The sequence below is a fragment of the Bos grunniens genome, chromosome 8 (assembly GCF_055505025.1).
Source record: "Bos grunniens cultivar Pamir isolate PY7600 chromosome 8, Bosgru_T2T1.0, whole genome shotgun sequence".
Taxonomy (NCBI): Eukaryota; Metazoa; Chordata; class Mammalia; order Artiodactyla; family Bovidae; genus Bos; species Bos grunniens.
The window spans coordinates 112,081,347-112,151,839 of NC_141172.1; the positions used below are offsets into that span (position 1 = coordinate 112,081,347).

At 50.1% G+C, this 70,493-nt stretch overlaps 1 protein-coding gene and 1 long non-coding RNA gene across 4 annotated transcripts; both read left to right on the plus strand.

Moving 5' to 3' along the window:
• Positions 1 to 1,996: 1,996 nt before the first annotated feature.
• TMEM18 (transmembrane protein 18) lies at positions 1,997 to 8,355 on the plus strand. Of its 3 annotated transcripts, none has more exons than XR_015169355.1 (5): positions 1,997 to 2,116; positions 3,194 to 3,314; positions 4,114 to 4,425; positions 5,580 to 5,673; positions 5,757 to 6,330. XR_015169355.1 is itself a non-coding variant. In XM_086414624.1 (5 exons), the coding sequence occupies exons 1-5, from the start codon at positions 2,060 to 2,062 to the stop codon at positions 5,847 to 5,849; spliced, it is 420 nt and encodes a 139-aa protein (XP_086270750.1). In that variant the 5' UTR covers positions 1,997 to 2,059; the 3' UTR covers positions 5,850 to 8,355. The 3 variants fall into 3 exon arrangements, 2 of the variants coding, with proteins under 2 accessions (XP_086270750.1, XP_086270751.1); XM_086414624.1 differs by having other exon boundaries at positions 4,371 to 4,425; positions 5,757 to 8,355; XM_086414625.1 differs by lacking the exon at positions 5,580 to 5,673 and having other exon boundaries at positions 4,371 to 4,425; positions 5,757 to 8,355.
• A 9,516-nt stretch (positions 8,356 to 17,871) lies between these two features.
• LOC147367936 (uncharacterized) lies at positions 17,872 to 30,194 on the plus strand. Its single transcript, XR_015169356.1, has 3 exons — positions 17,872 to 18,279; positions 29,108 to 29,272; positions 29,798 to 30,194. It is a non-coding gene; the product is annotated as an uncharacterized LOC147367936 (long non-coding RNA).
• The last annotated feature ends 40,299 nt before the right edge of the window (positions 30,195 to 70,493 follow it).

A 70,493-nucleotide genomic window follows, 5' to 3' on the forward strand; every position in this document is an offset into this window, starting at 1 on the left:
ACTACTCTGGGGAGGGTGATTGCAACCATGAAATTAAAAGACGCTTGCTCCTTGGAAGGAAAGTTATGACCAACCTAGATAGCATATTAAAAAGCAGAGACATTACTTTGTCAACAAAGGTCCATCTAGTCAAGGCTATGGTTTTTCCAGTAGTCATGTATGGATGTGAGAATTGGACTATAAAGAAAGGTGAGTGCCGAGGAATTGATGCTTTTGAACTGTGGTGTTGGAGAAGACTCTTGAGAGTCCCTTGCACTGCAAGGAGATCCAACCAGTCCACCCTAGAGGAGATCAGTCCTGGGTGTTCATTGGAAGGGCTTATGCTGAAGCTGAAACTCCAATACTTTGGCCACCTGATTCGAAGAGTTGACTCATTTGAAAACACCCTGATGTTGGGAAAGATTGAGGGCAGGAGAAGAAGGGGAGGACAGAGGATGAGATGGTCAGATGGCATCACCAACTCAATGGGCATGAGTCTGGGTAAACTCCAGGAGTAGGTGATGGACAGTGAGGCCTGGCGTGCTGCAGTCCATGGAGTCGCAGAGTTGGACATGACTGAGCGACTGAACTGAACTGATCTAGAGAAGTGCTTCTCATTAGATGGAGCCCAGGAGGAGGCTTCCCTGGAGGAGGTTTCCCTGGAGGAGGCTTCCCTGGAGGAGGCTTCCCTGGTGGCTCAGAGGTTAAAGCATCTGCCTGGAATGCGGGAGACCCAGGTTCGATCCCTGGGTCGGGAAGATCCCCTGGAGAAGGAGATGGCAACCCACTCCAGTACTCTTGCCTGGAGAATCCCATGGAGGGAGGAGCCTGGTAGGCTACAGTCCATGGGGTCGCAGAGTCGGACACGACTGAGCGACTTCACTCATTCACTCACTCAGGAGGAGGCTGGTGGGGCAGGCATATGGCAGAGTCTGTGCCATGGAACCAGCCAAGTCTCACCCACACACTAACTCTCTCCCCCTGGGCAGGGTATTTACTTTTCTGACTCTCTGTTTTCTCACTGTAAAGTGAGTCCATAACGTCCACCCCACCGAGTGGTCGAGGAGCACTTAATAGGTCAACACAGGATTTTCTGCTTCCCTCGTGGCTCAGACTGTGGCCTGCAATGCGGGAGACCTGGGTTCGATCCCTGGGTCGGGAAGGTCCCCTGGAGAAGGGTATGGCTGCCCAGTATTCTCGCCTGGAGAACCCCATGGACAGAGGAGCCTGGCAGGCTGGTTAAAGGGGTGGCAGAGTCAAACACGACTGAGCGACTTTCACTTTCACGCCCCCACCACTCAACCTCTTTCTGTGAAGCTTGACTGAAGCCAGTTAAGAGAAGGACCCAAACGGAAGTTCATTTTGAGACTATGCAGGTCACTCTCTCCTGACCTTTGGTCCCCCAGGGTCCAAGTCACTGTCCTCTGCGAGCCGGGGTTCGGATCACCGTCCTGTGTCCTCAAGGGTCTGGGTCATTCTTCTGTCTCCCAGAGGCCAGAGCACTACTGAGCGACACCCACTCCGAAGCCTAGCCCCGGGAGTTGAGTAGGGAGAAGGCGGGACGCCCCCAGTCCTTCCCGCTGCCAGGAACGGTGGCTCAGCGGTAAACCGTCTGCCTGCAGTGCAGGCGCCGCAGGTTCGGTCCCTGGGTCGGGAAAACCCCATGGAGGAGGGCCTGGCGACCGCCCCGGTGGTCCTGCCTGAAGAACCCCCGGACAGAGGGGTTCCGTCCGCAGAGGCAGAGTAGGAGCACTGACGCGACTTTGCGCGCTCACACGCCACAGAACCAGAGCCCGCACCCAGCCGCTATGGAGAAAACCCCGGCGTCTGCCTGTTATCTCCCTCATAATACAGTAACGCCACGGAATACCGCGAGATTTGGACCCGGTACACGGCACTACAGATATCGCGAGATGGTGGGATGCCTGCCTGCCGGCCGGCCTCCCTCCCACTTCCAGGCACAGTAGGCCTCGCGACAAGTGGGAAATATCGCGAGAGGACGTTAAAGGACTTCCTTGTCCTATCCAGGCGGGGCGGGAAGACGAAAAGGTGGTGGTGAGGCTGGGCCTTTCTGGGGACGATGCCATCCGCATTCTCCGTCAGCAGGTTCCCCGTCAGCATCCCCGCCGTGATCACGGTAACTCGCGGCCTTACCCACCACTTCGGCAGCTGGCGCAGAGGGCCGCTCGTAATTTTCCAACAAGGACGCCCGCGGCGCCGGACGGGGCGTTCCGGGGCGGGGCCTGGAAGGGGCGGGGCTCGGATAAGGGGTGGGGCCCGGTGGGGGCGCGACCCAGGTGGGCAGGGCCCGGGTTAGGGGCGGGACGTTCTGGGACGGGGCCCCTAGATCGGCGAGGTTGCTGCGAGGCGCAGGGAAGGGGTCGGATCTGGGCTTGGATGCGAGGACTCGCAGTGGGCAAGCGGCAGGCGCGGGCCTCGCCTCCAGCCCCTTACCCGCGGGGGACCTGAGCCTCCGGGAGGGGGTCCTAGTTTAAGGGTGCGGACCAGCCACCCCTAGAGTTTAGCTGACCTGAGGTCTAGCGCTGTATGGAGGGCAGCCCAGATTTTCCGAGGCTTTAATCACTGGTCTGCTGCTGCTAAGTCACTTCAGCCGTGTCCGACTCTGTGCGATCCCACAGACGGCAGCCCACCAGGCTCCCCCGTCCCTGGGATTCTCCAGGCAAGAACACTGGAGTGGGTTGCCATTTCCTTCTCCAATGCATGAAAAAGTGAAAAGTGAAAGTGAAGTCGCTCAGTCGTGTCCGACTCTTAGCGACCCCATGGACTGCAGCTTACCAGGCTCCTCCGTCCATGGGATTTTCCAGGCAAGGGTACTGGAGTGGGGCGCCATTGCCTTCTCCAATCACTGGTCTAGGGAGCTGGAAATAGGAGTTGTAGCCTTACCTCCGCGGGGACCCGGTGCATTCCAGAACCAGGCTTCCCTGTCTTCTCTCCCAGAATGGAAAGTCCTGAGGTTCTCCCAGCTTGAAGCTGTGCTTGACAAACAGGGAAGCCCTCAGTGATGTGTGGACGGTCCTCCAGGGACATGAGCGACAGTCCCTGGGCGGGGGCGCATGTTTCCCCTCCCTTCTCCTCCCGATCCCGTGTCCTGTGAAGCCTGGTGGGCTCTCTGGACATGCGCAGAGAAGACGGCATGTGAAGCCTGGCCCCAGTGCGAGTAGACCCTGACTTGTTTCTGCTGTGTGTCCTCCAGCAGACGGACTGGACGGAGCCCTGGCTCGTGGGGCTGGCTGGCTTCCACGTGCTCTGCCTGCTGCTCACCTGCTTCTCATCCCAGAGGTACAGGCTGCAGGTGGGGCACTTCCTGTGCCTGGGTGAGTAGAATCAGCAGTCCTGCGGCTCAGGGTTCAGATTGCTGTAATCGGGGGTGTGTGTGTATGTATGTGTGATCTGGGGGTGGGTGGGTGTTCTCTCTGCAGCCTCATGATATGTAAAAGCATTTGTAAGGTCTCCCCATCCTCCTCTCTCTGATTTCAGGCCACTCCCATATTTCACTTTTGGTTCCTATAAAAATAAACTTCATTTTGGATATTGGACTTGAAAGGAGTCTTTCAAGTACCTGCCGTGCTTCCAGGAGGGTGCTGAATACTGGTGACACAAACACGAGCTGTATTTGCCGAGGCGCTGACTCTGTACATGGCCCCCTCTGTGAGCTTAGCCTCTCAGCTTGCTCTGGGAGGTGCACACAGGGCAAAAATATAAGATCCACAGTATAAGGTCTGTGCATATAAGATCCATCGAGATTCAGAGAAGGGACAGAGTTGTGTGGAATCATTGAGAAGAATTTCACAGAGAAAATGAAGTCCCGGTGTGGGGCATAAAAAGAGAGAAAAATCTCTTTTTCTTTAGGTGAGACAAAGAACAGGTGTCTGGCCGGCACGTGGGGCGAAGGCACCCGTGAGAGTACCAGGGTGACAGAGTCGGCGTTGGGTCAGTTGTCAGAGAAGCACGTGTCTGATGTTGACGAGCTAGACATGTGTTCAGATAGGAAGGGTGGGCCAGGGCCTCAGAGGCTAGGCTGGGCTCTTAATCTTGCAGCCGTTGGGAAGACACCGAAGATTTTGCTTGTAGTTTAACAAAATGCAAAAACTCATATTAAAGGTGATGTTTCAGTTGGCCGTGTGCAAGGCAGGAAATCCAGACAGGATGTTATCCGGTGGCCCACGTCGCAATGAGAAGCAGTGCGCCAGGCCAGGGAGGACGTTCCTCCCGTCTGTGAGGGGCCCTCGTGAGGAACGCGCTGGACAGACAGGCTCCCGAGCTGCGTAGCACGGCCTTGTTCTTATGTTTGAAGCGTCGGTTCCGAAGGACGTGTAGGCTGCGGTGGTCGGCCGCCCTCTGACTTCTCACCCAGGGTTCTTTCTCCTCAGTGACCTTGGTCTACTGTGCCGAGTACATCAATGAAGTGGCGGCGATGAACTGGAGGTGAGCGGTCCTGGGCACGCGGCCTGCGTCTGAAGCCACCCCTGTCAGCTGTAGGCACCCTCAGGCGGCATGCAGCTCTTGTTTACAAAGACCCCCGCCCTGCCCCACCCCAGGCTCCTCAGCTGTGAGACGGGGTGGTCGCTGTCCAGAAGCGCTCTCGTCTGTGATGGGGAGCTCGTGGCCCGCCCAGGGTTTACTTGGTGTCCTCAGTCCTGAAAACGCTGGGTCCCGGGTTTCCAGGACCCCAGCCGCTCCCTCCTTGCCTGCGTGTCCTTGCCTGCACACGCGCCTGGGTGGCCGGGTCCCTGTCCAGGGAACACACTTCCCCTGACCCCGACACTTTGCAGATCCATTCCCCCGCCTTCTGCCCCTCGGGGGTCGCAGCTTCTCCTTCTGCCTTCTCAGGTCAGGCAGGAGGCTGATACAGGCGGGGAGGGCAGCACAGCACCCCTAGCACCGCCCCTCCCTGGGGATGATGCCACCCAGGTCGCGCCCTCGGCCTGACCCCGGGGCTCCGAGCAGTCACAGCCCCAGCCCGGCTGCTCCAGGCCCTGCTGTTGGGTACAGAGCCTGCCCTCTGCCCACACGGGTCCCATTCCTCCCCACTTTGCCTCCTGTTTCTGATCAGGACGCACGCCTCCCGCCCAGCCCTCAGTGGCCTGGGCCCCGCCCTGCAGGGCTCTGTGCCCTGTGACCCAGAGCTGCGCTGCGTGACTCAGTCTGGCCTGAGTGTCCGGCATCCCTGAGACCCTGGAGGGCAGCCTGGTTTGGCCACGCTGCCCCGCCCCCTGCCCCCGGGAGGCCCTGCGCACGTTGCCCACCCCGGAGGCCTTGGGTGTAGGCCGCTGCTCTCAGCCCTCCAGAGGGGCCGGGGTCGTCCCTCCGCAGGGTCAGGAAGGTCGCATCTGACGTGGGACTGTGAGCTGTCCCCATTGCGGTGGTGAATCTGACCACCTTGTCCTCCTGTGCTCAGCGGCTCCTGCTGGGGTCCCGGGTGTGTGGGAGTGGGGGTCCTGGCAGTCCTGGGGGGCCGTCCTGCCCCCAGTGAGGGGTGGGCTTGCTAAGACACTGTGAGATAGAGAAAGTCTATCTAGAGAGAGAGATAGGAATGCCGTTTGTGACAGCAGGTGACCTGTAAATCCGTCTTAAAACAGATTGTTCTCCAAACACCAGTATTTCGACTCGAGGGGCATGTTCATCTCCCTTGTGTTCTCTGCGCCTCTGCTGCTCAACGCCCTGGTCATCGTGGTAGGTGCCTCACAGGCTCCCCGCGCTGTCCTCCTCCGCTGACGTAGGTCCAGTTCTGACCACGTCCGCATGGTTCTTTCCAGGTTCTGTGGGTGCGCAAGACCCTGGCGGTGATGACTGACCTGCGGAGCTTACGGGAGCAGCGGAGGGCGCGGGCGCGGCCCAAGGAGGAGTGACTGCTCTGCTCTGGCTCTGAGCAGCCTGCTGTCCATACAGGCGTCTTCTCAGCCCCCGGAACACACACACGCAGACACGCTGTGAGGACAGATGCAGCCTACTACGCCCTGGGCGCACACCGGGCCTGAGAGGCACTGGTCTCTCCAGTTAAACTGGACAAACAGCAGTGCAGGGCCCTCCCGAGGCCATGTGTCCACAGCCCCCCGTGCCTGGTGTGAGCTATCAGATGCCCCGTCTGCCTGGAGACAGGGTCTGAGCGAGGGGCAGTGCCGCCCACGCCTGGGCAGACCCACCACCCCGCTCACCCTGGTCTGTCTGCTTGGTGGTAGCCTCTCTGGGTGTGGCCACTGGACAGAACACGAGGGGCCACCTGCCTTCCGTCCAGTTGGAGACGTGGGGGTCCATGGAGGCGGTGGTTAGATGAGCCCCTGGTGTTGCTTTCAGGAAGGACAGTTACAAGTAAACAGTTTCTGTGGCAAATACAGACGCTGACTGTCTCTGTGCTGCCCCTCTTTGTGCCCTTCGGTGCCCTGGGTGGGCGCTCTCAGGGCCACTGGAGCAGGCACGCTGTTCCCCTGTGAACAGACTTGTGTGTGGGAGGTCGTGGGTCCTGTCCCGTCTGGAGCTGCAGCTGGAGGCTGACCGCTAAGCAGAGGGCCCCCTGTCTAAGCACAGCCCTCAAATAGGGACGATGCTGGTGGCTCCTGGTTTGGGTTTGAGAAGGTTTGTGCATGGTTACCATAATTTTAACAAGTTAACTGAAACATGGCTGGATGGACATGAGTTTGAGCACGCTCCGGGAGTTGGTGATGGACAGGGAGGCCTGGTGTGCTTCAATCCATGGGGCCGCAGAGTTGGACACGACTGAGCAACTGAACTGAAATATACTTTTCAAATTTCAAAAAATAGTATTTGTTCATATGGAAGTATTTATATTTAGAAGTTCAAAAGGTGACACTTTGACAGATTATGAAATTACGTTTTGAATCCAGATAAATAAAGTTTTTACAGATAGTTACAAACTCCGGGAGTTGGTGATGGTCAGGGAGGCCTGCTGCTGCTAAGTCACTTCAGTTGTGTCTGACTCTGTGTGACCCCATAGATGGCAGCCCACCAGGCTCCCTTGTCCCTGGGATTCTCCAGGCAAAAACTGAGTGGGCTGCCATTTCCTTCTCCAATGCATGAAAGTGAAAAGTGAAAGTGAAGTCGCTCAGTCGCGTCAGACTCTTAGCGACCCCATGGACTACAGCCTACCAGGCTCCTCTGTCCATGGGGTTTTCCAGGCAAGAGTACTGGAGTGGGGTGCCATTGCCCTCTCCAGGACAGAGAGGCCTGGCGTGCTGCAATTCATGGGGTCGCAAAGAGTCGGACACGACTGAGCGACTGATCTGAACTGAACAAACTCAGTAGAGAAACTATTTACTGAATTTTGACATTAGTTATAGAAGTGAATAGAACTTCCTGGAGTAGAAAATAGCAACCCACTCCAGTATTCTTGCCTGGAAAACTGCACAGACAGAAGCCTGCTGGGCTGCAGTCCTTGGGCTCACAAAGAATCGGACACGACTGAGTTCGTGTGCACAGAACTTCCTCGATACATCTCTGGAGCTTCTAACCTGACGTTTTTTCCAGTCCCTCCTTGATCTCTTAAACTTCTGTATTGAACATTTTAAAAATTGACTTAAAAAATGTCACGTCACGTGAAGTCAGATTTTAAACTTGTTGCACCTGGCAGCAAGCCTCACTGTGTGTTTTTGAGAATTACCAGTTGAGGGTGCTTAATGGTATCCTGGCTTCAGAAGAGTCCGCCGTGTCCAGAGTAATCCTCAGTGCAGGACCGAGCCGCTGGTTCCTGTGAGCCCAGGCGATGGCTGGGCCCTTGCAGAACCTGCAGTCAGGCCGGGGCCCCCGGGACAGGACACACAGATGGGAACATCCTGGCTTCGGCCCCGAGGAAGCCAGGGAGGTTGTGGGGGCATTTTCAGCCTCTGATTATTCAGTTTGTCTTAATATGGGACTGACTGAATCGCAGTTTCCCTGTGATAATAGTGTAGTATGGTTAACTTTGGTGTTAATGACTCATCAACCTGAAGGTGTGGCATGGCCTTTTCACTCACTGGTGCATGCAGTCTGTTTTAAAATAGTTATGTTTTGTTTTTACAAACACAAATTTTTGCTTTTTAACTGTTTCTATTGAGTTCATATTCAGAGGCTTAAATTGCAGTGTTAACACTGTCCTGTTGCTTGGGGAAGTCCTACAAGCCATAATTGTGCCAGACCTTTCAGCACTTTGTCTGAAGTGTGCGTCTGTGGCCCCCTTTAGAGGGTTTGGGGTGCACGAGCTCGCTGTGCTGGGGGTCTCTCGGTCGGTGAAGGAAGGCACATCCCCAGTCATGCCTTCCTATGGCCCCGTGTCACCCCAAAGCTTGAGCAAAAGGGTGTGTACTTGGAGCCACAGAAGGGTTCCTGGTTACGTGAAATAAAGGAGCAAAACTGTTAAGATGATGCTGTGTCTGTGGCTGTTTTGAGCAAATTGCACTTCACTTGGCGGTCACCTGCCGTATCCCTGCAGCTCAGCAGGCATCCATGGATGGGACGCCAGGGCCAGTGTCTTTTCCTGACAGGTTTGCCTGCTGAGAATCGTCGTGCAAACCACGGGGAACAGAAAGAAGGCGTTGCCATGAAGTTACTCAAGACAGGCTTTTTGCTCTTTAAATTATGTTTTGCAAGTCGTTACTGATACCGTTATTTAAACAAAATAGTAGATTAAGGGAAGTCAGATTTGAGTGTTGAAGTTACAAGCATTTAATGGTAAAAGTTGCAAAATTAAAGTTGTAAATTCAGGCAGTTTATATTTTGACAGTGTAAAAGTTTATCAAGGATTTCTGAAAACATGCTTGATGTATTATATGAAGATTTAAAATTTTGACATAATTTAGTAGAAATTTGTGGGGGTTTTGTTCTCTTTTTGCAGCAGAACGCACAGTTGTCACCTCACTTTGTGACCGATGGCCTGCTCAGGTTGGGCTTAGTGACCAGGGGACCCATCTGCCAGCCGAGGGGTGTGCCTGACCAGTGCAGAGCACCTGCCGTTTACCGCCCGGAGTCTCCACCTTGACTGGAACAGCCGAGACACGGGAAACGGACAGAGGTTGCAAGTTGGGGTGCGTGTGGGCTGAGCTGTCAATTCTGTCCCCAGCAAATTAAAGCACTTGCACAATTAACTCACAATCAGGAACAAGAGCCACAGAACACTTGTGGAGTTCCCTGTTACTGCACAGTGACTAAGGGGGAACACGTGTTTATCAACAGCTGGGTGCTCTTGGAGGCGCGTGCGTGTGGGACACGCGTCCAGGGTGGGGCCTCCCTGTGCTGGGTCTCAGCCCCCCAGGTCCCCTGGAGTGTCTCTGCCTTGTGAGAGCCCAGTCACTGCACAGGGCGCTCCCAGGGCGCAGGTCCGCTTACACGCGTGCAGCACACACCACGGCCCTCCCTGGGAAGCAAGACCCAGTGTGCAGAGGTCTTTGGGGTCAGAGGCAGAACTTGTCTGGGGGCGTGCGTGACCAGCCAGCCCACTGACTTTTTCTGGATTCCAGTTTCCCTTGTGAGATGCCTGTCTTATTTATAAGATCACAGCAAGGGTCTAGACGTCGGACCGGTGTGAAGCTTCCCCGCCCTGCTCTCGCTCGGCTGGTGGTATCGTGACTTTGTCTACTCCTCAGACTCGCGTGGAGACGCGGGGCGCTCTGAATTCTCAGCCCCCCTGGGTGCCCAGCGAGGGGGAGAGGAGGCGCAGGCCTGGCGGTCTCCGCGGGTGCAGCCGCCTAAGGTGGCAGGTGGAGCCGGTCCCAGGCTCCGGGCGCGTCTGCACGAGCGACTCCAGGGGGCGCTGCAGCACTTTGTCAGCTGGGCCCCGGGAAACGCTTCCGCGCGTTTCAGAGTCCAGTTCTCGTCTAGATAAGCTCCCACTTTCCCTTCTTTTTCTACAATAAAACTGGAAGGAAGGCTAGTAGTTGGAACTATTAGTGGGTGAGAAGCAGCCGTGAAGGCAGAGGACAGGCAGCAGAGACGCAGGCGCACCTGTGACGCCCACCGGGGCGCCCGGCCTCTGCCTGAATCCTGATTTATTTCAGCCAGCGGGGGTCGCGGAGAAGGGGCGCAGCCGTGGCCCAGGGGTCTAGCGAACAGAGAAGCAGGGACCACAGTCTCCGGAGCCCCAGACCCTCCCCCACCCACACCCCCGCCGCTGTCGCCTTAGATGCCAAACAGCTGTCACAGCAGCGAAAGACCATACAATGTATGATCCACCCTAAAAGAAAATATGATGTGGAATTTCCCCAAGATTCAACCTCAAAAAATAGTAAAAGCTGGTTTAGTTGTTCGTGTCACAATAAAGGGGCTAGAAATTCAGAGTTTACATATAATTTGATGTGGGTAACAACCCAAACTGCAGTTCTGGGAGAAAGCGATGTTTTTCCGTGACAGCGCACAACAGGTTAACTTGTCTTGCTGTTTTTCAGTCATTGGCTTGCTTGGGAACTTTGGAGTCTTAGTTGCAAACATCGTGTTTTTAACACATCTTCACGTATTACTCAGGTGCTGAAGCTGCCCCGCCCTGGAAAATGACCTGTTGCTTCTGGAAGCTCCTCCGACAGGCTTGGCTGTGCCCACCGCTCCCGCCCAGGGCGGCCTCTCCCTCAGGACAAGGGGCGGGCCCATGGCCAGCTCTCTCCCGGCGGAGGGCAAGGCAGACGGCCAGACAGACTCATGTTGAGCTGGAGGAGACAGAGTCAGGAGCAAGCCAGCGGCACAGACGCGTCACTGCACATCCAGAGATTTAACACGGCCTGTGTGCGGAGCCCCTGCTGACTGGCCGAGGGGCCTCCTCTCCACCTGGGGTGCAGGCCAGGTGGGCTCAGCACCAGACTCCAGGGGTCTCGGGGGTCCTATGAGCTCAGAGTGAGACCGCGCTGACTGTCGTCCCCAGAGCCGACCCACTGGGTCAACCCAGCTCCCTTGGCCTCCCGGCCTGTGTGCCCAACACCAGCAATGCTGGGGGCTCCAGAGCATCATGGGCCTTCACAAGCAGAGCCCCACGCCTGCCCCCACAGTACACACATACACATGGGCCTTCACAATGAGAGCCCCACCCTCACCCCCACAGCACGCACACACACACACACACACACACACACACACACACGGGCCTTGGTCCTCAGATGCGTCTGCACTGTGCTGTCCAGGGCTCCCTGCTTTGTCCTCATCAAGGACGGTCCCCCAGGAGAGGGCTCCTGGAGGGGGTGCATCGCCGTCTCAGGAGCCACCTGCCCTCAGAGGGGTCGGTGTCCTGTTTTCATGTCCCAACCGCTTTAATGCTGCCTGTTCCAGACGCGCGACGTGAGCAGGGCTGTCGGAATTCTGCACCCCTCTCGCCCCCCTCTGGCCAGTGAGTCCCTGGGCCTCATTCTCACACTGGAGCACTGAATTCTGCAGCCCTGGCCACCTCGGACCCACAGCAACCCAACTACACGGTTTGCAGTTTTCCAGTGCCCTTCCTCTTGCAGTCCTGGCTGGAAAACCCACAGCCCCAGCTCCGTCAGGATGAGGCCTCAGAGAACCAGGAGGGTGTGGCCGAGCCTGCAGTGCATTGGAGGCCTGTGCCCCGAGGGCGGCCCGGGGACAGCACGGGCACCCTGACGCCAACACGCTCATTTGTGCTGCGGCGGTTGTAGAGAATTCTGCTGGGACACGACAGCAAATAATTTAAGTTTTAGCAACTGCCTTAGTTGGGCTTCCCTGGTGGCTCAGAGGGTAAAGCGTCTGCCTGCAAAGTGGGAGACCCGGCTTTAATCCCTGGGTCAGGAAGATCCCCTGGAGATGGAACTGGCAACCCACTCTGGTACTCTTGTCTGGAAAATCCCATGGACAGAGGAGCCTGGTAGGCTTCAGTCCATGGGGTCGCAAAGAGTCGGACACGACTGAGCGACTTCCCTTTAGGCTTCTCTGCACAACAGACATTGCGGTGTGAGCTCCGAAAGCTGAGCCCGGGTCTCATTTCAGGCCCTGAGGCTGGTTCTCATCCAGGCCCCGGGGTCCCCTTGCTTGTGCACTGGGCTGGTGGCAGATTTGGGGTCTCCCTGCCCCACCTGCTGCCTCAGGGCTTCCTGGAGTCCCGCCTGATGAGTCAGGCTCACCCAGGATATCGCCCCCCATGAGGCCTTGATTCCGCAGACCCTTTCACAGGCCAGTGCAGCCTGATCCTGAGGGGGGTGCCTGCAGACTGAAGGGTCCTGGCCCTCCCACCACTGACCCCCATTTGACTGAAGGGGAAATCGTACCTGTTATTGTATTTCACTTGCTTTTCAGAAAATTAAATGGCAATTTCCTTGAAAACACTTCTGATTTCAATGATTTATGTGCCCTGTGGTTTAGGAGTGTAGCTAGCATTTTTAGTGAATTTCTGCCAAGTTCAACTTTGAAGAAAAAAAATCCCATTTAATGTCAAATAAGCCATAGTTTGCAATAGAATGATTGCAGGCAAATGCCCAGTCACCCTCTAGACAATGTGCCTGCACCCAGATGCTTCTTCTCTTGTTTCCTAGTTGCGGACGCTTGAAGGAGTTGGCTCCTGTCTGGGGCTTGTCCCTGGTGGGAATGTCCCTGGTGCCCGCTGCTCCAGCGCAGCCCAGATGCTCAAGGGTCCACGTGCAGGAAGCAGAAGGACCAGGGCTCTGGCTGAAGACTCTCTGGAAGAGACTTTGCCAGGTCCATAAGAAGGTGGACGCTGGCGGGGACAGAGGTGGCTTGGGGTCTCGGGTGGGAGAAGCAGCATCAGGAAAGAGGCCACACGAGAAGGCGGTTCCCTGTGCCCAGGAGCCGGGAGGGCCACCCGCCCATGAGTCTGAGTGACCCCAGCCGAGGGCTTCTGGTGGCACAAGGCTCAGTGCAGGCATCGGCCTGTGAGGCACCTGGACACTGACTTTCAGAGCAAAGCGCCGAGCCCCCAGGGGCCTTCGGCGTGCTCAGGTCTGGCTAAGTGGACTGGGAGCCTGGATGGCCCCATAACAAAAAGTGAGCCACCGGCCCACTTCCTGCCTCAGAACTGTTCCTGCTTTGTGGCCAGGTTCTCACAGGGCCATCCTGCCTCCGGTGGGGCCTCGTGGAGGACCCTGGTAGCACCGCCTTGGGTCACCCTCCTGAGACCCCAGAGGGCAACACAGGAGCCCTGGTCACCCCTAGGTCCTGGCTCTGCACCCCACGAGCTGAGTCTGCGTCTTCAGTGGCATCTCCTCACCCGGCCTTGTTTTATATCGTTTTGGATGAAATCCCTTCAACAACCAGCAAAGCCTTTCTGAGCACACGTAGAAACAGTCTCACCAGGGAAGGCTCGTGGAGAAGCTCTGGACTTTGGGGCCAGAGAGGGTCTCATGGTCCGTCTCCCCGGCAAAGTTCCTCTCGCTGTTCATCCTGCGCGGACACAAGTCTGAGCAGGGTCAGCAGGCCTAGTACGCGGCAGGCCCCAGGATGATTCTCGAGTTGAGACAAGTGTTGGTTCTTGTGTCGCTGGTCCTGCTGACTATGCCAGTTGTCTCCCTGTTCACACTGTTTGCTGAACAGGGCAGGCAGGCGCGAGCGGGGAAGCTGGGAGAACCCTTGAGGGGCCGTGGGAGCTGCAGGCACGTTTAATCTCCAGACTGAGGCAGCAGCTGTAGCAGCAGACACGCTGCGTTCCCTCCTCTCGGGGCTGACTCGGCGGACACAGACCTAACGCAGCTTCAGGGGCTTTTCAGTGAAGCTTTTATATGCTTACAGGGCAGACGTGGCTGTGGCCGAAGGGGTACACGGCGATGCACACACACAGCGCTGTGAGTGATCCCAGCTGTTACAGAACCACACTGACAGATCGTGGGGGGAGAGAGCCCAACCATCTTGGCTAATTTGCTCTTTCCCCACAGTTATTTAGCTCAACCCTGGTTTTCTGTCGACACTGCCAGGTTCTTTGCTGGGAGCAGTTTGAAGGGAACAGAACCAGCTCCCGTGGTCACTTGGTACCACATGGAGTGGGTGGTGGACCCCTGAGAAGCTAAACCCATTGCAGTCCCAGGGCCAAAGCATGACCGGTGTTAAATCTGGACTCTGCAGAATCATCTTTTCAACCTGGGCCCAAGGCAGGGGAAACAGGCCTCTAAGTCCCATCTGCCAAGGCTCTTTAAGAGCCATGGGCTGCTCAGCAGCCCGAGCAGACCGCCATGTGGCACTGGTTTAGAGCAGCGGGCTCTCTAATTGACCCACCCTTCATCACACGGCCTGACAACGCCCACCCCCCAGCGGCAGGAATGTCAGAATCCTTTCCAGAAAATCACTCCCCAGACTCTGGGCACAACTGCTATCGATTCGATTGCATCCACCCGCGTAAACAAATCGTCCAAACACTTAGTGTTTCCCATGATTTGGTATCACGCGAACCTCTAATGGGCTCAGAGCAGGGAAGACGGGAAAGCAGCCGTGTTGGGAAGCTGTCCTCCCTACAGCCTCTGCGGATGGTGCCCAGAGAGGAAGACTCTCCCGGGGCTCACTGCCCGATGGCCGCCCGCAGGACCTGGGGCGCCGTGTATGCCGTGCCTCCAGGCTGCGGGAGGCGGGTGCAGGGTGACACCCTCGGTGCACAGTCCAGCCTTTGGGGGTCGGGTGTCTGGTCAGCCCCCTGGACAGTCTCACGATCACGACCTAGAGGGAGAGGGCCCGCTCCCCTCCCTGTCCACGTGAGGGCCGTGGACGCGGACTCTCCCTGCAGCCACAGGGGACCGAGGAGGAAACACCCGCCGTCAACGGGAAGCTGTGACGTGTCATCACTGCTCCTGCTCCCATGGCAACAGGCTGGTCCATGAAGGGAGGCCCGTGGGGCCCGGGGGCTCCAGCTGCAGCTTCCCGAGGCTGGGCTCCCCTGGGACAGATGCCGAGATCTCTGCAGGGATGCAGGCCGGGGCGCTGCAGGCGGCCAGGCCAGGGCCCGAGTCCCTCGGGCTGACCCAGGCAGCACCAAGCCAGACCTGACAGGACCCAACAGAACCCTTCCACACTCACTACATCCTGGGTCTTTAAATCTTAGGTTAAATGCCGCCCGCCTGCCCCTCTGCCTTCACCCCCCACCCCGCCCAACTGCTGATGCTCCTCCTGAAGCTGGGCCATCTCTCAGAGGTGACTTGTCTGGGCCTAAGTTTCAGCTGGGAAAAGGGATGGCTGATACCCACCCATCATGTTTCAGCAAAAATTAGGGAACATCATGGAACACGTACATTTTATTTGGGGTGTAGCACATTGGCATTACTTACCAAACGCTTGCACATGTTATTTTGATTTTAATCATCTCTTTAAATGCTTGTATATTATCTAACCAGGTAATAATTTCCATGAAGGAATGGATCAGATTATACAAAAACTCAAATAGAAACCGCTTTTAGTTAAGATCCAGGACTTGTGTCATTATGTATGTGTGGCATATACATACATTTCCATGGCATCTGGAGTTGTGTCCAATAAATATTTACCAAAGAATTAAAGTAATTCTTCCAATTTGTTTTCTGGATGGTCCTATAGAAGTATGAAGTCTACAGAAAAAAAGATGTTTGCACTGAACTATACATTCAAAAGGGTATTTTAGCAAAGGCAATGGCATGAAAATTGGAGAAAATGATTTTGTTTCTACCAAGACAGATGTGCTTGGCACAAAGCCCGTATTTCGGGAATACAAAACAACCAGGGTATTGATTCCCATAACAATGTGTGGTTTCTGAGAGCTCGAGATTGCACCTAAAGGTATGTGTTACTTCAATCATCTGCAGGTGTGTTGTACTTAATTCATTAAAGATGCATTTCAGAGTCCTTTAGAAAATATTACCTCATCGATGTGAGCAGGGGTTGCCAGGAAGTGTGACCTGCACAGTCTCGAGCCCGCTGACCAGGGAACGCAGCCCCACCTGGGGGGGGGGACCTGGCAGACGGGCAGAGGAGGAGCAGCCTCACCATCAGCGCCTCTGAAGTGCCTGGGCCCCTGCTCCGCTCAGAGTTCCTCTTTTTCTTTACTTTTTTTTAATTGCGAAATCTATATTAGAAAAGAATATCAGTTATAACTTATAGACCTGCACGTTATGCATTGTTGTCGTTCAGTCACTGAGTCGTGTCTGACTCTGAGACCCCATGGACTGCAGCACACCAGGCTCCTCTGTCTTACAATATCTCTGGAAGTTTGCTCATCGAGTCGGTGATGCCATCCAACCATCTTGTCCTCTGCTGCCCCTTCTCCTTTTGCCTGCAATCTTTCCCAGCCTCAGAGTCTTTTCCAATGAGTGTGTTTATTATACAAATATGTGCATATGTATGTCGAATGAAAAAAATGCACAGCCTTAAAGCTGAGAATGATGCTTTATTCGGAGGACAAAACTGAGGACTTGAGCCCTGGACACAGCCTCTCAGATGCTTCTGAGGGATGGCTCTGAAGAGGTGAGGGGGGAGCCAGGATCTATAGGAGTTTTTGCAACAGAGACCAGCTAGTCGCAACATCAAAAGATCACTATTCACAAAAGGAAGCGAGACATGTCTAGTTAAGGAGTTTGGCCCTTTTCTATGTGTGAGAAGGTGCGAAGCCTGGGCTCACTGACACCTTTCTTTTGACCTGCACCCCGGCTGCCAGGGCCCAGTGGCCTGTGTCTGCCCATCCTGGGCCCCCCGGGGTGACTGACGATTGATGGGGGCATCCCCTCTCCACCCTGAGTCTCCTTAGGCCTCACCTTCGGGGGCTTTAAGGGCTCGATGGCTGCAGCCTCCTTTGTGTACTGACACTGCAGCAGCATTTTTCATTCGCACATATAATGGTCAAGATTTCCCAGTTACCTTTACCACTGTAGGGACCTGGTGTGGCATTGTGATGTGCTAATTTCACCCCCGGGTGCCTGGCAAAGGCCCCAGTAGAGCCGGAGCCCTGCCTGGTAGTGGGAAGCCCAGGAGATGACCTGGAAGCCCAGTGGCAGCTAAGGAAGGGGCCGTCTTGTGGCCCGAACCCTTTGCCCCAGGTTACTCTAGGCAGCCAGTGTCAGATTATGTTGATCTGCTTGCTGTGAGGAAGAGCCCTACTGCCTGGAATTTGGTGTCAGAGGGGAAAATACAACAAGCTGTTTAATTTCATTTAGCTGTTGATGCATGCACCCAGTAATCCCTAAGGTGTGGTCACCGGGTCAGTGCTGCACCAGACGCTGGCTCAGAGGGTGGACAGAGCAGGCAATCCTGCCCTCAGGGAGCTGCTGGACACGGCTGTGGTCCAGTGAGAGGAACAAAAAGACGACAGCTGTGTTTCTGGGGAAGAAAAAGGTCGGTGTGGGAGAAATTTAAAGCAAAGAGGTTTGGTGGGGTAAAAAAACAGTTCATTGAGCTGTTTCACAATTTTATCACGGAAACTACCGTGATTCCTATCAGCACATTTCTGGTAATTTACTTGAAACAACGGGAATGTCAACTATCAACCTTGGGGCCCAGACCTGGTAACCCAAGGGCTGGCAGGAAGAAACCCAGTCAACCCAGACCCCAAGCACGGCTGCTCTGCTGGGTATTGAAAGATACTGATTCCTGTTTCTCTAAATGACATTTTTAAGCTCGCTTTCACAGCAACCACACATAGGCGTAACCTCTAGTTGAGCCTGAGCTGCAGTCAGAATGGCGGCTTCTCCGTGGCTGTACCGTCAGGGCGCAGCCCGGCCCGGCCGTGAGGTCAGCCGGAGCCGCCCAGCTCTGCGCGGGGTTCGTGCTCCAGGCTCACCTCGCTGGAGCTCCCTCTGCGTTTCCCAAGCTCAAGCACAGGAGGCCTGCGCTACAAGACCCATTGGGCCCAGGCGGACCAAGGGCTCGGTTCTGGGTTTTGAGGGATTGGCTCTCCCAGGGCCCCGCAGGGCTGCGATGCTCAGGCAGGGTCTGGGCCGAAGCCGCTCTCGGAGCCTCTTCTGAGACTCACCTGAAGGGAAGACCTGCCGACCCGGCGGCCGCCCGGCTGCTCGCGCTTTGCGGAGCGACTTTGGCCCAGAGCCAGGCTCGTCTCCGGAAGCCAGAGCGGCGGTCGTTCAGAGCGCGGCCAGCAGGTGGCGCTGCAGGCCTCGCGTGACGGGTCCCCGCGGGCCCGCGGATTCCGGGCCCGGCTCTCGCTCCTTCCAGCCGCGGCTGACCGGAAGGCGGGCCCCATGAGCCCCGCGCCTCAAGGCTCCAGGCGGGCGTCCCCACCCTAACGGGCGAGGGTGAAGTTGCAGAACCCAGGGCAGCGTCCCACTTCCCCGGAAAAGATCGGGGAGGTCCCTGAGGCAGCCAAGCCCGTCTCAGCCGCCATTGCTGGTGAGCGCCACGGTCTCCATCTTCCACACGGAGACCGTCTCCTCTGTTCACCTTGAGGTGAGGCTTTCTTCAGGGTCGAGTTCGCTTTAAAATCCCTGAGTTTAAATTTGGTGATTCAGGTCATTCCGCTCCTTCTCCTCCGTTCCGTGATTTCAGAATCTTTCTTGGAAGGTCTTCTAGAATGAAGGGACCCGGGTTTCTGTCCCAGCAGAAAGGAGGAAAGTTGCAGCCACGAGGACGAAGTCGTGACAACACAGACGCGTGGAGGGGCCGCTGGAGAGCAAGCGGGTGGGAGTCCGACGGCCAGGGGCAGATGGGGGTGCGCTGGGAAGCCCCCCTCAGCCGACCCAGTGGTCAGGCCGGGTGGACCCAGAGGGAGCACCGACCACTCCAGTCTCTACTCGGTCTCTACTCCAGACTCTACTCCATCTCTACTCCAGTCTCTACTCCATCTCTACTCCAGTCTCTACTCCATCTCTACTCCAGTCTCTACTCCACCTCTACCCAGTCTCTACCCCTGTCACTACCCCAGTCTGTACTCCAGTCTGTACCCCAGTCTCTACTCCATCTCTACCCTGTCTCTACTCCAGTCTCTACTCCATCTGTACTCCAGTCTCTACTCTGTCTCTACTGGGGTCTCTACTCCATCTCTACTCCAGTCTTTACCCCTGTCACTACCCCAGTCTCTACTCCTGTCTCTACTCCAGTCTCTACCCCAGTCTCTACTCTCTCTCTACGCCAGTCTCTACTCCTGTCTCTACTCCAGTCTCTACCCCTGTCATTACCCCAGTCTCTACTCCTGTCTCTACTCCAGTCTCTATGCCATCTCTACTCTTACTGTAGTCTCTACCCCAGTCTCTATTCCAGTCTCTACTCCATCTCTACTGGGGTCTCTACCCCAGACTCTACTCCAGTCTCTACTCCGTCTCTACTGGGGTCTCTACTCCATCTCTACTCCAGTCTCTACCCCTGTCACTACCCCAGTCTCTACTCCGTCTCTACTCCAGTCTCTACTCTGTCTCTACTCTTGTCTCTACTCCGTCTCTACTCCAGTCTCTACCCCTGTCACTACCCCAGTCTCTACTCTGTCTCTACTCCAGTCTCTACTCTGTCTCTACTCCAGTCTCTACTCCGTCTCTATTCCAGTCTCTAGTCCATCTCTACTGGGGTCTCTACCCCAGACTCTGCTCCAGTCTCTACTCCGTCTCTACTGGGGTCTCTACTCCGTCTCTACTCCAGTCTCTACCCCTGTCACTACCCGTCTCTACTCTGTCTCTACTCCAGTCTCTACTCTGTCTCTACCCCAGTCTCTACTCTGTCTCTACTCTGTCTCTACTCCAGTCTCTACTCCGTCTCTACTCCAGTCTCTACTCCGTCTCTACTGTGGTCTCTACTCCGTCTCTACTCCAGTCTCTACCCCTGTCACTACCCCAGTCTCTACTCCGTCTCTACTGGAGTCTCTACTCCATCTCTACTGGGGTCTCTACTCCGTCTCTACTCCAGTCTCTATTCCATCTCTACTCCAGTCTCTACCCCTGTCACTACCCCAGTCTCTACTACTGTCTCTACTCCGTCTCTACTGGGGTCTCTACTCCATCTCTACTCCAGTCTCTACCCCTGTCACTACCCCAGTCTCTACTCCGTCTCTACTGGAGTCTCTACTCCATCTCTACTGGGGTCTCTACTCCATCTCTACTCCAGTCTCTACCCCTGTCACTACCCCAGTCTCTACTCCGTGTCTACTCCAGTCTCTACCCCTGTCACTACCCCAGTCTCTACTCCAGTCTCTATGCCATCTCTACTCTTACTGTAGTCTCTACCCCAGTCTCTACTCCGTCTGTACTGGGGCCTCTACCCCAGACTCTACTCCAGTCTCTACTCTGTCTCTACTCCAGTCTCTACTCCATCTCTACTGGGTTCTCTACTCCAGACTCTACTCCAGTCTCTACTCCGTCTCTACTCCAGTCTCTACCCCTGTCACTACCCCAGTCTCTACTCTGTCTGTACTCTAGTCTCTACTCTTTCTCTACTCCAGTCTCTACTCCGTCTCTACTCCAGTCTCTACTCCATCTCTACTGGGGTCTCTACTCCAGTCTCTACCCCTGTCACTACACCAGTCTCTATTCCTGTCTCTACTCCAGTCTCTATGCCATCTCTACTCTTACTCTAGTCTCTACCCCAGTCTCTACCCCAGTCTCTACTCCATCTCTACTGGGGTCTCTACCCCAGACTCTACTCCAGTCTCTACTCTGTCTCTACTCCAGTCTCTACTCCGTCTCTACTGGGGTCTCTACTCCGTCTCTACTCAAGTCTCTACCCCGTCACTACCCCAGTCTCTACTCTGTCTCTACTCCAGTCTCTACTCCGTCACTACCCTAGTCTCTACTCTGTCTCTACTGGGGTCTCTTCTCTGTCTCTACTGGGGTCTCTAATCTGTCTCTACTCCAGTCTCTACTCCATCACTACCCCAGTCTCTACTCCATCTCTACTCCAGTCTCTACTCCGTCTCTACTGGGGTCTCTACTCTGTCTCTACTCCAGTCTCTACTGGGCTTTCTAATCCAGTCTCTATCGCAGTCTGTACTCCTTTTCTCTCTCACACTGCTGCTCTGGCAGACGGTTCTCTCCTCTTGGGTCCACGTTTGAAGTTTGCTGATTTCTTCCTTTGTTTCCTCTGTGAAACTCTCTCCTGCAAGCGTTCCTCCCCCAGGCATTCCCTGGACACTTTTCAGCTCTGTCACCACCTCCAGGTCTGGTGACCGCCACACACTCTGCTTCTTTATTTCAGTCATCAGTTGTTCAGCCTCCTAGGGCTCCTCGAGTCTGGGAACCCCCACCTCCCTCAGCCCATTGGCACAAGTCCCGAGAGAGCTGCCTGGTCTTTCTCACCCTCAGCCTTGGTCATAGAGTCTCCTCCAGATGAAAGGGCCTTGTGCCTAATCCTGCCTCCTTAGTGATAAAACACACAGCTCAGTTGAGTTCCCTTCTCCCCAACTCTTCTCAGAGTGATGACGCCACAGGCCTCATGTAGAGAGAGCGGCTCCTCTCCCTCCAGAACATAAGAGCCCCCAGGGAGGAGGTGGGCTCACCACCCGGGGATGAAGGGTCAATGGGCAGAGCTGTTTCATTTCCCTGAAACCTGGTGCTTCCTCCCGCCCCTTGACAGCCAGCCCCTAGGAGAGACCTGCAGTGACCTGAGCGTCACGAGTCCCCATCTTCTCTGAGGGGAGAGCCCCGGTAGTGAAGGTACTTCCTGAGAGATCGGGGTGGGAACGAGGCCCTGAGTGTGGATGCCTGACCCTGTGGGGTCCTACGACCAGCAGTTCTTGCCACTCCTGGGCGCCTGGAAGCTCCTAGAGTCCCAACCCAGCCAGGCGCCTGATCAGGCCCCGGGTGGCCTGCATCCCCACCACCCGCTTCCAAAGCCCCCACATCGGCCTGGCTTTCACTCCTGCGGGAATGGCTGCGTCCTGCGGGCACATGGAAACCCGGGGCGTGCGGGGCCAGCACCTCATCTTGGCCTCCAGGATAAAGGACTCAGGCTTTGCTGGAAAGACCATCAGACATGTTTCGTCTGACTTTCTTCTCTCAGACTCTTCATTCCAATAAGATCATTCATCCATCAGTAGGGAAAATCCTTGCCTTAATCCCAATTGTAGCATTAATTGTGGAAAACACCCCACGGAGCTGAGAGGTTTGAAAACTAGTAACAGCTGCTAAGAAAAGTGTGATTTCTTTGGCTTTATTTTAAATACATGTGTACATATTACATGAAACACACAAATATCATACATGTAGTAGGAAAAGGCCAAGTGGTAGATATGAGGAAATATTTCTAAGATCTTTAATTTTGTGAAGCAAAACTACATTCATCTACAGCTAAAACTGTCATTTTAAATAGTAAGCTAAGCATGGAATTTAGGATTATGAAGCTCTTTATATTCATAAAATAATTAAAACAAATTTCATAAAGTAACAGGGATTTTAGTCATTGTGAAATAATACATAAATGTAAGGTTGTGATTCTTTAAAATTCAGTTTACTTACAATAGCACATTGACTGTGTCAATGACAGACGTTTAAGGTAGCAGATTTGAAGTCTTAGTAATACAAATATAATTGGTTTTAAATGTAATGTTTCATGGTATTTCATCTAAACAGGTAATCTCAATCCTCTGCAGTTACTATAGTGAGGTGTTTGGTATGTATTTTGCTCTTGTTGTAATAAATGTTCAGTACCACCTCATATATCAGAGGAGACCTGGACCCTTCAGGAAGGGGTGCAGGAAGCGGGAGGGTGGGACGACTTATGACCCAGATGTGTGCGTTCAGGGCACCATTATTCCTTAATTACGGCCTGCGTAAACCTCACACTGCATTTGCCAGAAAACAGACTCATTCACACAACACTGAGAGGGAGACAAAGGCAACTAGCTTGACATTTAATTCAGCAGGTTCTAAAAATGTGAGTAGAAACAAATAGAAAGACTCAAGACTTGGAACAGGGACACAATACAATCCTGAGGTCAGGCAACCAAAACAGAATGGAATTAAAGTTAGCCACTGAACAGCAACGACAAAAACAGAGTAAAAGATAGTGAGGATATCAGTGTGAACTGTAGTGGGGGAGACAGTTTTGTCAGGAAATCACTGAGGTCGAAACCCGACTGCGGGGACTGGGCATCGGTTGCACGGGAAGCGTGCCCTTGGCTCCTGGGGATGTTCGCCTCCCTTGCTCTCCGCTGCCTCCCTCCATCTCACTGGGCCTCACTCCCTCCTGGAAGGAACTGCAGGCGCTCGACAGTCAAAGGCACGCAAGCATCCATCTGTGTCTGGGAACAGGTGCCGGAGCCTCACACGAAGGGAAGCTGGTAGAAGGTCTTCTTGGGATTCACTTTTGAACTTTTTCGCATTTGAAATGGAAAATGAAGAAATGTAGAATTATACATATCAGTTCAGTTCACTCAGTCGTGTCCAACTCTTTGTGACCATGGACTGCAGCACGCCAGGCCTCCCTGTCCATCACCAACTCCTGGGCTTGCTCAAACTCACGTCTATTGAGTCAGTGATGCCATCCAACCATCTCATCCTCTGTCGCCCCCTTCTCCTCTCGCCTTCAGTCTTTCCCAGCATCAGGGTCTTTTCTAAGGAGTCAGTTCTTTACATCAGGTGGCCGAAGTATTGGAGCTTCAGCTTTGGCATCAGTCCTTCCAATAAATATTCAGGACTGATTTCCTTTAGGATTGACTAGTTTGATCTCTTTGCAGTCCAAGGGACTTTCAAGAGTCTTCTCCAACACCACAATTCAAAGCATCACTTCTTCGATGCTCAGCTTTCTTTGTGGTCCAACTCTCACATCCATACATGACTACTGGGAAAACCATAGCTTTGACTATATGGACCTTTGTTGGCAAAGTAATGTCTACTTTGTACTATTTTTAGATAAAAGTCCAAGAAGACAAATAAAAGCTGTAAAGATTTTAAAAAATCCTATTACTCTTTGAAGATGATATGTTTGTTTACTCAGTAAAACCAAGAGATTATAATAAAGAAAACTACCACTTTTTATTGAATGAAATTATAGAACAATCAGGGATTCATATATAACATTCATGGATAGGAACACCTGTTAGCAACAAGATGCCTTCTGCTTCCAAATGAATTACAAATTCTCTCTGGTTCTAATAAAAATTCCAACAGGTTTTTACATGGACCTTGAAAATGGCACCTAAAAACTTATAAACAAAATTAAAAAGTGGAGTGGTGACATTTCCTACTAAGTATCAAGGTGCTACGATAGTTAGAATGGTTTTGCTGTTGTTCAGTTGCCCAGCTGTATCCAAGTCTTTGCGACCCCATGGGCTGCAGCGTGCCAGGCCTCCCTGTCCCTCACCATCTCCTGAGTTTTGCCCAGGTTCATGTCCATTGCATTGGTGATACCATCCAGCCATCTCATCCTCTGACACCCTCTTCTGCCCTCAGTCTTTCCCAGCAGCAGGGATTTTTCCAGTGGGTCAGCTATTCACATTAGGTGACCAAAATACTGGAGCTTCAGCTTCAACATCAGTCCTTCCAATGAGTATAATGATAAGTATACTGAAATAAAGATAACCTCACCAGTAATCAGGATGGTGCAGAATAAAACTCTGTGATACCACTTACGTTCACCAAGTGGTTAAAAAATACACAGTCCGGAAATACCACATTCTGGTCAGCGTCTAAAATCACATGAGATCATGAAGTGTTGCGTTGAGGGTAAACCTCCCTAACACCTGTTTTTATAGTTTAGTCACTAAATTGTGTCTGACTCTTTGCAACCCCGTGGACTGTAGCCCACCAGGCTCCTCTGTTCATGGGATTTCCCAGGCAAGAATACCAGAGTGGGTTGCCATTTCTTCCTCCAGGGGATCTTCCAACCCAGGATTGAACCCGAGTCTCCTGCTTTGCAGGCAGACTTTATCACTGAGCCTCCAGGGAAGCTTCCACCCAGCACCTGAGACAGCCGCTTAAAACTAGTGAACACGGTGAGCACCTGCCCATCCCCCACGGCTGCACCTTGAGGAATTTATCACACAAATCCCAAGGGACGTAGAATCATCTTCATGGCCAGGTTATTTGTAAAAGAGAAACACTGGAAATGTCAGGGACCGTTACAGGAGAATGGAAAAATATATTGCATTATATCCTTTGCAGAGAGCCGTAATATTTTATTATCAGTTAGGTAGTATTTGTTCTTAAAGAAACTAAGTTATCCTAATTGGATCCTTCAAGATTTCAAGATACCAAATTATCATAATTTAAAATTCTGTCCCTAACAAAAGTATTTGTTTTATGCATTTTCCTCTTAAATAAATGGATTTCCTTTTCTTCTCTGCCACAACCCCCTCCCCACTCTACAGTTATGAAGATATTTTCTGTGCTTTCAATTTTCTTAAAATCCAAGCAAACCAAACCAATATTTCTAATCTTATAGTGTTTGAAATGAGAAAATCTAGCACCTTAAAATGTAGGTCCCCACTTGGAGTAAATAGCAGGGAATTTTTTAAAATCAGTTTTAGCAATCCTGGACCTACTGATGGCACCCGAACTTTTAAACGATGGGTCAGCAGGTTTGCCTGCGCACAGGGAAAGAGACTGTGAATGCTCAAGTGATGCCTGCTTGACCTCGAAACCTGTGAGCCTGCCTTCTTCACAGATTACACCTCTACCCAGTAAAGATGCTCTTCACTGTTATTGGGGAAAAAAAAAAAAACGAAAAACCCTTAACATAAACATCATGGACTACAGAAGCTGAGTTATCTCTCCAATGTGTATATGTAAACAATCATTTTTCCTTTGTTTTCTTTTAAGCAATACAAACTCTGTACTCTTGCCTGGAAAATCCCATGGACGGAGGAGCCTGGTGGGCTGCAGTCCATGGGGTCACTAAGAGTCGGACACGACTGAGTGACTTCACTTTCACTTTTCACTTTTATGCATTGGAGGAGGAAATGGCAACCCACCCCAGTGTTCTTGCCTGGAGAATCCCAGGGATGGCGGGGCCTGGTGGGCTGCCGTCTATGGGGTCGCAGAGTCGGACACAACTGAAGCGACTTAGCAGCATCAAGTTTTTATGATTTGTTCTGGGTTTATTTGTGTTTATTCTCTAGTCATACCTTAGTTTTAATGGAGTGCTATTCTAAAACATCTCTTGTAGACGAACTATTTTTTTTGCCACTTCCAAACCTGAGAGTTACAGCTCTAAATATGAAGTCATTTTGCTGAATTTTATTTGATGACCATAATACCATATTACTTATATTTCTAATAATCAGATATTTATTTCTAGTAAAAGTTTCCAGTATGGTTTGAGGATAAATACTGTTTAATTATTAGTGTAAAGATGATTGTGCATAGTCACAATCAGGTTGTATTTAGTTGCTGATGGGTTTTCCTCCTAGGAGACTGAGTTCCAGGAGTAAGAACTCTGCCTGTTTTCCTTATCACAGAATTCCCTCAGGCACGTAGTAGGGGAACAAGCCTTCCTGGGTTTGCTTACAGCAGTTAAGTAAATTCCTACCACCGCATGTATTAGCATGGAAGCATCTCACAAGAGCTACTGAACCAGAAAACCGCTCGTCTCCCTGTCGCAAGCAGCCAATCCCTGTTTTATTAGGGGTTTGTGTGTGTGACACACACACACGAGAAGAGGCAAACATCAACCTGAGGTCAGTCATTTTAAAAACTGAGGCCATCAACTTAAAAATAGGAAAGAAAATGCTGCATTTCTTTCCTATTATTATTTATTTTGTCTGCTGGTTATTATGGAAAACAATTTGTTAATAGATGAGGGATGTGTTGAAAAATCATCTGCTCTTGGTCAAAGAAATAAGATGCTATCGGTGCAAAGCCATTACAATATTATTTTATGCTAATTCTCCAAGTCATAAATAGTCCATAAAGACATTTTAAAAGCATAAGCAGGAGGTAAGCAAGTTTTCTTAGGGAAGTTTATTGTTAAGGGGACCAGAGATGCAGAATTATAGCTACACTGAAAAATGATCTGTATACATTTATATATATAAAATATAGATTTAATAGATGAAAGATACAATATATAACCTGGTTCCTAGAATTTTAAAGCTAGTTACGAACTAAAGCATCAATACTTTGTAATTGAAGTTTATAGTGTTTTTACTTTATTTAAGGCACGAGATAATGGGTAAACATTTCATAAAAAGAAACTCACTTTTCTGCTTCGTTTCTCACACCTTCCTGAGCATCCTGCTGGGAACACTGGCCTATAAAATTATAATCTTTTACTGTGGTTGAACTTGTAATAACTAAAAAAGTGACTCTAGGTATATATTTTTTCTGAAAATATTCTCAATATACAAATTCCAACAACTTTGAAAATCACATGGCTTTGTAACCTTGGGAGATTAGAATTATTTTAAAATTTGCACATGAAGTAAAGATTTTAAAATGTATTTATAGTCTCAACATTTTACAGTCAGCTAATTCAAATGAAATGCCCTATAACTGCACTTGATTTCAAAATTCTTTTGAGGCGTCTACTTTTTTATTCCTGCTGGCTTGGGTAACCCCACTGCCTGGTCGGGTGACAGTCCCAGGAGGCCTGCAGTGACCGTGTCCCATGCGAGGGTGGGATACCCTGGCTCCATCTCCCCATGGAAGCATGAACTCTGGTGAACCCGCCTGGTTCCTGCCGTCTCTAATCCCCTTGGAGCTCACCTGACAGGCCCGCTTTGGCGTCGGCTCTCAGAAGACCCTCTGGTGCTGGCGATGGTCCAGCCTCATCACACCTGCAGGGACTTTCTGACACTCCTGGCTGCAACCTGGCTGGAGCCCTCCAGACACCCCGGGCCCTTCTGCCTCCTCCCCTTCAGTTTGCTCGGCCTTCCAGTGCAGAAGCCACAGTCTGGGGTCAGACAAACCTGTGTGAGGGGTTTTGTCATAATTTCAACAAGGAGCAGCCATAGGCTGCCAAGGTCAATCAGGCCCGAATTCCTTCACGCATGAGGCGCACGGCACAGGGCTGAGGCACTTTGTCACACAGCGACTCAAGTCAACACAACACCATCTTTTGTCTTCTCAATGGGTCCTTTATTTAGTGTATTTATTGAACGTCTCCTACATGAAGGAGTTTGAAAGACAGTGATATAGAAGCGATCAAAGCTTCCAGAGGCAATTGTGGTTGTTTGCAGTTATTGATGGGATTTCCTCTGAGTGTGATTCCCACGGTGGATTTTAGACGGCTTTCTGTCAGGAATGGGTGTACGGTGTGATTCTATTTGGAACCCTTGAGACGATCAGATAAATCTCACTATCCTGAATGTGGTCCCATAGCACCATGTTGGCTTCCTAGTACTGAGCCTCCTTGTAGAGAAGAGGGCTCTGCTCTGGATTTTCCAAAGACGTCCTGTGGTGGGTTTGTCCTTCTGACACACCTCCTGATGGTCATGGTCAGTCCTGTGCTGACTTCACAGGGCAAGGCGGGGGCGTGGGTGAGTCAGTCCTGGAGCAGGATCCGGAACTTTTTTGTGGGTTTCCCCTGGTGGCTCAGACGGTAAAGCATCTGCCTGCAATGCGGGAGACCCAGATTCGATTCCTGGGTCAGGAAGATCCCCTGGAGAAGGAAATGGCAATCCACTGCAGCACTCTTGCCTGGAAAATCCCATGGACGGAGGAGCCTGATAGGCTACAGTCCATGGGGTCACAAAGAGTCGGACACGACTGAGCGACTTCACTTTCCCAGGGTTAAGTCTTGAAATCTTGAAAGAACTTATGAGCATAACTTTCTAACTCCTGAACCATTGACGATTATTCATTACTTTAAAATTTTCTGCATTAGATATTTATATTGTCTTTAAAAATGAGCTTCTCTAGTGGCTCAGTTGATGAAGAATCTGCCTGCAATGCAAGAGATTCAGTTTTGATCCCTGGGTCAGGAAGATCCCCTGGAGAGTGGGATGGCAGTCCACTCCAGTATTCTTGCCTGAGAATTCCAGGGACAGAGGAGCCTTACAGGCTACAGTCCATAGGGCTGCAAAGAGTCAGGCATGCCTGAGCGACTAACTAAAAATGTTAAATGAACTTTGGCTAGTTGTGTTTGTTCATAAATTTATCCATTTTACTGATATTTTCAAGATGACTACTCCTCAGCTATGTCTAGTATATGTCAGCCATCCCCAAACCTGCCCAGACGCCAGCATCCCCTGCAGACACCACCCCAGGGGTCTGCTCAGAACTCAGAGGGAAACACCTTTCAGCCAGTGGGTGGGGCTTTTCCCTCCAACCCACTGGTTGTGAGTTCAGCCAAAACCCTGTTGCGTTTGCTAACCATTGCCTTGATTACTCATGATCTTCCTCTTTTTTATTTGTAGACATCTTTATATATATGGACTTCCTGGTGGCTCAGACGGTAAAGCGTCTGCTTACAATGCAGGAGACCCGGGTTCAATCCCTGGGTCGGGAAGATCTCCTGGAGAAGGGAATGGCAACACACTCCAGTATTCTTGCCTGGAAAATCCCTAGGATGGAGGAACCTGGTAGGCTAGAGTCCATGGGGGTCTCAAAGAATCGGACATGACTGAGCAACTTCACTTTCACTTTATATATTATAGATATTAATCTTCTCTGTATTTATGATTGTTAAGTAAACTCTCTGTATCAGTATTCGCAAAAGTAATCTATGCTCAGCATTTATATGGTGGGTAACAAAAAACTTTCAAGTTGTTTCAAAACAAAACATGTAGTTAAATTATCCCATTGCTCTGGATTTTTCTGCTATAAAGAAATACCTCGAAGACCCATTTGGATAATTCTCAGTGAACAGTTGGATTATTCACAGCTGCACACATAAAAACAGTTTAGGCTCATGAATTTTATTGCATTGTGTCCCACTAACAAAAGGCCTTAAAAAGCTTGTATTTATTTATTTTTAATGCCTCATAAGAAAGCACCAGTAAGTAATAAAGCAGGCCATGAAGATTCAGGAATTATCTGTTCCCATCACACGTTCTCTCGCCTTTTGGGATTCATGTCTGCTTTGTTTGTTTTTCACCAAAACCCAGGAGCAGGGGTTGCGATTCGGGATGTTCTGAATGTTTGACCCTCACGATTATTGCTGCTGGGACACGGTCATCTTCTCTGGAACCGCTTATTACAAAACAGCTTGCAGACCTCCCAGACCTTCATTGCCAGGAAACATCAGGCTCAGCTCTGCGGATCAGCTGAGACTTCGGGACTGACGGCTGAAACATAAACAGCAGAGCCTCGCACGGGCCGGTGGCATGAGGGCCACCTGCTTCCTCCCCGAAGCCCCCGCTGCCCCCACCGCAGGGACCCCCATCCAGATGTGCTCTCAGGCCTCCTGGGAAGTAGTCAGTGTGACAAGGTTTTTTCCATCAAGAATTCAAAACTCAGAATCAAACCTCTGCTGTGTTAGTTAATAAACCTGAAAGAAAGAAAGTGGAGTTGCTCAGTTGTGTCCGACTCTTTGCGATCCCATGGACTGTAGCCTACCAGGTTCCTCCGTCCATGGGATTCTCCAGGCAAGAATACTGGAGTGGGTTGCCATGTCCTCCTCCAGGGGATCTTCCCGACCCAGGGATCAAACCCAGGTCTCCCACATTGTAGGCAGACGCTTTACCATCTGAGCCACCAGGGAAGTTCAGTTAATAAACCTAAACACTCGCAATCATAGTGTTTACACACTCCATGCTTACTAGGAAAGTGTAATAATATTTACTTAATAATCATTAATAGTCTATTTCTGAGCATGATATAAACCATACTAGAGGGTCAGCAAGGTGTAATTAATACAAGTGGGTTGATTTCAAGACATGATGGTCACCAGAGAAATCTTGCCTGGAGTGTGTGTCTGGCGTTTGCGGCTTCTTGCTGAGTTGCCCTGTTCCCAGGGGCCACGGCTTCCTGGTCAGAGGTGGAAGTTCCCTAATCTGACAAAGTGGTGACGAGCATGGAGCAAGACAGTCACCTGCCAGCACAGTTTGCTTCCACTTATTTTTGGGCCGAAAGCCAAAAAAATTACATTATTTATCCTCTCAAGAGCAGGAAAAGGAAGTCTTCTGAGAGTTACAGTGTCTGCATTCCACAGGAGCAGGAGCAGCGGGCGAGGGGACAACTCTGCCCAAGAGGAGTTATTCAGACATTAGAAGACGCTGTTGCAGGCTTCAAAGTCCTCACAGCCTCACAGCGTGATTCTGGGAGTTTAGAGACAGTTTCACGGTGCTGTCCTACAAGGCTGCGGGCTTTCTTAGGAGCTGAAATGATTTATGACTATTTCCTCGGAGGCCACATTTCCTCCTGAGCTCCAGTTTTCTTACCTGCAAAATTAAAATTTTATTTAGATGATATTAAAATTCTGTTCCTCCTTTAATATTTTATTAAAGTCCTTCTCGAGTCCTTTGCTCCAGGTCACACAAACAAAAATTGGTTCAAGGAAAGAAAACATCTGTGTCAACCACATCTGTACTGTTCCTATATCTAAACACTTAGTGAAAACTTAATTGATAATGATAGTAAATGCCATGTCTGAGTGAAGTGGTTTAAACCAGAGTAAAACCAGCATTGAGGAGGCACAGTTCTCAAGAACAGGTGGTTCTCTGGTCGTTCACAGGGATGTGCCTGACACGTGGACACTGGTCTTCACCCAATACCCTTCAGTCTTAATAAACTTTATTTTGAGTTAACTTTACTATGACTATACTATAAAATAAATATATTTTTGTGTGGAATCAGTTCAGTCTCTCAGTCATGTTCAACTCTGCGACTCCATGGACTGCAGCACACCAGGCCTCTCTGTCCATCACCAACGCCTGGAGTCCACCCAAACCCACGTCCATTGTGTCAGTGATGCCATCCAACCATCTCATCCTCTGTCGTCCCCTTCTCCTCCTGCCTTCAATCTTTCCCAGCATCAGGGTCTTTTCAAATGAGTCAGTTCTTTGCATCAGGTGGCCAAAGTATTGGAGTTTCAGCTTTCGCATCTGTCCTTGCAATGAACATTCAGGATTGATTTCCTTTAGAATTGACTGGTTTGATCTTCTTGCAGTCCAAGGGACTCTCAAGAGTCTTCTCCAACACCACAGTTCAAAAGCATCTGTTCTTCAGTGCTCAGCTTTCTTTATGGTCAATTCACATCTTTATGGTCAATTCACATGATTACTGGAAAAATCATAGCTTTGACTAGACAGACTTTGTCAGCAAAGTAAAGTCTCTGCTTTTTAATATGCTATCAAGGTTGATCATAGCTTTTCTTCCAAGAAGAAAGTGTTTTTTAATTTCATGGCTGTGTCTTTTAATTTCAAAGTGCCTTTTAATTTCCACCATCTGCAGTGATGTTGGAGCCCAGGAAAATAAAGTCTGTCACCGTTTCCATTGTTTCCCCATCTATTTGCCATGAAGTGATGAGAACAGGTACCATGATCTTCATTTTCTGAATGTTGAGTTTTAAGCCAGCTTTTTCACTCTCCTCTTTCACTTTCATCAAGAAACTCTTTAGTTCCTCTTCACTTTCTTCCATAAGGGTGTTGTCATCTGCATGTCTGAGGTTATTGACATTTCTTCCGGCAATCTTGATTTCAGCTTGGGCTTCATATTATTGTGTGGAATAATAAAATTCAAAATGGATTGATTTTAAGAATAGTTCACATGCACACATTTATCTTGCTTGGAGATGCACACAGGCCTGGTGGTGATGGTGAGTTTAGGGGGCAGAGCGGTGGTGTGCGCAGACACACAGATGGAGACGACCATCCCTCACCGCAGGTACTGGGGTCCGGTGGCCCACATGGCAGCCCGAGGCTTTTGAAGAAGCCAACTGAGGGCAGTGAGCTGCTGCACAGGTCACAGTCCCCATGCCCCCGTGAGGACAGTGTTGGGGGTCACAGGGGCCGCTCGGAAGGCCCTTGCTGTTGCTGGGAGACGCCTGCCGGCACTCCTCCTGCAGCACCTCCACCTCAGGGCCTCTGCCCAAGGGTGCTCACTGCCTGCTGAAGGTGTCTCTCCTCCTGGAAACGGGACAGACTCTGGAAATCCACAGAACTCGCCAAATTCACTCACCTGGTTTGTTTTTTGCATGGACCTGCACGTACTGAGCACAGAGGCAATTTGCAGGTATTTACACACACAGGCACACACATACATTAGTGTCTGGCCCCTAGTGAGTGCTAACAAGGACTATAAGATACAGAAAAATTATATAATGTACAGTATATATGGTACAAAAGTTATTTTATATGCTGCATATTAAATATAAAACACATAAAATCAAATATAAATTTCTTCTAAGAATCAGAAAGGACACAAAGAGATAAGGAAGAAAGACATGGGGTGGTGGGAACAGCCTTGGAGAACCGCGCTGGCCGCCCTCACTCCTGGGCTCTGTGCTCGAAGAACAGGTCAGGACCCCTCAGCCTGGGGCTCCCGTTCTCATCTCCACACCCAGCCTTTTCCTTGGTAATTTTTCATTAAACAAGTTCTCATTAAGTGCCCACTCTGTGCACCAAGATTTCAGAGGCGAGCAAGGCTGTGGCCATCTTTTCTGTACAGGAAGCTCTGTTGTTGCCTGGACTCTGAGCCGCGAGTGAGCACAGGTGTGACCAAGGCCCAGCGGTCCTGGACTTGGAGAAGCACCTGCGAGCCTGCTCCTGGGTGGTCGGGAAAATCCCTTCTGATGACGCAGCCCTTGACCGAGCACTGCGGGCTGGGGATCCGCAAGTCTAGGAGGACTTCCCGGCAGAAGAAGTGATAAATAGAAGAGCCTCAAAGGGGCGAAGACCCCCAAGTCTGGTGCAGAGGCCGGCTGTGGGGCTGGGCTGGAGGGGATGGGGCAGCAAAGGGGAGGAACCCCTCAGGGAGCAGCTCAGGCAGGGCCCGTGGGCTGAGGGAGAAAGGGCAGCTCTGGATTATCTTCAGTGGTCAGCACACACCACGTGGAGAGTCTGAGCTGTGAATGGTATAATGGGTGGAGAGTGGGTTGTGGACTGGCAAGGGGCCTGGCCCCCCTCTGGAGCTCTGCAGGCTTCCCTCGGGTCCTATGGCGACAGGATCCTGGGAGGCAGTGGAGGGAGGCGTGGGTCTGGGTTGGTCCAGGGAGGAGCTCCTAGGAGGCGAGGAAGCTCCAACCGGGAGGAGGAGGGAGGAAGAGGAACGTGGCGTCCTCGGCGTGGGCATCAGAGGGTGGAGGGTCACGGCATGAAGTGTGGTGGCTTCTGGAAGGAAACGTGGGGTGGTGGGGGCCGAGAGCTCTCAGGGGGACACGTCTGAAGGGCGAGGGGCTGCTCAGTGCGTGTGGAGCTCATGGTGGGCTGTCGGGGGCGCTGAGACCCAGCGCTGGCAGACAGACAGGGATGGGAGTGCCCGCTTCCAGGGCCTCTGGTCCTCCCCTCCATCTCTGCCATCCTCCCAGACCAGCTGCCGGGGCTGAGCTGCCGGCTCCTGGGAGGTGTAACCCTGTTACTGCTGCACAATTAGCAGGGCCTCTGACAGCGCAATTCGTCTCGCCCATCACTGATACACCCTCAGCATCTAGCTGGTAAATAACTGAATCTAATTAATACTCTGGGGGTCTGGGAAAACTCGATTTCCCCTGTTTTCTGTACTTCTGTGCAAACGCAATTCTGTGTCCTGTGCTATTTAGGCTTCGTGGTAACATGTAAAGTCACCAAATGAAATTAGAAAATAAACAAAGTGAATTGTGAAAGTCTCGTGGTGGTGTTTGCTGTCTAAGTCCTAGGACTCAGCCGCCCATCCCAGGCCAACCGGACAATGTAGGACAGAGAGCTGAGGCTCAGCCGCACCTCCGCCCCCCACCCCGCCCTCCCGCAGGCGAGGGTGCCGGAGGGGGTCCAGGCACCTGCCGCTGGTCTGGGGAAGGGCGCCCCTCCGCCTGAAGGCCCACCAGCCTCTTTCTTCAGGAGGGTGGGGGCTGCCTCTCCCCTGGAGACCGTGCTGGGGAGAAACAACCACATGAAGCAGCTGAAAATGTCACTTCCTGGGAAAAGGAAGCAAACAGGGAATTAAGCCTCAGCGGACCTGGCAGGATTCCTGAGTTTCCAACCTCAGGTGACTCAGCCGCCCCGAGATCTGCAGGAGGAGGGCTGCCCTTGGCTGAAGAAGCCCCTGGACGTCAGCAGCAGCCCCCTCCTCATCTGAGGTTGACCCCCCCACCCCAGGCCACCTGTCACCAGGGCTTAGCCCCGATGCGCAGGTGTGGGCCCCGGCCACCAGCCGAGGGACAGTGGTGCCGCCTCCACCATGGCCCTGGCTGCCTGTAGAGGGGGCCCATCATCATGAGAATCCCAGGAGGCTGGGGGATTTCTCCACGAAATGCAGCCCGTTCCTGGAACAGAGACCAACACGCTTCCTACTTTCTCCTGCCCAGTGAGGGCACTGGGAGGGGCTGTAGGGAGGCCCACGGCCCCCTGGGAACCCGGCTTCCTGCATCACAGGGCCTCGTCCTCCCTGCAGAGGTGGCAGTCAAGCGGGTGTGTGCTGGCGCAGCGGGCAGCACTGTCCGGCCTGGATCTCCTCCACTGAAAGGACCGTGGTGTCTGTACCACCATCATGGCATTGTCACCAAGGTCACACAGAGCACAGCCCAGGAAAGTTCTCCCACACCATCGCCATGGCTTAAAAATATACATATTTCATATCCAAGGGATGTTCTTACTACCACGTCTACCCACATTAGAGCAAGGCAAAATACAGTCTTCAGCTTTAAATTGTGACTTAGCACAAATTTGAAAAGATATTCTTTTATCAAATATTCCTGTTGGGTATTTTACAATATGTCTCTATTGAGTTAATGTCATCTGACCTTTATAAACGAGTAGACTCTGTATAAATGAATAAAATACCATCCAAGATTGATCTTATTATGTAACATTGTTAAAGAATCAAAATGCATTTCCCCTACCAACTTATTTCTAGTTTGTTTTCGTCTGAAACAAGGAAAATAAGCAATGATCACTAGGAATAGAAAATGACCTTTCATGGGGCCATAAATGCAAATCCTGGATCTAATAAAGACAGAATTCAGATGGAGCAGACCAAAAGAAATACAGATTTGATTTCCATTTTAGCCTCAGATGTTTGTGGGCCCCCAAGCCCTTAACACTCGTGTGTGTGGCTGGTGAGGGTGGGAAGGGCCAGGGCTGGGGGACCCTGTGCCCACAGGAAGCTGTGCCTCCTACCGCCCAGCTGGGGAGACTGAACCTCAAGCCCCAAACCCGTGTGCATGCTCTGTCGCTCAGGCGTGTCCGACTCTTTGGGACGCTAAGGACTGTAATCCAACAGGCTCCTCTATCCATGGGATTCTCTAGGCAAGAATACTGGAGGGGGTTGCCATGCCCTCAGACCCTGGAGTGCTCCTTACAAGGTGCAAATCAAAATAAATCAAAACTTTAAGCACCTTCCTAGTAACCTCCAGGGCCATGGAGCTATTCTGCTTGTAGCCATTCAGTGACAAGAAGAACACATAAATAGCCTTGAAGACATTGTGATCTTCATTCTGGTGAAAGAGGAAAATTAACTTTGTGAGACTTGTAGAGAAGCCAAGCGAATCGAGGTTTCATTTGCATCTGACACTGCCCTTTGTGTTGAAGTGATGAAGTGGCTTTCACAATTTTGCTGTACTTCAATAGCTAATAAAAGACATCCAGCTTTTTAAAATGTATACCACCTCTTCAAGGTGTGGGGTTAGCTCTGCTGCACTCGGTGCATCTGGGCTGTGGAAATGGACATTCTTGCACTTGGAAGGATTTGAGAAAAGTCCATAAATACACGATGTTGGTGCCTGGGGATGCCCCACGGTATGTTTACATTAAGTCTATGGTCATTCACAATGAAACACAATGGTTGGTTTAATGGGACGGTGGTCAGGCAGCATGAGGAAATGGCCTGTGTCCTACGTGCGCAGAGCCGCGGAACGAGGACCTGGAGCCTGCAGGCTCTCGGGGCAGAAGCTGGCTCTCTTGCAGTGACGCCCTGGGCATCCGGGGAGCCCCCTCTGCCCTCTGCCCTGCACTCCGTCCGGCTGCTGGCGTCCCCCGGCCTCGTCCGGCTTGGCGAGCGGACGGTGTGAAAGCTGGACGCCTGCTTGTCCTTAGGGACCATTTTTCTCTCTCCCCAGACACCTCCGAACGATGCAACAAATACGATTTTTAGGAGACTGCATTCCCCACAGGTGTTGCCCTGCTGACGTGGGGACTCTGTCCTGCAGGATGTAGACATCAAGGTTCCTTCAGGTACTGGTGACAGAATAATGATGTGGCTTGGTCATTTGCTGGAAAGGAAAGGGTCCATTCAAGGACTCTGCCGTCTCAGTCTGCTCTGGCCCAGCTCTCTCCCCACAAAAGGCTTTACCAGGAGGAGGGCCCCCGGCAGAAACGGGCCCCGGCTGGTTTGCTCCTGGGACAAGAGCAGCTGCAGGCTCTCCTTGCACAGAGCAACGGCGGGAGGCGTGTGTTGGGGACCCCACAGCAGGAGGTCTCGTGCTGGCCAGTTTATCAGGCGGGAAAGACACAGGGGGGCGACCCCCACCCCTCACCCCACGTGCAGGTGAAGAACCAGGGGCTGGTGCGGTGTCCAGGCCCTTAACCTTAACTCCTGAATTAATACAGTTTCTACTCAAATCAGGACGCCTAAAGAGTTAAATAGGACCCTAGTAATAGTTACACTGGGTTCAATCCCTGGGTTGGGAAGACCCCCTGGAGGAGAGCAACTCACTCCAGGGTTCTGGCCTAGAGAACCCCATGGACAGAGGAGTCCGGTGGGCTGTAGCCCGTGGGATCGCAGAACCGGACGTGACTCAGTGACTAAGCACCGCACAGCACGATGGCTACACTGGGTGGTTGCTGTTGTTTAGTCGCTATGGACCACAGGATAAATCCAGGCAAACTGGTCCCACCTCCAGTCCAAACGGTGCTTTTCTGCATGTTTAGGGAACCGTGAGCCTGGGCATCTGCTTGGTCCCCGGGATCCTGGCCAGTGAGGCCTGCATCCCAAAGAGCTGGAAGCCAGGATGTCTGTACCTGGGGGTCTGCACCCGAAAGCCTCCAGGCGGTCTAGCCCCACACCACTAACTTGTAGAAAAGATAATCAACAACAGTTTTCATTTTCCTCTGAGTCGGGAGGGAAAACAGAGCAGCTCATGCCTGTTTCTTGTCTGTTTTCCTCTTAGAAACATGCGTGCTGAGATCTCTGACGATGACCACGGTTTCCAAGATAAATTAGCACTTCATTCTGTAAGTTGACTACAGCTATTTATTTTAAAATGAGCTCCTGTTTTCTTTTCACAGGGTGCTTTGTAATTTCTCGTTGAAGATTATACTTTCCTGAACCATTTACCTCCTCACCCTTCTCGAGGGTGAGTGACCCCTCTGAAGGTCAGCTCTGCTGAAATGACATTAGTCAGCTGATTACCACCTTTTTCAGATCATTACTAACTCTATTAAGACTATTCAGAGGGCCCAAAACCAAGTCCAGGGGCAAATGTCCGCGACTCATGTCTCCATTTGTCGCCTCTCCACTTCTGGTCTTCCAGAGAATTCTCTCCCTCCAGGGAGCGGGCAGCTTTGCGGTCAGGTGCCCAGACACACACGCTTCTTTCCTGTGGCTGCCCCCACCGAGCAGAGAAACTGCATGATTTTATTCTTTTTTGCTTTCAATTTGTAGGTAGGAAGAAAGTTTGCTAACGACAAGGGCTGCATCTCTGCAGCCTCAGCTCTGTCTGACTTCCTGTAGTCAGGAATGGGAGCTGCCTTTCCTCCGGGACAGTCACCTTCTGAGTCCGTCTTGGAGGGTGGAGTGGTGGTGGTGGGGCGTCTGGAGGCGGCCTGGGGAGCGGTGAGGCGTCAGCTCCTCGAACTCTGAGCTCCTCTCAAACCAGCAGAGCCCACCACTCAGTTGTCTGATAAATATCTGGTGTTTGTCTGGAGTGGAGGGTCCCCCAAAGCAGGGGTCCCCAACCTCTGAGGTCTAACACCTGCTGCTCTGAGGTGGAGCTGATGTAATGACAATAGAAATACAGTCACAGTGAAAGCAACGTGACCGAATCTCCCCCAAGCCAGCCCCCGCCCTGGTCTGCGGGAAAATCGTCTTCTGTGCAAAGGGTCCCTGGTGGCCCCGAAGACCAGGCCACCAGCGCGTGGCTGGCTTTTGCTTGGTCTTGGTTTTGTTTCTCTATCAGTGTGAATATCAACACAGTAGGAAAAATGTACTCGAGTACTATTTTAAAAATAGTTCAGCCTCAAGAATCCCTTAAAAGTCTCAGGGATCTCAGGACCTTGGGTGTAGCCCTGCAGTTTAGGGACCACTCTATGCAAAGTTAGTGTTAAAGAAGAATCACATTTTAGTGTGTTGTTTTACACTTTTGCAAATCTTTTATTTTTTGTATCATTATTACTAAACGAAAGTGATTTATACTTGTTTTGTTTCATTCTTTGCTTCTGGAATCAGTATTTTACTCCTGATAAAGGTAATTTGGAGGTTTCCCTTTTTTCCTGTACTCCAAAATAATTCAGATAGCAGTGCTATAATCAAATCTATAGTTTTCTGAAATTTGCCTGTTAGGTTATCTGGATGTTTTTCTTTCTCTAGGAGAGTTCTTTATTGGCTCAATTTCTTTTGAGGATGTTGATTTCAACGTAATGACTCTACTGTGGTCGAATGTATAAAACCATCAAGTGGAATTTTAGTTTATTTGGGTGTTTACGTTTTACGTGTATAAAATTGCACCAAGTGCTGTATCTTGGATTTTTAAATTTTCTTCTGATTTGTGGTTATTTTTCTCTTGTCATTTCTAATTTAATTTATTTGTCTTTCTCCTATTTTCTTGATTAAGTTAGCTTGTGATTTTCGCTCATTTTGTTGACTTTTCACAAACATGTATTTCTGGTTTAGTCTGCTCTCTGTGTTGTAATTAATTTCTTCTTTACTCTTTACTTAACCATGTCTTGTGCTTTCTTTTTTATTTAGGATAGAAAATGTAATTTAAGGAATTGGCTAAATCATATTAGACAAGTAGAAAAGAGATCAGTGAGCTATCAGAGGTAGTAGCTTCAGAAGCAGACACATCCCTAGGGGTGGGAGGATGGGGAGCAAGTTGGGGTTCTGGAAACGAGGACCCAGGCCCTGAAGCAGAGCAGAGCTGCAGCAAGCGCTGGTGTGTCTGGGGGTCTGTGATGAGCTGGTCCTGGTCACGTGGAAAGCCCTGGAAGTTGGAAACAGCTGTCATGACTCCAGTTTGCTCTATTCCAACCCTTCCTTCAGTTGTTTCTTTTTGAATCTTTTGGTTTAAGAGTGTCTCTTACATACAAAGTCACACTGAAGTTTTCTCTGTTAGCCAATTTAAAGGATTTCAATGTACATTGAGCACGTTTACATTTACCGATGTAGGCAAACTAATCTCAGTTTTGCCATCTGTTTTGTGTTATATTTGGCTTCCCTGATAACTCAGTTGGTAAAGAATCCGCCCGCAATGCAGGAGACCCTGGTTCAATTCTTGGGTTGGAAAGATCCACTGGAGAAGGGACAGGATACCCACTCCAGTATTCTGGCCTGGAGAATACTGTGGACTGTATAGTCCATGGGGTCACAGAGAGTCGGACACGACTGAGCGACGTTCACTCACTTGTGTTGTATTTATGTGTCCACCAGGCTTTGAGATGGTCACCGGCTCATCTCTTTCTCTCTCGGTTCTGTCCATGTAAGACTGTCATTTGATTTACAGAGAGATTTGTATTGCTGTTGCATTGTTAGCTTTATCCAAACACTTCTTTTTAACACACTCTGATCCTCTCTACTTTGAATGCTGATTCTCTGTAGTAAGTAATCTCCCATCTTCCTTCCCAGCATTTAACTCAAAGTAACCCCCTTTTCTCACACTCTAGTAAAGCAATGCTCAAAATTCTCCAAGCCAGCCTTCAACAGTACGTGAACCGTGAACCTCCAGATGTTTTAGAAAAGGCAGAGGAACAAGAGATCAAACTGCCAACATCTGCTGGATCATCAAAAAAGCAAGAGAGTTCCAGAAAAACATCTATTTATGCTTTATTGACTATGCCAAAGCCTTTGACTGTGTGGATCACAATAAACTGTGGAAAATTCTGAGAGATGGGAATACCAGACCACCTGACCTGCCTCCTGAGAAATCTGTATGCAGGTCAGGAAGCAACAGTTAGAACTGGACATGGAACAACAGACTGGTTCCAAATAGGAAAAGGAGTACTTCAAGGGTGTATATTGTCACCCTGCTTATTTAACTCATATGCAGAGTACATCATGAGAAACGCTGGGCTGGAAGAATCACATGCTGGAATCAAGATTGCCAGGAGAAATATCAATAACCTCAGATATGCAGATGACACCACCCTGATGGCAGAAAGTGAAGAAGAACTAAACAGCCTCTTGATGAAAGTGAAAGAGGAGAGTGAAAAAGCTAGCTTAAAACTCAACATTCAGAAAATGAAGATCATGGTATCTGGTCCTATCACTTCTTGGCAAATAGATGTGGAAACAGTGGCAGATTTTATTTCTTGGGGCTCCAAAATCACTGCAGATGGTGACTGCAGCCATGAAATTAAAAGACGCTTACTCCTTGGAAGGAAAATTATGACCAACCTAGACAGCATATTCAAAAGCAGAGACATTACTTTGCCAGCAAAGGTCCATCTAGTCAAGGCTATGGTTTTTGCAATAGTCATGTATGGATGTGAGAGTTGGACTATAAAGAAAGAATTGATGCTTTTGAACTGTGGTGTTGGAGAAGACTCTTGACAGTCCCTTGGACTGCAAGGAGATCCAACCAGTCCATCCTAAAGTAGATCAGTCCTGAATATTTATTGGAAGGACTGGTGTTCAAGCTGAAGCTCCAATACTTTGGCTACCTGATGCAAAGAACTGACTCATTGGAAAAGACCCTGTTGCTGGGAAACATTGAAGGCAGGAGGAGAAGGGGATGACAGAAGATGAGATGGCTGGATGGCATCACTGGCTCAATGGACATGAGTTTGGATAAACTCCAGGAGTTGGTGGTGGACAGGGAGGCTTGGCATGCTGCAGTCCACGGGGTTGTGAAGAGTTGGACACGACTGAGTGACTGAACTGAACCTCCTTTTACTGGAATTCGGTGTCTCTCTGGTAACGGAGAAGTCTTTTCTAACTTTTTGTACTCTTTCAATTCCCCCCTCTATTTTTAAATAACCTTTCTATGTTGCCTTTATTTCAGAAACGCATATCCACATGGCCTATAGGATTTTCACCCATATTTATCTGATTTTTGAAGACTGTCTTCTAGCTTCTATTAAAAAGTTAACTCTCAGTTTCAGTTTCTGCTTTTATAAAAATGGAAAAGGTCTTTTCTTTCCAAGACCAATTTTAAGATTTTCTGCTTGACTTTTCATCTTTGCTTTTTGGAATATTATTTTGATGTGCCCTCTTTATTGTTTATTCTTGTATGCTTATTCTGACTGGGGTTTATGGGATTCTTGAATCTGTGGTTTGATGTCTTTCATCAGTTTTGATGAAAAGTTTTCATCTTTTAAATACTCACTCCTCTCCATCCATCCTTCCTGGGCTTCCAGAGCCCGGATTACAAATACAAGTGGCCTTGTACTTGCTCCATGACTGCTTTTGCTTTTTATTCTTGAGTCTCTCCTGGGTTCTCTCTGTGCTTTGCTCGTGGTGTTACCTCTTAGACGTCTGTTTCATTGTCTCTTCTAGCTAGTTTATTGAGTTATTGATTTCAGGTATTGAATTTTTAATGGTAGAATTTCCAATAGTCATTTCAAGCTTCCAATCCACTTCTAAATTTTTTGTTTTATAATTTCTAGCACAAACTAATCAAAAATATTTAAAGCTGTATTAATTCCTACTCTGGTACCTGGGCCTCCTTCGGGAGGTAGCAGGTGTCAGCCAGCACCCCCGCACCCTTGCCATGCAGAGTCCTGAGCAACTGTCTGGCGTGAAGCAGCCCCTTCACGATCACGCGTGGGGTTTATGAATGCTTGCTGTGCATCTGTCTCTGAAAGATCTAGGCCAGTTGCTGGGGTCAACAACCAGTAGGGCCCTTCCCATCCCTGAGGAGCTTGGAGGAGTGACTCTGGCTCCTCAGACTCTGGGAGGATCGTGGCATCGGGTGACTCATGTACTTCACCGTGAGAGGACCCACCTCCGTGACCTCACCGTGAGGGGACCCACCTCCGTGACCTCACCGTGAGGGGACCCACCTCCGTGAGTCTCTGTGCTCCCAGGCTATGTGCTGCCCTGGATGGACGCCTGGTGAGGAGTGAAGAGCATGGCATGTGGAAGACAGCCTGGCCTCTCCTGCTCAGGACAGCGGTGATGGGGCCCAGCATCTCCCTGGAGAAATCAGGGGCCAGAAAACCACTGACTCGCAGCAGAGCAGTGGCAACTCTGTCAAGCTCCGTTTAGAACATTCTGTTGTTGGCTCCTCCTGCTAATGCTTGAAGGGGGCACTGCCACTACATATCAGGGGGTCGTTTATGAGTCCAGTGACCCCTAGAGGTCCACACCCCTGGTCACACTGCTGCCTGGACTCTTCCTGGCCGAGTCAGGGACCTGCCTCCCTCCTGGTCACCTGTGAGAAGCTATGGACGCATGCACCCTTGAGGCTGCCCACTTGCCTCAGACCCCAGCCTTCCTGTGTCTGAAGAACACATTTTTGCATTTGTACAACCTTTTAGAGAAGGTCTTTTTTAGGAGACTCATTTCCCCTTATTTAGATGTGTCTGCAGCTAGTTCCATAATTAAACTTTGAAAGCCCCCTCATTTCCATGGACTTAAATGTCTTAAGAGGATGCAGCTGTGTCGTTCTTGGCGTCTTTCAAAGAAAATACACAGATTAGGAAGTGCAGAAAGAAGGGCTCTCTGCTTTCAGCAGTTGCTCCGAGACCCCGCCTCCTGCCTGCCCCCAGCGTGAGTGAGTCAGTGATGTGCCTGCCTTCCCAGCACTGGGGGGCCCCCCCGTCCTGCCAGAGTCCATGAAATTGTCCAGGGCCCCAGGGATGAGGAAGATGCAAACTCCTTGCTTTGACTTGTTAGTAGCTTGGCTTTGGCAGTTCTCATTTATTCTTCACGAAGGGATAAACCCGTGGGTGTGGATGAGGTCACTTCCATTAGCACAATCCTAAACCTAATAAGAGGTGGTTTTCTGTCTCTTCAGTCCATGTGCCCCATGGTTCATGGAGCCACTGGAGCTGGGAATAAAACAGAGTTGCAATAAATAAAACAACCTTCATTTCTCTGTATCCCTGTGAGGGAGCAAACATTCTTACCTACCTAATCCATAGAGTTTATATTTAATATTTCTCCCAGTGAACCAGAAGTGTTACTTTTAACTGGAACAGCAAACGCAGACACTCAGGCCCTCGTGAAGGTGCCGTGTGGACACATCCCGTCTGAGACAGGGCTAGTGGCTCTGCTCAAGGCCACCTGGGCCACGGCGTTTGGGAGACACCTCCGAGCAGCTCCAATTTTGTTTGATTCCTGCCTTTTTCACTTGGGGCTTCTCCATTATTTCAAAGACAAAAACAATATTGAAGCTCTTATAAAAGACTGAAGGAAACCAATCCTTAACAGGTAGAGGGGATGGCAGGGCCTTAGCCTCAGAGGTTGCCTGCTGTGCGAGCCAGGCCTGCCAACTGCCCCTCAGCTGGCACCATGTGCCCCGAGACAGCTTGGCTGGAAAAGGTTCTGCCATCGCGAACGTGCCATGAACACCAAACTTCTCCATGTCCTCAACCCTGTATGCCAGCTAACGGCCATCTTCTCAGAGGAGTATCCTGATGCAACAACCGGCCCGCCCAAACAACTTTCAAAATACTAAAAAAAAAGGAAAGAAGGAAAAACAAAATAGAAGTCACCCACAGGGAGCTCAGTGGCTTTTGCTTGTCTTGGTAACCTTTCCAGTAGTTTTGCAAGAAATGCACACTTTGTCAAACGTTTTAGAAACTTGGTTTTTACAGATCTGCATGTCTTCCAAAATTGAGCACAAAACAAGCGAAATCTTGTGGAGGCAGAATGGGGAGTGAGCAACCATTTGTTTCTTGAGAGTTTTTCGATGAGGCTCCCAATTAAAGGCTTGTTTCTGTCCCCAGGCAGCCCCTCTGTCAGAACCAGGCCCAGGGAGCAAAGTCTAGGAACGACATTTTGTTTATTATGTTAAAGCACAGAGCCGCCCCCTTCCTCACCTCTCAGCCTCCATCTGAGGCTGAGGGTGAAGCACACCCTCACTGCTTGCGCTGGAGCCACAAAATACTGAAAAATCTTGAAAACTAGAAGATTCTGAATTCCTCTTCTGTTAAAAGAGGGAAGAATATTCTATAAAACCAAAAAGCCCATATTCTTTCCAAGTTCTATCCAAAGTTTACAAGGAAGTTTCCACTCCTAAATATTATGTGAATTAAAACCCTTCCATTTAAAGTGACTTTTTAAACTTTTCATCAAATGCAAAATTTCTAATAGTTTTCACGAAAGGGAACATAACAGGCTTGATGAAGTGCAGACCTTAAAAGTGCAGATGGTGATTATTTCCAGAACCACAAGTTCTAGTTTTCTTGGCGCAGAGGGAAAAGCGTCTCTTTAAGAAAAAAAAAAAGAGAGAAGAAAAGAATCGGCAGCCGTCCCCCACTGTTGGTGGGGTCCCACTGGCCCCCTGCCCCCTGGGGTCACAGCCAAGTCTCAGACCCCAGGCCTGAGGCTGAGTGTCCCCTTGACCTCATGGGCTGGAGGCACACAGAGAGGAGTCGGACACCCACCTCTGGGCAGCACCTCTTTTCTGAGACTTGGGTCCCTGGAACACGGGGTCCTGGGCGCAGCACCTTCCCCGACCCTGTGGACACTCCCTAGACACCTCGCTCCCACTCCTCGGCTCCTGGCAGATGTAGGAATTCTCCCCTGGACCCCAAACCAATTACGGACCACAGTAGCAGGACTTGTGAGTATCTGGCTTCCTCTCCAGGCCCCGAGCTGCCCCTGTGGCAGGACTGTCTGTCTAGCTCCTCTGCTGCGTGTGGCCTCATCCTACACTTGATAATACTCAAGAAATGACCACCGACAGGACGTGAGTGAACCCTGCAGACGCCCCGCTGTTGACTGAAAAAGCACAGGATGTGAGAGCTGTGAGTAAAGTTTTGTTGGGGAAAAATGAGGACTATAGCGTGGGAGACAGCATTTCAGAAAGCTCTGAGGAACTGCCCCAGAGAGGCAGGGCAGGGGTCAGTATACACACGATTTTGGTGAAGTGGGAAATACACACAATCAAACACATTGTTTTTTTCAGAAGGCTGCCACTAGTCACAAGGAGCAGACATCACCATGAAGGATTTTAGTGCTTTTCTAGATATGAGGAGATGCAAGAATTAGGCTCACTACATCTTCTGGAAATATCTATCAATCTGAAGGACTGTTCTGCCAGTTTTTCCCAGAGCACAGAGGGCCTCATTCCTGATCTTCACCCTGAACTCCTCTCAGGGGGTTGAAGGTCAGTGGTCAGGGAAGCTTGTTATTTTACTGATGAGAGGTAGATGACAGGTACCAACCTTCTGTTGGTACACTGCCTGAAGGAAGGCAGGACAACCTTCTGTTGGTACACTGCCTGAAGGAAGGCAGGACAAGGCAGAATGACTTCTCTGCAAAGCTCAAGCTTTGTGTGTTACAGCTGGAGATTTTGGGGGTGATGCTGCAAACCGATTCCAAAATTCTATAAAGCAATTGTCCTTCAATTAAAAAAATACATTTTTTAAAAGCAATTAAACTTGAGAGCCCCAAATCCTGATTTCTGTCAAATTCAAATCCCTAGGGAGACTGAAGAAATAGAAGAAATATAGTATGACATTCTGAACCCAAATTGCAAATATGAAAGGAAGTTGTGAGTTAATCTACATTGGCCTGTCTTAAAATGTGACCCTTAAATTTTTATTCCTTTAGACAAAATAGGAGAAAATTATGATATTGAAGGGAAGACTCAGGTTATTTTAATATTTGTTCTAATGTTAGAAAAATTGATACAATGTGTCAAAATTAATGTACCATACTGCAATATGTGTTTATATTTTTAAGAGAAATATAATTTTTTTCTTTTTCCTTTTTTAAATTTAATTAAATAATTTATTTTTTGGAGGCTAATTACTTTACAATATTGTATTGGTTTTGCCATACATTGACATGAATCCGCCAGGGGTGTACATGTGTTCCCCATCCTGAACCCCCCTCCCATTTCCCTCCACATCCCATCCCTCTGGGTCATCCCAGTGCACCAGCCCTAAGCATTCTATATCATGCATCGAACCTAGACTGGCGATTCGTTTCACATATGGTAATATACATGTTTCAATGCCATTCTGCCAAATCATACCCCCTCGCCCTCTCCCACAGAGTCCAAAAGACTGTTCTATACATCTGTGTCTCTTTTGCTGTCTCGCATACAGGGTCCTCGTTACCATCTTTATAAATTCCGTATATATGCGTTAGTATACTATATTGGTGTTTTTCTTCCTGGCTTACTTCACTCTGTACAATAGGCTCCAGTTTCATCCACTTCATTAGAACTGATTCAAATGTATTCTTTTTAATGGCTGAGTAATACTCCATTGTGTGTATGTACCACAGCTTTCTTATCCATTCATCTGCTGATGGACATCTAGGTTGCTTCCATGTCCTGGCTATTATAAACAGTGCTGCGATGAATATTGGGGTACACGTGTCTCTTTCCCTTCTGGTTTCCTTGGTGTGTATGCCCAGCAGTGGGATTGCTGGATCATAAGGCAGTTCTATTTCCAGATTTTTAAGGAATCTCCACACTGTTCTCAATAGTGGCTGTACTAGTTTGCATTCCCACCAACAGTGTAAGAGGGTTCCCTTTTCTCCACATCCTCTCCAGCATTTATTATTTGTAGACTTTTGGATCGCAGCCATTCTGACTGGTGTGAAATGGTACCTCATTGTGGTTTTGATTTGCATTTCTCTAATAAGGAGTGATGTTGAGCATCTTTTCATGTGTTTGTTAGCCATCTGTATGTCTTCTTTGGAGAAATCTCTGTTTAGTTCTTTGGCCCATTTTTTGATTGGGTCATTTATTTTTCTGGAATTGAGTTGTAGGAATTGCTTATATATTTTTGAGATTAACTCTTTGTCAGTTGCTTCATTTGCATTATTTTCTCCCATTCTGAAGGCTGTCTTTTCACCTTGCTTATAGTTTCCTTTGTTGTGCAAAAGGTTTTAATTTTAATTAGGTGCCATTTGTTTATTTTTGCTTTTATTTCCATTACTCTGGGAGGTGGGTCATAGAGGATCCTGCTGTGATTTATCTCGGAATTTGTTTTGCCTATATCTTCCTCTAGGAGTTTTATAGTTTCTGGCCTTACATTTAGATCTTTAATCCATTTTGAGTTTATTTTTGTGTATGGTGTTAGAAAGTGTTCTAGTTTCATTTTTTTACAAGTCGATGACCAGTTTTCCCAGCACCACTTGTTAAAGAGATTGTCTTTAATCCATTGTATATTCTTGCCTCCTTTGTCAAAGATAAGGTGTCCATATGTGCGTGGATTTATCTCTGGGCTTTCTATTTTGTTCCATTGATCTATATTTCTGTCTTTGTGCCAGTACCATACTGTCTTGATGACTGTGGCTTTGTAGTAGAGCCTGAAGTCAGGCAGGTTGATTCCTCCAGTTCCATTCTTCTTTCTCAAGATTGCTTTGGCTATTCAATGTTTTTTGTATTTCCATACAAATCGTGAAATTATTTGTAGAAAGCCAATGCCAAAGAATGCTCAAACTACTGCACAATTGCACTCATCTCACACGCTAGTAAAGTAATGTTCAAAATTCTCCAAGCCAGGCTTCAGCAATATGTGAACTGTGAACTTCCAGATGTTCAAGCTGGTTTTAGAAAAGGCAGAGGAACAAGAGATCAAATTGCCAACATCCGCTGGATCATCAAAAAAGCAAGAGAGTTTCAGAAAAACATCTATTTCTGCTTTATTGACTATGCCAAAGCCTTTGACTGTGTGGATCACAATAAACTGTGGAAAATTCTGAAAGAGATGGGAATATCAGACCACCTGACCTGCCTCCTGAGAAACCTGTATGCAGGTCAGGAAGCAACAGTTAGAACTGGACATGGAACAAAAGACTGGTTCCAAATAGGAAAAGGAGTACGTCAAGGCTGTATATTGTCACCCTACTTATTTAACATATATGCAGAGTACATCATGAGAAATGCTGGTCTGGATGAAGCACAAGCTGGAATCAAGATTGCCAGGAGAAATATCAATAACCTCAGATATGCAGATGACACCACCCTGATGGCAGAAAGGGAAGAGGAACTAAAAAGCCTCTTGATGAAAGTGAAAGTGGAGAGTGAAAAAGTTGGCTTAAAGCTCAACATTCAGAAAACGAAGATCATGGCATCCGGTCCCATCACTTCATGGGAAATAGATGGGGAAACAGTGGAAACAGTGTCAGACCTTATTTTTTGGGACTCCAAAATCACTGCAGATGGTGACTGCAGCCATGAAATTAAAAGACACTTACTCCTTGGAAGGAAAGTTATGACCAACCTAGATAGCATATTCAAAAGCAGAGACATTACTTTGCCAACAAAGGTTCGTCTAGTCAAGGCTATGGTTTTTCCTGTGGTCATGTATGGATGTGAAAGTTGGACTGTGAAGAAAGCTCAGCGCCGAAGAATTGATGCTTTTGAACTGTGGTGTTGGAGAAGACTCTTGAGAGTCCTTTGGACTGCAAGGAGATCCAACCAGTCCATTCTAAAGGAGATCATCCCTGGGATTTCTTTGGAAGGAATGATGCTAAAGCTGAAACTCCAGTACTTTGGCCACCTCATGTGAAGAGTTGACTCATTGGAAAAGACTCTGATGCTGGGAGGGATTGGGGGCAGGAGGAGAAGGGGACGACAGAGGATGAGATGGCTCGATGGCATCACTGACTCGATGGATGTGAGTCTGAGTGAACTCCAGGAGTTGGTGATGGACAGGGAGGCCTGGCATGCCGCGATTCATGGGGTCGCAAAGAGTCAGACACGACTGAGCGACTGATCTGATCTGATCTGATCTGTGAAAAATACCGTTGGTAGCTTGATAGGGATTGCATTGACTCTATAGATTGCTTTGGGTAGTGTACTCATTTTCACTATATTGATTCTTCTGATCTATTTACATGGTATATTTCTCAGTCTATTAGTGACCTCTTTGATTCCTTTCACCAGTGTTTTATAATTTTCTATATATAGGTCTTTGTTTCTTGAGGTAGATATATTCCTAAGTATTTTATTCTTTTCGTTGCAATGGTGAACGGAAATGTTTCCTTAATTTTTCTTTCTGTTTTCTCATTGTTAGTGTATAGGAATGCAAGGGATTTCTGTGGGTTGATTTTATATCCTGCAACTTTACTATATTCATTGATTAGCTCTAGTATTTTCTGGTGGAATCTTTAGGGTTTTCTATGTAGAGGATCATGTCATCTGCAAACAGTGAGAGTTTTACTTCTTCTTTTCCAATCTGGATTCCTTTTATTTCTTTTTCTTCTCTGATTGCTGTGGCCAAAACTTCCAAAACTATGTTGAATAGTAGTGGTGAGAGTGGGCACCCTATCTTGTTCCTGACTTTAGGGGAAATGCTTTCAATTTTTCACCATTGAGGATAATGCTTGCTGTAGGTTTGTCATATATAGCTTTTATTATGTTGAGCTATGTTGCTTCTATTCCTGCTTTCTGGAGGGTTTTTTTTTTTTTTTATCATAAATGGATGTTGAATTTTGTCAAAGGCTTTCTCTGCATCTATTGAGATCAGATCAGATCAGTCACTCAGTCGTGTCTGACTCTTTGTGACCCCATGAATCGCAGCATGCCAGGCCTCCCTGTCCATCACCAACTCCCGGAGTTCACCCAGACTCACGTCCATAGAGTCAGTGATGCCATCCAGCCATCTCATCCTCTGTCGTCCCCTTCTCCTCCTGCCCCCAATCCCTCCCAGCATCAGAGTATTTTCCAATATGGTTTTTATTTTTCAATTTGTTAATGTGGTGTATTACATTGATTAACTTGCAGATATTGAAGAACCCTTGTTTCCCTGGGATAAAGCCCACTTGGTTTTGATGTATGATCTTTTTAATATGTTGCTGGATTCTGTTTGCTAGAATCATACTTTTTTTTTCTTGTAGAGGTAATTTATTTTCATTATTGACTATTAAGAATAAATAAAAGTAAACTAAACTGAAATTAAATCATCCATATCTCATCACCCAGAAATAATTATTCTTAACATTTTAGTGGGTGTTCTTCCAGATTCTGTCAATGTGTGTATGCATTATAGTTTCCAAAAGTAGGGTTCTATTATATTTACTCTTTTGTAAACTTTTTTTCACCTAACAGTATATTGTTGGCATTTTTCCAAGTCAAACTCTAATTATGATTTTCAATGCCAGTAGAATTCTACTGTGTGGATTTATCATAGTTCACTTAATTACTCTTTTACTAATTGCAATTTATTTTGTTTCCAGGTTTTTTTTTATTAAACACTCTGTAAAAATTATTCTTTAAGCATACACATTTGCTTGCTTCTTATTTTTTTTTTTCCTTACAAAAGTTTTCTGGCACTGTTGTACATGTTTTTTAAATTATCAGCACACATTCTTAAAGGTCCTTCTGAAAGCTCATCCTGACATCCCACTGAGGCTCACAGAGAACAGTGGCTTTCCCGTCTCCACAGCCCAGGAACGGCTCTCTTCTGTTTCAGCCATTTTGGCTGCAAAGGAAGAGCAGCCGATTGTTGTTTGAACTCTCATTAGGAAAGTGCTATAAGAGCCACTTGGAATAGAGGATGAAGGTGTGGGGGTCCAGTGCTGGCTGGGGCTTGGAGATCAAGATGACAGTTACATGCTTAGAATAAGAAAAGGGGTGATGCTTGGTTTTTGCATCTGAGAAGGGAAGGCAATGGTGTGCTGTGGTCTGAGGCAGGGATAAAGTGCTGAGGTAATCCCCCGTCTTGTGGTTGTTTTCACAAACAAGGCTGTTCTGTGCTGTAGGACACATGTGTGTGTGTGTGTGTGTGTGTGTGTGTGTGTGAGATCACCTTCACTCATCTCTCACTGTGAGGAATGGGAAATGTGTCCACTCAGTTACTGATTCTGAGGCAGAAATCATAGAAACCTGGCACAATTCAATTCTCCCCTGAGGTCAGCCTGATCCTGAGATCAATCTCCGGGTGTGAGAATATTTCTTGTCAGTGATGATTACTGCATATTTGTCACCATGCCCCTAGATCAAATGAGCTAGAAACAGAAGTAAAACCCAAGCAATCAAAAAACACATGTACCAGGAAGGTGAGCTGTTTGTCAAGGATGCTGAAATAGATGAACAAAGATGTGGGAAAGCCCACACCCTGACTCAGCTGCAGAGTCTCCTGTCCCCAGGCCTCAAGAAGGGGGCTCCCACATGGGCAGAAGCCCCCTGGCTTCTGTCTCCCTCTAGATGGTGGCAACCGCCGCCTGGTTTCACCTCCTCTGCACCCTGACCTTAGAAAGATGAGCCTGTGGAGGCCATGGCTTGTGCACAAGTCCTCCCTGGGCTGAGCTGTGTCCACAGGCCCCAGGTCCAGGGTGGCTCAGCTCCCTGCACTCCTCTGGCCCAGTGTGGTCTTCACAGGTAGCATTTCTTTCCTTGGACTGCTCTCAGCCAAGGCTTCGGGGAGTGAGGAGCTGATCCACATAGCCGGGGTGTATTTTTGCTTTGCCAGCTGGGCTCCTGTGAATAAAGAGCCAGCTGCATGAGGACAATGTGTGTAAACAATGTGCAAATGACCAGAGTGGCATCAGGACAGCGCGAGGCTCTGGATCAGCACACGTGACATGGATGACAGCGTCAGAAATGCAGACAGGCCCGGGGGGCAGGCCCCACACTGCATCCGAGCTGGGAGTGGCAGGCCTGGGCCCGGCTCACCTCTGCACCTGGGAACGCTTCCTCACATCCCGGGATGAGGTTGACAAGAACTGAGATGTGCTTTTTTGAGGAAAAAATAACTATGGCTCTTTCTGCCTCTAAACAGATGTGGGGAGTGTAGCTGCCGCGCCAAAGATGAAGGATCTCACAGTGTTGTTAGCTAGTCAGCGTGTGGTTTCACTTCTTAGCCTGCAGATCGGCTCATCTGTGTGTATGTCTCTGTGTCTGCGTAATGATGTGTATTTGTAGAATTATAAACACATAGCATATACGCACATGCCGTGAATGTGTGAAATACTCTGTCCCATGCAGCAGACCTTTATTTTAGACTTTAGTTTTATAGTAGTTTGGATTCACAGAAACTGAAGAGAAAGGTACAGAGAGCTCAGATAAAGCTCCTGCCCCACGCCCCCTCCACCATGCACAGCCTCCCCTGCTGCCGGCGTCTCCCCCAGAAGGTGCATTTCCTACAGCGGATGAACCACAAGGACGTCTCGCCATCACCCTTGGTGCTGACATTCTGTAGATTTGGACAAGTGTATAATGACACGTGTCCACTGGTACCGTACCACGTGGAGTAGAGTCCTGCCCTGAACATCCTCTGTGTCCCACCTATTTCCCCTCAAACCTTTGGCACCCACTGATCTTTCTGTTGTCTTCATGGTTCTGTCTTTTCCAGAATGTCATACTGTTGGAATTATGCAGTGTGTAGGTCTTTCAGAATGCCTTCTTTCACTTAGTAATGTACATTTAAAGTTCCTCCATGTCTTTTCATGGTAGATAACTCATTTCTTATTCAGTTCAGTTCAGTTCAGTCACTCAGTTGTGTTCAACTCTTTGCGACCCCATGGACCACAGCACGCCAGGCCTCCCTGTCCATCACCAACTCCCAGAGCTTACCTAAACTCATGTCCATTGAGTTGGTAATGCCATCCAACCATCTCATCCTCTGTTGTCCCCTTCTCTTCCTGCCCTCAATCTTCCCAGCATCAGGGTCTTTTCCAATGAGTCAGCTATTTGCATTATGTGGCCAAAGTATTGGAGCTTCAGCTTCAACATCAGTCCTTCCAGTGAACACCCAGGATTGATCTCCCCTAGGATGGACTGGTTAGATCTCTTTGCAATCCAAGGGACTCTCAAGAGTCTTTTCCAACACCACAGTTCAAAAGCATCAATTATTTGGTGCTCAGCCTTCTTTATTATTAGCATTGAATAATATTCCATTATTGTGTCTGGACATATGAGTTTATTTTTACTTGTTCACCTTCTGAAGGATGTCTTGGTTGCATCCAAGTTCTGAAGTTATGGATAAAACTGCAATAAACATCTGCGTGCAGGTTCTTGTGTGAACGTCTCTTTTCAGCATCTCTCTTCCTTGGGTAAGTACCCAAGGGAGCGCGAGTGTTGGACTGTGTGGTAAGAGCATGTTCACTGTGTAAGAAACCATCCACTGTCTTCCGAAGTGGCTGCACCATTCGCGAGAGTCCCTGTTGCCACACACCCTTCTCAAAACATGCTGCTGACAGGGCTCTGGATTTTGGCTTTCTAATAGGCGTGTGGTGCAACCTCGCTGTTGAAACAGTGTGCTTAAGCGTAGTACTAACCCTGACAGCACTAAGAATGGGAGCACAGAAGGTGAGTTAGAACTGCCCAGTGTAAGTCAGGACCCACAGAAGCCGAGCTCTCACATGCTGCTGCTGCTGCTGCTGCTGCTAAGTCACTTCAGTCGTGTCCGACTCTGTGCGACCCCATAGAAGGCAGCCCACCAGGCTCCCCCGTCCCTGGGATTCTCCAGGCAAGAACACTGGAGTGGGTTGCCGTTTCCTTCTCCAATGCACGAAAGTGAAAAGTGAAAGGGAAGTCGCTGAGTCTTGTCCGACTCTTAGCGACCCCATGGACTGCAGCCCACCAGGCTCCTCCATCCATGGGATTTTCCAGGCAAGAGTGCTGGAGTGGGGTGCCATTGCCTTCTCCGTCTCACATGCTACTCAACTGTATAGGCTGCACTGAAATCGACTGAGCTCCCTGAGCCTCTGTTCAGCAGTTGGAAATGAGTGTGATGATAATGCCTGCCTCCTGGGGTTGAACAATAAGTATCAGCTGTCACCATCATTATGTCAGAAGCACTGGTCACAAGAATGAATACTAGCTGGAATAAGAACATAGAAGAGAGAATTTAGATAAATCAGTAACTTGACAGCCCAATAGGACACTGACAATATGCCAATTCATTCATTAGTTTATTTTCAAATAATTATTAAACATTTATATCATACTTGGGCCTCAGGACACAATTCCATCAAGGCAGGTATGACCTTTGTCCTCACTGAAAGTGAAAGTGAAGTTGCTCAGTCGTGTCAAACTCTTTGCAACCCCATGGACTGTAGCCTATCAGGCTCCTCCATCCATGGGATTTTCCAGGCAAGAGTGCTGGAGTGGATTGCCATTTCCTTCTCCAGGGGATCTTCCCGACCCAGGAATCGAACCCGGGTCTCCTGCATTGCGGGCAGATGCTTTACCGTCTGAGCCACCAGGGAAGTCCTTTGTCCTCACTGAAGTGGGTTTAAATGATCATAGCAGAAATTAAGGGACAAATGCTGTTATTCACCAGATAATTTAAATTACTAGTAGCAAGCCTCTTAATGAGGATGAAAGAGGAGAATGAAAACGCTGGCTTGAAATTCCATATTAAAAAAACTAAGGTCATGGCATCTGGTCCCATCACCTCATGGCAGTTAGATGGAGGAAAGGGGAAGCAGGGACAGAGTTCACTTTCTTAGGCTCCCAGTCACTGTGGACAGTGACTGCAGTCATGAAATGAAAAGATGCTTGCCCTTTGGGAGGAAACTACGTCACTTCACTGACAAAGGTCCATAGGGACACAGTTACGGTTTTTCCAGTTGTCGCGTAAGGATGTGAGAGTTGGAGCTCAAAGAAGACTGTCAAAGACGCGTCTAAACTGTGATGCTGGAGAAAATGAGAGTCCCCTGAACAGCAAGGAGATTGAACCAGTCAATCCTAAAGGAAACCAACCCTGAATTCACTGGAAGGACTGATGCTGAAGCCCCACTACTTCGGTTACTTATCCTGAAGAGCTGACTCTTTGGAAAAGACCCTGATTCTGGGAAAGATTGAAGGCAAAAGAAGAAGGGGATGACAGAGATTGAGATGGTTTGATAGCATCACTGACTCAGTGGATATGAATTTGAGCAAACTCTGGGAGGTAGTGGAGGACAGAGGAGCCTGATGTGCTGCAGTCAAGGGTCACAAAGAGTCGGAGAGGACTTGGCCCCGAGAAAGCCAGAGCATCCTGGGCTCTGTGATTACAATGACAACCCAGCCCCCAGCCGCCTCACCTCGAGCACCCGACCTCTTTCCGTCAGACATCGGCGCTCGAGAGCGGAGCCTCTCTCTCACCTCTGTCACCTTTACTGACGATGTGGACAGGTTTTCTCTCTGCCGGACATGCTATCCTGAGAACTGCTTCCGGAGGGGTGGCCATGACTCAGCTCAGCTGGATGACTCAGAGTCGTGTGCTCGGATCTCTGGGCTCAGAAGAAGGATGTGGTCATTCGGCATCATGCAAATGATCCAATTTCTTACTCCTTTGTACCAGTGTAGTCAGAGTCAAAAGAGAGTGCATCTATTTATTCCTCAGCAAACAAGAGCAAGTAAGCACAGCTTTCTAACTTTGCTGTCTCTTCTTAAAGCAGCAGTGGAACCTGCTTGAGCAGAACCTAGCTTCTTCCCAAGCCTTTGGTTCACTCACCCCATAACTTTTCAAGTCGAAGATGTTACTCTACTTTATAAGGGAATATACTTTTGAGTAGATGCTGGATCAGCCCATGCTTTCCCTGGCGTATGTGACGCTGCTTCCTACACAGGTCAGGAGGACCCAGCTGTCTGGGGGTCTGAGCCCTGCTGGGTTGGTTTGCATCTCCTCGTTCTCCAGCAGGGAGCTGCACACGTGACCGCAGGGCCTTTGGCTGGGCAGAGTTGGGGGGATTTTCCTCCGGTTTTCGGCTTTAGGGCATCTACACTGTCTAACCTGCACCTGGCCCTCATGGTGCTTCCATACTGACGTCCAGAGGGTTCCTTTCAAAGGGAGCCTCAGGCCCTGAATGTGAAGGGACCGAGACTTACATAAACTCCCAACCACAGACCCACAACCAGAACTGTTTTTTTTAACCTCCAATCCTCTTGTATCAACACTCACCTCTTCTAGAAACTTAATTGATCAGAGCATCCAAATGAAAGAAGTCAGCTGATGCACCAAACTGCCTATTGGCCTGTCTCCTAGCCCATCTTCTGTGGTCCTCACTCACCTCTGGTTCTCACTCACTTTCTCTGGTCCTCACTCACCTCCTCTGATCCTCACTCCCCTTCCACGATCCTCACTCACCTTCTCTGGCTCTAACTCACCTTCTCTGGTCCTCACTCACCTTCTCTGGTCCTCACTCACCTTTTCTGGGCCTCTCTCCCCTTCTCTCGTCCTCACTCATCTTCTCTGGGCCTCTCTCCCCTTCTCTCGTCCTCACTCATCTTCTCTGGGCCTCTCTCCCCTTCTCTCGTCCTCACTCATCTTCTCTGGGCCTCTCTCCCCTTCTCTCGTCCTCACTCATCTTCTCTGGGCCTCTCTCCCCTTCTCTCGTCCTCACTCATCTTCTCTGGGCCTCTCTCACCTTCTCTGGTCCTCACTCACCTTCTCTAGGTTTGGGTTCACCCACAGCCTTCCCATCATGCGGTGTTTCTCAGTGATGACTGACTACATGTACACCTGGCCCCATGCTGAGATAGTGTGGCTGCTGGAGGTGAGCTGACCAAGTTACTTAAATTTCTTGGGCTTTCATGTAACCCGTTGCAAACTGGGGTGATAACACCCTCCCCGACAGAGGTGAGACCCCTCTTTCCACAGGGACAGGGATGTCCGTGTCTCTTCTGTTTTCTGGGTGGCAAGGAGACCCTGGGAGGTACAGCTAAACCTGGATCTGTAATTGACTTGCTGTGGAAAGGGTTTTAGCTCCAAAGAGAAAATGTCTCCATTCCTTTAACTTGTGTTAGTGTTACAGTCTTGCAACATACTCCATGCACACTAAGTGAACATAAGGAAAAGTATCAGAGAGCATTTCAGAGGAAATAAAAACTGATTTTTCTATTCTGTTAACCAGCCTGAGGATCTCTTATATGGCATCAAACATTTTGCAAGGCTTTTCTGGATGAGCCCCTCTGCACTTTTAAAGGGGGCTGCCTCTCCAGATTTTGTGCACACGTTGCCTAAACTTGTAATTTCATTTTGGGGAAGAATAACTTGTGGAGAAAAAGTTCTGTGTTTGGCATCTACCCGGGTCCCTCTCCTCGGGTGCCCTGACCCCTCACTTGGAGACGAGGGACTGGCCCCACCTGGCCACGTGGGGACCCAGTGCCCCTTGCGCTGTGAGCACTTGGCAACCACAGGATGTTACCAGGTCAAGAGCAGTTGTTTCAGTTGGCGCATCTGAGCACAGAATTTCCAAGCACATCAGGCCCGTGCAGAGTGAGCTGCTCCACTGAGACTCGCCGTGGTCTCAACCTCTCGGCCCCTTGGCCTTTGTGAGGTTGCTGCCTGAGTCAGGAAAGGGAAGGCTGCTGCGGATGAACATTAAAGAGTTTGTCTAAAAGAGAAACCAACGGGTTTTATGAAAGTTTGAATTAAAGGGAAAAGGGTTTGAGCAGATGAGCATCTCTAAAATCTGGCTCTTGCTCATCCTTCAGTTTCAGCACCTTTCCGTGCATCACAGGCCCAGTCCGTCAGTTCAGTCGCTCAGTCGTGTCCAACTCTCTGCGACCCCATGGACTGCAGCACGCCAGGCCTCCCTGTCCATTGCCAACTCCCAGAGTTTACTCGGACTCATGTCCCCCAGTGCCTCAGAAACAAACCTTCAGATAGGTCCCCGTCTCTGCATAAGCCAGCTCCGGAGAGTTCTGCTCCTGGTCACCAAGCATGCCACCAGTGGGAAGACCTCCGTGCCGACCTTGCTAGAATGACCAGCTGTGAAGCCGTGATTTAGCCGATCTCCTAGGTCAGGCCTAAAGTCACCACTCCCTTCCTGGGCGGAGAAGTTCAGTGGACCGGCCTGTGTTTCCTGTTGCTGAACGGATTGTGCCAGAGCTGCTCACTCTCATCGCTAAGGCTGCGAGGGCTGCGACCCTGGCGCGTGCCCTGGGGTGGTGTGTTGCACCCAGCACAGGCCCCGTGCTGGTCTGAGGTCCCTGATGCGGGCCTCACCCCTGTGCCCCTGGGAGACCAGTCTGCCCAGGACACAGCTCCCACCCCCCTCCCTCAGCTGAAACGTTCCAGCCAGGATTCCTCAAACCTGAGGTCTCACCACCCACAAGGCCTCATCAGGGCTTCACGTGCGGCCACAGCTTCCCGGGATCAGCCCACACCTGCCCAAGAAGGTGATGAACGACCCTGTCATCTCCGTTTGTACAGATTTTGAGGAGACTTTTCATAGGTCAGATATTAGCAAAAAGAAGTGACCTTATTTTAGAAAGCACGATGTCTCAGGACTTCAAAGGGTTTCCATCAATATTCAAGCATGATTCTTCCAGGATATAACAGAATTAAGAAGGTGAGGAGACACAGTGAATCACTGGGCTGACTCATCTACTGACTTCAAGCAAAAGTTGGAAATTGTACTTTAATGCAATATAGGTGAGGCAATTTGCTCAGTGGCCAAAGGGTGAATCTCAAACCCAATCATGAACTTCAGCAGAAGAAGGGCCAGCACTGTGCCCCCTGCCCCTCTGACCCGAGCCGGTCTGGGTCCCTGGGTGAGCAATGGTGCCCTTCCTGAGCCTTGACTCAGGGCTCTTGGAGTCAGACCCGGCCGTCTGGGTCGGGGCCCAGAGCTAGCCACCACCTCCTTGCAAATGAGATTCAGGAAAAATCGTGCCTTTCGTTAGAGATCGCTTTTGAACCAGCCTGAGCTGTGAGTCACTGCCTTTGACAATACATCTGAAAATGAAATGCATTTTTTGAAGTCTCTAACAATTTGCAAAAACTAAGTTCCTTTGTTTCAGACAAAAATATATACACCATGTCAGCTCACAGCAGTTCTAAGGTCTTGAATTATTATGGTAATAAACACAATGATTCTGCGGCACAAACTCTTAAAGTCAAAAGTTAGATTGAAGGAGATTGCAGCCCTCTCCCATCAAAAAGAAGACAAACTTCTCCCTGCGGTCAGCTCCAGCCCAATGCCCACCTCCGTCCAGCCCAGCCCGTCTACAGTGAGGCCCACTCAGCCATTGCCCTGGTCCCAGTGACCTCGAGGGCTTTAGGGGAAGGTCCTAACCCCATCAGGCCCCCGTAGGCCCTCATCTCTGGCTCCACATGGGATGGTACTTCTCCTTCTCGGCTTCCTGACTTTTCTCATGAATTCATGTGCTATTAAGCGCTATTCAATTCGTGCATTCAGGACAGTGTCTAACAGACAGCTGAGTGACTGACGGAAGCCCTGCTCAAGGCACGTTTAAACGAAATGTTATCAGAGCCCAAATCTCTCGCATCATGATGCGCCTGCCTCCCTAAACTATCATCTTGGCTTCCGTCGTCATCATCGTGGGTTAGTTTTGTGTATTTTTGAACCTTGTAAAGATGAATCACACACTCGTGATGTCGTCATCTGGGCTCAGCTGTGCCGGCGGGGGAGAGCGGCCTCCTGCCGAGGCTCAGTGGCCATGTCCTTGCTGAACCCACACTCCGTCCTCTGCTCAGCAAAGGTCCATTTCGGCGGCCAGGCCAGCACCATCGCACTGTGTCCGTGGAGAGCCCGTCTTACTGCTGCACGAGAGTTCTCGCTGGAATACGGACAGGAGTTTTGCAGATATCCGTTCCCACACTGTCTTGCCTGTCTTTTCTGACAGTGCTTTTGTGGACAGACTTTCATAATTTCAATATGGCCCCTCATCGCTCCTCCTTGATGGCTGGTTCTTTCTCTGTTTGTTAATAGGGGCTCCTCCTCGAGGTAGCCCAGATGTCTGACTGTCACCTTCCAGGGGCCCTTGTTTGCCTCCACGTTTATATCGACTCTCCGCTGGGAGGGTTTTGCTGATGCTGAGAGCTAGGGCCACGTTATAATTCTTCACAGCGGCCTGTTCTCCAGGAAGGCTGTGCTTTACTCCTTCTCTGAGATGTCCACTGCCCTCAGCTGAGTGTCCAGCTGCTGTGGGCTCCTCTGTCCATTCTGTTCCTGGGTCTATCATCCATGCTGTGACAATTCCTCAGGTTTTAATTATTGTAGCTTTGTAAGTCTACAATTATTCCAAATTTGTCCCTCCACAAGATTTTCTTAGCCTTATAGATTATGCTAAAATTTTATATTAAACCTATAAAACACTGCAAAAAGTGACATATTTAAAATGATTGAGCCTTTCAATTCAATTCGATCTTTTTAATTTGTTCTATAATGCTTTCTGGATTTTATCATAAAGGTCTTAGGTATCTTTTGTTGGATGTGTTGCTAATATTTGACTCTTTGTGTCCCTAAAACGTTATCTTTTAAATTGTGTTTTCTAATCCTTTATTGCTGATATGTAGAGGTAAATGAAATAAAAAGACGCTTACTCCTTGGAAGAAAAGTTATGACCAACCTAGACAGCATATTAAAAAGCAGAGACGTTACTTTGCCCACAAAGGTCCGTCTAGTCAAGGCTATGGTTTTTCCAGTAGTCATGTATGGATGTGAGAGTTGGACTATAAAGAAAGCTGAGCAGTGAAGAATTGATGCTTTTGAACTGTGCTGTTGGAGAAGACTCTTGAGAGTCCCTTGGACTGCAAGAAGATCCAACCAGTCCATCCTAGAGGAGATCAGTCCTGAATATTCATAGCAAGGACTGATGCTGAAGCTGAAACTCCAATACTTTGGCCACCTGATGAGAACTGACTCATTGGAAAAGACCCTGATGCTGGGAAAGATTGAGGGCAGGAGGAGAGGGGAATGACAGAGGATGAGATGGTTGGATGGCATCACTGACTCAATGGACATGAGTTTGAGTAAACCCCGGGAGTTGGTGATGGACAAGGAGGCCTGGCATGCTGCAGTCCATGGGGTCGCAAAGAATCAGACACAACTGAGCAACTGAACTGAACTGATAGGTAAAATGTTTTGTATGTTGATCTTTATCCAATGTCTTGCTAAATTTAGTTATCAATTTTTAAGTTTATCTGTTTACTTTATTGGATTTTCTGCATACATAATCCGGTTATTTACATAGAAGGGTAGCTGTGTTTTTCCTTTCTAGTTCTCATGTATTATTTCTTAATCTTGCTTGTTTTTTTCCCATGCTAGTTAAACATCAGTAGTGATGGTGAATTTCTGGTCTCCTTCCTGACTTGAAAGAGAAGAGTGTCATCTGCTCAGCCAGCTGTGCCTTTGCTGCAGGTTTTTACGGGTCCTTTTGTTCCCAGTTGCCACATCCTTCTCGTCCATGCTGTTGCTCGTGTGTGTACGATATAGACACATATCAATTGTATCAAATGTTTTAATATTTATATATATATATGGTATTTTATCAAATGCTTTTTCCTGCGTCCGCTGGTGTAATTTCTCTTTGCCCTTTCACGTGGCGGGTTATGAGAATGTGACCCATAGCACATCTGCTGCTTCATTCCTTGCTGACTCCTTGCATGCCTTTTCTATTAGTTACTGATGATGTATTTTTAAGCCAAACAGTACAATGAGTATTCGTACACCACTTTTTTGTTGGTTTGCTTTTTCCAGCCTCACTGAGGTTCAACTAACAAGAATGGTGTCTTTCTGAGGCGTGCAGTGCCGTGCTTCGATTCCCACACACGTCTTGGAACGATCAGCACAATCAAGCTATTCAACATGCCTATCGCCTCATGTAGTCACCATTATTCTTTTTTCACTTGTTGGTGTGGTGGGAAAGGTTTATTCCCTCATGAATTTCAGGTACACAGAGCGGTGCTGTTTGCTGTAGTCTGCGTGCTGTGCGTCAGACCCCAAAACTCCATCACTCAGAGTTTGTACCAAGATCACCCTTCCCCACCCCCAGCCTCAGCCCAGGGAACCTCTTGTATCACAGCCTCCAGTTTCCCGTCAGAACTTTCCGCTTCAGTGTACTTCCTGTTCTTGCTGTCATAGTTGTCATAGAGCCCACGTCTGATAATCCCAACCTGGGTTCCCTGTGGGTCTGACCTGTTGTTCTCCTGGATTTTATGATAATCTAAGGTTCTGGCTGAGTTATTCCTTCACAGACTTGCTTCTGATGCCCTCCGTCTGAAGGGACAGAGGACTTGAATACAATCAGGGAACGGAATAATTAGGGACTTTCTCTATTTCTTGTTTTTCCTTCTCCCCAGGATGAGACGTTCGACATGGACCCCATGCGAGGCCCAGACTGTCTCTGGTGTCCCTGCTCTGAGACGAGAGCCGTGTCCTTTGAGGCCCTGGGGCCTCTCCTATGGGGTTCAGGTTCTCTCCATCTACCTCGGGTGAAAAGTCTCCCTCCGAAGCCAGCTCCTGCCTCCTGGCTTCATCCTCCGGGTCCCGGTCCTGGCACATCCTGAGCCCTCGGGCCTTTAGCTACATTTGAGAAGACGTGTGTCCGGCTCCTCTAAGAGTGCCCACTCAGCGGCCTGGCCTGCAGCCGCCACCGGACATGGAGTCCGACAGACCTGGTCTAGGCACGACACCTCCTCCTCCTCCAGGCTGGCTTCCTGGGCTGTCCACGGGCTGGGCCTCACCCTGGCACGTCCAGGAAAACATGGAGCCAGAGCTTGGTCATCCACTCTCCTCTCGGATTTAAGGGTCTGTCATCAAAAAGGCACCAACGTCTTGGGAGAGGGTGCTCCTGAGAGGAGCCGGGGCAGGGAGGTGGCTCCGTCTGTCACAGGGGCCTTCCTGCCTTTCCTGGTTTGCCCTAACCTCGTTCTGCTGCTAGTTCCTCATCACATTTACAAAAGGAAAACTTCTGTATTCACCAAGAGAAAGCAGCCAGCAAGGCCTGCCTTGACGGTGCTCACCATGGAGTGGGGTCGTCTGTCACTTCAGCTCCCAGGTCAGAGCCCCTGTCTGTGAATGGGGGGCAGGCCAGAATGCTGGGCCTCCATCCCCCACCTTGCCGAGGCCTCGAGAGTAGTTTATCCTTGATAACGGTGGAGATTTTATTTCTAAAGACTTTAATTTATTCTGAACCTTTACAGAGATGGGATTGGGCCGTGTTTAGCCCGGCCGGCGCTCAGAACAAATCCCGTTGCTTATCTAATTAGCAAGTGAGTCATACCTGGGGGGCCTCACCCGGGGTAATTAAAACTTAATTGGGCTCTTCATCCAGCTAATGTCACCGTGGAGTCGCGGTTAGCAGCAGCTGGAAGGAAGGCTGTACTTGGAACGGAAGGGAGCTGGGCTCCGTCTGTGTCGCAGCGGCTCTGCTACAGCTGTGGGGCCACGGGTGGCAAGGTCGTCTGTGATTTCCAGGCTTCCTGCTCGGTGCTCCAGCCGCGGGGGAGCGTAGGCTGCGTGGTGGGAGGTGCTGGGGACGCGGGGCCCAGCTTCGTCACCCCCCACCCTGAGCTTCTCGTAGGCGCAGGTCACCGGCTGACGGGGCAGCTCAGGGAGGTCTGCGAGAGCACACGGCATCCGCGGAGCTGACGGGGCGCAGAGCGTCCTGTGGGCTTGTGACTCCAGCGGTTCCCCAAGCGCCATGAGCTGGAGACGGTCGTGCAGGAAGAAACCGTCTGGGGGGAAGGCGGAGGGTGGGGCGTCCCGGGGCCCCGCCGACCCCGCCAGGAGCACGCGTGTGCCCCCCGGGATGCGGCCTGCTGTCCAGGGCAGAGTCACAGGGGCCCAGGTGTGAGGCAGGGGGCCACCCCTCTCACAGATGCGTTTTTCCATCCTTGCCACGACGGCCTTCAGAAGTGGTTTGCATTCCCCGGAAGAATTACGGTTTAGCCCAGAACTGTGAGACCATCTCAGCCTGCCCCGGCGCGGTCCGAGTCCAGCCGGGGCGCCCACAGGCACCCAGCCTTGACAGGCGCGTCTGCAGCGCCGGGGCTGGACCCTGAGGGGCGCGTGAACTGGCGGCGAGGGGGCGGAGCTTCACCGGCGGTGACTAGTGCCAGAGGCGTCTCCTCCTCGGTGCGGATTTTCACATCACCGAACACAGTAACAGCTTAGACTCTTCTTCTCCTACGAAGGTTAAGATCGTTTCTTTATCAGTACTTTTTTTTTTTTTTTTTTGCAAAAAATGTGAGAATGTGAATTGCTGGTTTGTGCCCTAGCTTCCCAGGGCTGGCTTACGACGCAGGCAGCTCTGCGATCCACAAACTGCCTTTACTTCCTGTGCCCACGACCAGACCTCCAGGGACCAGCCGGGTGGGCAGGTTGCGTCCCAGGGCAGTGGGCAGGGTTGCGGCACCAGGACACAGACCCCCTGGGAATGAGCAACTGGCTCCTGGACGGTGGGCGGTGCGACCAAGTTCTCCATCCTGCAGACCCTCACCGAGGGGTGGGCAGAGGAGCGGCAGACATCGGTGTGACCTCACTGGTACAGCCCTGCTGTGGCTCACGGTGCCTTGGACACGGTGCCAGGGGGCAGGACTCGGGAATGAGAACGCGTTCGCCTCTCCCCTGCACGCCCAGCACCTAACACAGCAGGGGCTCGTGGCGGGTTCTGGATTTTCTGCTTGAAGGCACGCCCAGCACCTAACACAGCAGGGGCTCCTGGCGGGTTCTGGATTTTCTGCCTGAAGGCACACTAGGCTTCTGTCTCCTTCCTGCGTCCCTCCCCTAGCAGAGCAGCGTTCTGCAGACCGGCCCGCCCGGCCGTCCTCCTGAACAGCCCCCGAGCCCCCGCCCCACCCGGGCCCCGCCTGGACCCGGAGCGGCCTCAACCACAGTCGTCCACGAGGGCAGGGGACGCCGAATCAGTTCCACTCCATTCATCACAGGAAACTTTGCGAGTTTAAAACAGAGTTTAAGAAAAAGTACCAGCATCAGCCTTGTGACTTGCCAAGTGCGCTCACTCCAGACCTCTCTGAAAGCTCCTGTGGGCTGCGTGATTAATGAGCTGTTGGTAGTAAATTGCAAGCACATTCACACCTCCGAGTCATACTGTTTAACCTTTAACTTATCGACTGGTAAAAACCTAGAAAACAAAGTGTAAGTGTACGTGTCAGATAGACGCAGCTAAACTTGAGAATGTAGAATTTTAGACGAGAAACTTCAGGTTTCTCTCTGTCAAACATTCACGTGGAAATGATCGCTCTTCACTCAGGTTTCCCAGTTTTCTTTAGGGGAAAGGGGGTGATCATTTTCAGGCTCTCAACCAATCCTTTGCTTTTTCCAGCCCAGGCCATCTGCCAAATCAGATAAATTAGGGCAGAAACACAAGGGAACGCCAACAGGCACAGGGAGGCCCTAAGGGCCGGAGCCCCTGGAGTCGCCCCGAGAGCCCTTCAGTAAGGCCGGTGGGTTAGAGAGGAGGGACTCCAGCTCAGAGACAAGTCGGTGCGAGGCTGACCTGGCGCCCTGAGTGGACACAGACCCGGGCTGAGGCCTCGTTCCTGCTGCCCGGAGAAGCCACCCCATGGTCTTGGTCAGGACGGCCAGCCCTGGCCCTCACACAGGCCAGGCCCGGGGACACGCTCCCTGAAACAACCCCCACAGGCAGGCCTGCCTTCTGGACAAAGTCTCCCAATGACCCCTCGCCAGAGCCGCTGCTGAAAGCCTGGCACTTCTGCAGACGCCAACGGGGCCCCTTGCTTCTTGTCTGTTTCTGCCCGAACCTCCTCATCCATTTCATCCTTTCATTTTTCTAAACAGCCCCTCCCCACTGACAAAAAGTCAAGACAAACAAAGTCAACAGTTCCCTCTGTCCTCAGGGTCTGTCTGAAGCCAGCGTGTTCTCCAGTCCCCCGTGAGACCACCCTCTTCCCATCAGCACGGTCCAGGTTCCCACCAGGGGGCAGTCACCTCCTGCCTGACGCACCCCTGAGCCCAGGGCCACCGGGAGCCCCTCAGAGTCCCCAGAGTCCTTCCAGGCTTATCCCAGAGAGGCTCAGTGTCCCCCTGGGCCTGGCGAGACCCCAGGGGTCCCTCAAGGTCTAGCCTGTGAGGCCTGAACCTCCCCACCCCACCCCTGTGCTTTGCCAACACGAACCACACGGTCTAACTTCGTATGCTCTCACCTTTGTCTCTCTGAACGTGTGGCCCTGGGGGCTGCCCCCCCAGTCCTCGTATTTGCAGGATGGGCGCCGGCCAGAGCCCCCATCCACTCCAGACCCTCTGGGCTGCAGCTGCCCCATGGCCAGCCTCTTGAAACTGTCTGACTTTTCCAAAATGCATTTGTATTTTATCAAGAGAATCTTCGGACATATATATATATATGAATCAAAACCGAAAACAAGCAAGATGGAACTTACTGTCAAGAACACCACGGCCAAGTCACACCCGCCCTGGTCTTGTGAGCTTCTTTCTAGAAGATGCTGTCCAGTCTCCTAAATCAGGAAGGTTATTTACTCCTGGCACGGACCTGCGAGGAAAGAGAGGTTTTTATTTTGCAGAATAAATCATGGAGAGGCTCCAAGCAGCTGTAACTTGGAAACCTCCGTAATTAAACAATCAATTAGAAGGTTCGTGGCCCCATTCCAGGAGCCCAGAGGGAGGGAGGCCTAACTGTCCCGAGGCTGAACTTGACCCAAAATGGCCAATGCAACACAAACAAACACAAAGCGCTGGTTTTGGCTAAACGGCTACGCTTTTTAACTTAACCTCACAGTTAATCTCACACAGGCTGAACATGCCTGCAGAGGCTCCAGATAAGATCTGTGCTTCCCTGTTCTCCCTTTCAGCACCCTCTGCCCCCCACTGCCAACATTTTCCATTAGAATCAAGAAAACGGAACGTTCAGTGAGTACCCCAGAGTCAGCAAAGCACTCAGGGAAGCGTGAGTTTGGCACAAAAGCCAGTACAAATCCTGGATGACCAGGGGCTGGAACCCTCTGGGCTTTGTTAAAACTTAGCAAAGGATGCAAGCACTCTCAGTTCTGTGACATGGTTCTGCGACGTCCAAGGGGCGCCCTTGGTGACTTGGATGCAGCTGATCACCAGGGCTGACACTGAAGTATACACAGCCTGAACGACCAGTTGTGACACTTCCCAGGAGACTGGATTCCCCTTCAGTCAAGCCTTCGAAGCTCCAGACGGGAAGTGGGCACACACTGCTGCCCACGAAACACAGTGGCTCTGCAGGCTCAGTCACTATCCCCGTGAACTAGGAGCCCTGATCCCTGTCCCCTGCACCCCGTGCCCTGATCCCTGTCCCCTGCCCCCTGCCCCTCTCCCCTGTCCCCTGAGCCCTGTCACCTGTCCCCTGGACCCTGCGGTAAAGCTGGGCTTGGAGCCACATATTCAGATTCCGGTGACCCCCCCCCCCTGCATGGATGGCTGTCTTCAACCATTCCTGAATGAGTTTAGGGCCACACTGCTGTTGCGGAAAACAGATTTTTAAGATGGCCGCTGACTTGCTCTGGTTACAGCTGAGGCGCAGCAGTTATCCAGCTGTGCTCCTGAAGCTGGACAAGCAGAGTGACTTGGAGCAGCCCTGATGCAGGCACAGGAGGCTGGATCTGCACAAAGTGAGGCCCAGTGCGCTGACCTACCAGTGGGCCATGGCCAGCAGTGAGGTCTCTTTGGACGCCTATCTGGTTGCCCCCTGACAGAGCTGGGCTGCCGGGGACCCCAAGCGGCCAAGCCCGGGGGTGCTGGGGAATCAGAAAAGGAGGAGACAGCTCTAAGCTCAGCGACGCCAGAGGCAGGACCAGGAGGAGGAGGAGGCTGGACTGCAGGACGGGCTGGTGAGCGGGGTGGACGGGACCATCACGTGGTCTGGCAGAAGCCCAGACCTCAGGAGGGTTGGGGGGACTGTAAGCTGACGTCCCGGTGCTTGGTCCGTGCCTGCTTTCAATTATGCTGGTTCTGTCCACAGAGTTATTCACAGCGTCTACGCATCAAACTCTATCCAGTCGCCTTCAGCCTCAAAGAAGATGGTCTTGCGCCAGCCTCTGTTTCCATTTCTAAAGGAATGAAAATACATCTGGCCTCCACTTACACAGGTCGCCCAGATGTAGCCGAAGCTGTGCGTTGAGGAACTGCCCCTCACAGAGCAGATCCACGTGGAGAGCACGGGCTGTGTGCAGGGAGGCGGGGGTGGGGGGGCACAAAGTATGGAGCCCCAGTCCGGGACCCCGGAGGCAGGAGGGAAAGGGGTGTGCTTCTCCACTGTGCTGGCCCCTCTGCCTGTCAGAAGTGAGAAAGCGCAGAATTGAGGGCACCCACCGGTGATTCTCTGAAGGTCATTGACCGAGGTGTTTGCATGTGCAATTAGCTGTGTTAACAGACACGAGAGTCGCAACAGAACCCACAGCAAAGAGTGAGTGGCAGACACAGGGGAGACTCGCTCCAGATTGAATTTTTGGCCCAAAGGCCATGCTCCTAAACGTTCCCGCAGCTAAATCTCATGGCTACACGTGCTCAGAGAAGCACTTTCCCGGGCGCTGTGGCCTGAAGCTTGTGGAAAGTACGACATGTGTGGCGTGTGCGGCTACACGTGCTCAGAGAAGCACTTTCCCGGGCGCTGTGGCCTGAAGCTTGTGGAAAGTACGGTGTGTGTGGCGTGTGCTGCTACACGTGCTCAGAGAAGCACTTTCCCGTGCACTGTGGCCTGAAGCTTGTGGAAAGTACGACGTGTGTGGCGTGTGTGTTTACATTTTTGGCACTACTTTCCTGCTTCCGCAGGTTTAAGGAGCATCTTTTCTTACATGATGGGACTTTACTTAGGTGGTCAGAATGCAAACATCTGTGGTTTATGAATCCGGAAACTTTGTGTGTGACCACCGGCCACGTCCACCCCAAGGCAGCGGACGCCCCGCTGAGCAGCTCTGAGCTCATTCTTACCTCTCCCCTTTGGATCCTGTTATTTCAGAGCTGAGCCACACTCTACCCAATACCTGCATGTATTTGTAAACAGTTCTCTTGATCCGACTGTGACCTTCACTTTGCCCCTCAAGAGCGTTGGTTTTCGTTTTTCATTTCATTGCAAAACAATCTAGTCCCTCCACTAGTCCTCAGAGGACAGGCTTTGAGGACACTTGTCACCTGTTGCTTTATTCGGGGCATACTCTAGTTTCACACTTCTCTTGTAAAACGTGTTGCCCCACATTGAACAAAACGCCGCAGGTGTGACTTGCTTCCAGGATGGCTGCCACGATCAACATAGATGGCTTGCTGCTGACTCAGGATAAATCGACGACTGCCAACCGGGGCCCCATCCTGTACGCGATCTTCTCACTGGCTGCGTGCCAGAACGTCCACGTTCCCTGTGATTCCAGAGGCCCTGCGCCTCCCCTTCCCGAGTGGGCGTCCAGGAATCCACCGCACATGACTTTCCAGGTGCGAGAAGACTCCACCCATCACATCCTCCGCCCAGTTCAGGGGCCCATGAGGCAGCTACGTGAGGTCCCTCCTTCCTCTGGGAAAGGGCTCAGAACTCATCCTGTGTCAAGATCAATGTCAAGGTCTTTTGAACTGATCTTCCCATGTGAAGTCCCCAAAACCAATCGGAAATAAAAATGGTGCAAAGAAGCACCTGACTGGCAAGATCTTTCCCATTGCTCTTTTGATGTCAGTGGCCAAGCACCCCTGCAAAACCTCATGTAAAATCACATGGCCTCCAGACATGCTCCTGAAGCAAAGCCCAGTGAG

What these genes read in the sequence shown, in the direction of transcription:
- TMEM18 (XM_086414624.1), top strand. Translation starts at nt 2,060, where the DNA reads ATGCCATCCGCATTCTCCGTCAGCAGGTTCCCCGTCAGCATCCCCGCC. An exon ending in GCATCCCCGCCGTGATCACG is followed by an intron (nt 2,117 to 3,193) that starts GTAACTCGCGGC and finishes TGTGTCCTCCAG; the next exon opens with CAGACGGACTGGACGGAGCC. An exon ending in TCAACGCCCTGGTCATCGTG is followed by an intron (nt 5,674 to 5,756) that starts GTAGGTGCCTCA and finishes GGTTCTTTCCAG; the next exon opens with GTTCTGTGGGTGCGCAAGAC.